Here is a 72,089-nt window from a genome sequence, read left to right on the forward strand (position 1 = left end):
CAAATGTCCCCCCATCGGAACATCCGCGGGGCCTCCGGCCACTCCGGATTGTGGCCACTACTGCCGAAATGTCAAATTTCATGTCCATTATCAAAAACCCTAAAGTTTGATACCCATTTTGCCCTAACTCTTTCGGTCCGGCAAATGTCCCCCCATCGGAACATCCCCGGGGCCTCCGGCCACTCCAGTCCAGGTGGTGGCCAGTTCCAATGATCGACTCCCGCGACTGGCATGTCTTAGCTGGTCCTTGCCTCCAAGCCATCTGCTCCCGGACCTCCAGGCCGTCTGCTACCGGGCCGCCAGGCCATCTGCTTCTGATGTGTTCTCGTCGACGTCCAGTAATAGAATGAATTTTCGGGACCGACCGAGCCGAGTTTTGTTGGCTCGTCGACGATCCGAAAATTATGAGGTGGAGTCGGGGTGATTTTAGATACATCAATCTCACGTCTCTCGATTGACTGATTGGGAAACGTTCGCTCATCCAACCAGCGTGCACCAAAAAGAGGGGAAATTTGCCGAAAGGGGAATTCGTCACGTAACGTTTTCGCTTCGCGAAAATTTTGGATTAACACCACGTATAGAAACCTTAGGACAAAGTTCTTTGTCAAAATCGGCGTTTAGATGTTTAGAAACAATTTCAGCAAGTTTGGGTATTTTTATTTAATTTTTGGTGAATTTACGATCTACAAAATCGCAAAAAGTTTTTTTTTTTGCAATCAATAAAAACTTATGATAGCATATCAACTGTACGGGTGTAAAATGCAATTTTCAATGGATTTATTCAATAAATTGTTGAAATTTTGGCTTGTAATTTGAATTATTATATTTTTTTCGGCATACCAAAATTGACAAAAATGATTGCGCAGGCTCTGCTGGAATAAAAATAGGAGTCCACATCAAATAGAGGTCCACTTAAACACAAGCTTTTTGATTTTTTCAAAAATATTTAGACTGGGCCGAATTGCATACAATTAAGGGTCCTGATTTCCGATTCAAAGATACCAAAATCACTCACTCATCACCGAACGAATCTTCGTGAGCGAACATGACTCGCTAGCTGCCAGCGACTTCGTCAATTGTTTTACCCAGCGATACAAATACTTTGTGAATATCTTTGCCTACTTCGTCCGTCGATCCGAGTCACAAACGAATATGTTCAGAGAGGAGAGAATCTAACAAAATACTTGTGTGTCGCTCTTTTAGGCATCACTACCACAGCTTGTCGTCAATTTGAATGTGACATGGTGGAAATTGCTGACAAATGTAACTTTCATGACAAAATTGTAAAATATGTTTGATAACATCAATTTTAAGCATTTTAAAAAATGATCAAAACAAAGCCGATCGCAGACTATCATAGGTCAGCTTTGAGCAACACAGCGCAATCAGCTTCTCTGAACCATACGCTGCACTAGCCGATTCGAGATAGACGGAGTGCAAAAGAGAGAATATTCAGTAGCGATTGGTGTGGAAGTGACAAACGGTAAAAATGCATTAGAGCAGTTTAGCGTTGCTTTCGAACCCTTGCATAAAATTCAGAAATTGCGAACTGTACTAATTCTCCATACAAACTTCATCAACATTCGGCCAGTCTAAATAATTTTGAAAAATTCAAAGTGCACTTGTTTCTGGGGAAATTTTGTTGGTTCGTTGAATTTGTTATTTCTCTTTTTGTATTTTTTTCCAAAAGACCAAACATAGCTTGTAAAAACGTTTTTTGTCGACTTATTAGAATTGACCAAGTCAGAGACGAGGTTGATTATAGTTTTTAATTAATTTATGAAGCTATCTGTATTTTTTTTTATCTCCAAACCATAAGGGTATTAATTACTAAAATATGCGCTTGAAATAGTTTAAAACTGAATTGGGTACTAAAGCCATATGTCAATTTTTATGTACAACGGTAAAAAACACGATCAAAAACCATTTCTGATCACTTTTTTTCATTTTAATGCAAAAAAATAATGACAAGACAACATTTTTTCGATGGATCAACTATGGTCCCCTTGGAACGAGCTGTCAAGTAGGAACTTTTCTGTCAAGAAGGACCGCGAGGTAAATTTTTCAAATTTGATTTGAAACCCATTTTAAACTCTTTGTGGTCGTACAAAGGGTCATTGTACTCAGACAAATAAACTTTATCGCTGTGAACAATAATATCATCAATCTAAGCTTCATTTTAGGACCCAATTGTGTATATTCAATAATCAAATAGAATAATTTTCACTGATATTTATTTACCGAACTGAATTACTACGTTTTAAAATTGCTTTTTTATCCAAACCATGAACCCAACCCTATTCCAACTATGCTGCACTGCTTCCCGGTCGAGCAATTTATGCTGCCCGGCCACAAAACGTGTGTCCGTTGGAGCTGATGGCTCGCTCACTTGAAGAGCTCTTTTAAGGCAGCCACAAACCGTCCGCCGAGGCGAGAATGGAGCAGCACACGCGAGAGCTCAACCCAAACCCAAAGTGCAAAGAAAAACATTGCTTTTACATAAAATTTTCCTGTTCTTGGCACGACCGGGCTCGGCTTCCCCTGCTGGCTCCTCTTGCTTCTTCACTTGTCCGAAGAGCAGCACGAAGGTGGCTGTAAATCGCGATGAACTTTGGTTGATTATTTGCTACGAAACGATTTTTTCTCTCGCTTTATTTTCATTTTTTTTTTTCCTTTTTCCCTGAGATCGAAGTGCAAAACAAGATTCATTCTTGACAAAATCAAAATTTTATTTTTAAACTTCTATAACTTTTCTAAAGTTTGAAACTTGTTTGAAACGTTTTTTTTATGAAAAAGGAAACAAGGATTAAGGCAACTAGAAAAAAAGAAGAGCAACCAATAAAAATACATTTTCAAAAGTATTAATTTCACAAAGAACTCCCCTAAAGGCCAACGCAACGTATGTTGAACGATATGTTCGGAAAGTGTAATATGTTGTATGAGTGTTGCTGTTCTGGAACCAAGAGGCAACGAAGGAAAAGCTTCTCCAAAAGGAAAGATCAGAGAGCAAGGAACGAAAACACGAACGAACGAAAGAAAAAAAAAACGGACGAAAATGGGAAACAAGACGGGATGCTTTTAATGGTGTAAAACTGATCGTACATTAAAACCTATGATTTGGCGGAAGCGGTATAATTATAAACTTTAATAAGCTCTCCGGCCGTTTTGTATGAAGAGAGCGATCGGAAAAGAAAGAGAACAACAAAAAAACATCAACCACAGAGTAAGAGATTTGAACATTTTAATTGTATTGTAGGCACGCGCCCCCGTTTTGAGTGGTTCCGATTCCGGGGCTGGCACGATGCTTTTTTTGCGAAGATTTTTTTCTTTCTTTTGGAAGGAAAAGAGAGTGAGTCATTTATGATACGAACATGTGTGATTGCTCGCGAGAGTACCGGTAATGGTACATTAAACTGCGATAAATACTTCCTTTTTTTGAAGCTAGCAATTGCGTTGCAAGTTTTTGGGTAAAGCCGAAGAGAACTTAGATGTTTCCGTTCTGTCGGGTTCGTCGTTTGCGCAAGCGGGCCTTCAATTGAAGTCTTTGCTGAGGATGGCTTGAATGATTTGTTTGGTTTCAGAGCTCTAGGTTTTTGACCTACCACTTGATTTTTTTTTTGAATATGTGGTGGGTTAATTTTTGCGATAAGCTATAAAACATGTTCAAGCAAATGCAAAAAAAATCCAATGATGATCTGATGAAATTATTGAGTTTTGTAAAAAAAAATACGTGATTATTATCGAAAAAATTTAATGTATCAACTCGAACCCCTGCAATCTGACAACCAAACCAAACCATCTTTCAAAACTCCGTGTAGAGCTGCCAATTTTTATGCATAGTTTTTTTCAAAACGTTTTCACACCATAGTTTTTGTTGATTCCTTACTTTTTTCCTCAATTAACAAGCAATATAAAGAGTGCAATTTGAAAAAATATCAAAAACTCACTCGAAATCATTTTGGGTTGAAGTTTTTTATTTATAATGGAAAAAAAATATTGTGAAATATTAATAAATGCACTATTATTTCAATTATCTCAACCTAGTGAAAATTACTAATGGATAACATTTCAGACATGGCGAAATAAAAAACGGTAAAATCGACAAAACATTTGGCTCTTTTTAAGTAAAAATTTTCAATGATTTTGCCTCTGGAAAATTTAAATTTTACATTTAAAAAAAGCAAAAAAAAACGATGTGGGTAGTTCTTCGCCAACTCACACAGCAGTTGCCCCGACTCATCTTCGATTTGCGTGAAACTTTGTCCTGAGGAGGAAACTTTTGTTCCTGATCACGAATCCGAGGTCCGTTTTTTGATATCTCGTGACGGATGGCCAAAACTTTTTTTTTCGTAAAATCACGATAACTTGTGCTTTTTACAAGCAAACCCCTTGAGTTTATATTAAAAAAAAATTGTAATTGTCTACTCTACAATTTTGTAGAACATTATTACACTCAAAAAAACTCTGCAAAGTTAGAAAAAGCACGAAATTTTCAAATAAAAAATTTGATCTAAATGAAAAAATGACCCTTCTGGGTTAATGTAGATTCGAAAAAGTATATTAAATTTCCCATTTCCCAAGTTACCCCTTAGAACAAAGTTTCACGCAAATCGAAGAGGGGTCGGGGCAACTTTTCCCGATATCGTGTGAGTTGGTAGATAATTACCCTTGTATTATTTAAAACATTATTTTAGGAAATTTTATTTTTAATCGTCATCCTCGGGAGCGCCGTAATCTAAATACAGTCCAGACTTGATTACTATCCGACGGTTTCTTAAGAAATTGGGGTAATCGAATCTTGAAAATATATTTTTTCGATTTTTTGCCTTCCTCACTGAGGTAAGGCTATAATCCTGCTCTAAAATTGAACTTTTTATTTAAAGCTCGAAAACCCACCTTGATGTATACATATCGACTCAGAATTGACAACTGAACAAATGTCTGTGTGTGTGTTTTTTTTTTTTTTTTTTTTTTTTTTTTTTTTTTTTTTTTTTTTTTTTACAAGGTCGGAATCTGCTACCAGACACCTGAGAATTAATTTCTCAGGTAGTGTGGGGTTGGGAAACAATGAATTTCCCGACCCACTAAACCAGTCCTTGAACGCCGTGCCCTTTTCCTCCCGGGACCACCTTTCGGTATAACTTCGGGGGGGATGTGTGTGTGTGTGTGTATGTGTGTGTGTATGTGACCAACAATGTCACGCAGTTTTCTCAGCACTGGCTGAACCGATTTTGACCAAACCAGTCGCATTCGACTTGGTTTAGGGTCCCATACGGTGCTATTGAATTGTTTGAAGTTTCGATAAGTAGTTCAAAAGTTATGTATAAAAATGTGTTTTCGCATATTTTCGGAAGTTGAATAAAAGGCAGTAAACTGAACCAAACATCATCATGCTATACATCGTTAGTTAGGTAATTGATTTTCCAACGAATCTAAAACATTGAAGATCTGGCAACCCTGTCTCGAGTTATAACCACTTAAGTGATATTTATGTACTTTTTTGTAGCCGGATCTCACTTAAATGTATGTAAACAATGTCCGGATCCATCATCCGACCCACCGATGGTAAGGTAATCGAAAGACCTTTCCAACGAGTCCAAAACATTGAAGATTTGGCAACCCTGTCTCAAGCTATGACCACTTATGATACCACTTATGAGCCCTTGAGTGATATGTGTTTTTTGTATTCCGGAACTTAACGAAATTAGACGAAATTTGTGTGCAAACCCATCATATCACATATCACCCATTGTTGGAAAAGAGTGAGGAAGGCACCAACCACATAGGTGGATTAAGTTAGTTTTTTCTTTCTTTTGTCATAAAATTCAATCTCTGCAACCTAATTCTAGTACAATTTACAATTTATAAATAGTGTTTTGACAGATTATTTTAATCCTACTGAATGAATCCTCTTTAGCATTTTGAAGAAACCTTGAGTAAAAAAGTTATTATTTATCCAAATAATTGATTCTCTATGTTAGTTACAATAGTTTCACTTAAAACCTGTTCAGATGTATCAAACTATAAACGAGTTAAATTTGAAAGAAATTTTAAAAACAAAGTTATTCAAGTTTAGACCAATTTTTTTTTAATTTCCTTAACCAAAACTTCTGAAAAACGACTAAAAATGTGTAAAATCATTTTGAAATATGATCAAAGTTCCTGTACTGTTAACTGGGGTGAATCGGGACTTCAGTCTGAATAGGGACAGCAGTTTTAAAAGCTTTAAATAAGGACATTGTTGTATTTATTCAGTTGATCTGTATGTGTTCTAACCGAAATCAAACAAAAATATCAAAATATAGTGCAAGAACCTGCAAAAACGGCTGTTCCGATTCACCCAGATGACGGTACAAAAAACTTAACCTATATTAATTAAACATTTGGCTATTGGCAGTTAAGTCTCCCAAATGCACTTTATTTAATCACGTGCGGTTCTTCATCGAGTAGATTACATCGCCAAATATTCATCCCTGAAACAAAGAAAAAAGATCTTTGGAGGTTTTTGGACATCTTGTAAGAAAAACATGTTTAACTCAATCCAAATGATTTAAAATTATTTCTTTGATTGCTAAAACATTTTTGTCTACCTACATGCCTGCTTTGTTGTTGTTTTAAAGATAATTAAAACAAACTTTATTTTGTAAAAAAAGCACATTTTGGCTTAAACAAGTTCAATATTTATTTAAAGTTTCTTTCCCGCGACTCTGGTCGAAGTCGAGTTAAAATTTCAAGCCTAATCCGCAAAATTTTATAAACAAAAAATATCACAATATATTTAATACATTGTAACAGTTATGCTTCAGTTGAACATCTTCAGAATAACTAATGAGTTTTAGGGTTTTTTGCCTTTCTCACTGATGTAAGACTATAATCCAGCTCTAAAAATGAACATTTTACAGAATGCTCGTACACCTACCTTTATGTATTCCTATCGACCCAGAATCGAAAACTGAACAAATATCTGTCTGTCTGTGTATATGTGTGTGTATGTGTGTGTGTATGTATGTATGCGACCAAAATTCAGCACTGGCTGAACCGATTTTGATCAAACCAGTTGCAATCGACTTGGTATAGGGTCCCATACATCGCTATTGAATTGTTTGAAGTTTCGATGACTAATTCAAAAGTTCTGTATAAAAATGTGTTTTTTCACATATATTCGGATCTCACTTATATGCATTTAAACTATGTCCGGATCCATCATCCAACCCATCGTTGGTTAGACCTTTCCAACGAGTCCACAACATTGAAGATCTGGCAATCCTGTCTCAAGCTATGACCACTTAGGTAATATTTATGAACTTTTTTGATGCCGGATCCAAAAATTATTAGATGAAATTTGTGTTCAAACACATTTTATCGCTTATTGTTGGTAATGAGTGAGGAAAATCATAAAAAAAGAATGAGGAAGGCACCAACCACTTCGGTGGATTAAGTTAGTTTTTCCTAATAAAAAAGTATTTTATATTTTTTAATCTGCGGCGCAAAAAAATAAGGCCCAAACGTGCTCTATGAGGTCAAAAATATAAAAAAATACAACAAAAAGTCGTTTAACAATGTATTCTGTTTGGTTAACAATAGATTGTTCAACCTTTTTAATGAAAATTTGCACATTTTTTTGCTCCCCCATTTTTGGCGAAGGGACCAAAACTTGAAATAATGTACGAATTTACGTTATTGTTGTTTGTATTTTGAAAAGTTTATATGTTTAAATATCACTTCAGATCGAGACTGGAAAAACACATCACACACACACACGAAAAATGTAATGCTCACACCAGCTTCAAAGCAAAGAACGGAAAAAACAACATCGCAAACAAACTGCCAAGAAAAATCAGAAAAAGCTGAAGGAGGTGAAGGGACCATCCATAAACCACGTGGACACTTTAGGGGGAGGGGGGGGGGGGTGGTATGGCGATTGTCCACGATCCATACAAAAAAGTTTTTTTTTGTATGGACAATTGTCCACGAGGGGGGGGGGGGGGGGTTTGAGATTTCCAAAAAAGTGTCCACGTGGTTTGTGGATGGTCCCGAAGTGAAAAGTGACAAAAAGACTAATCGCTCTCCGTTGTGGCTGGCTGGGTTGGCTCGGATCAAGCCAGAGTCAGGAAAGGAATCCCTTCTTGCTCGATGCGCTTTGGCGGTTGATCGTTGATTCCTTGCTTCCACCACTAAAGTTGTGTTGTTGTTGTTGTCAGGTTTCAGTTTCTTCTTGTTGGCTTTTTTTTGTTGTTCAGGCCGGTTTCAGAATTTGATCACAACACGATCGGTTTCTTCTTGTTCCAGAGATGGTGTGTGCTGGAAGAGAATTCCCCGGGAACGGAACGCAGATGGATGACTGCTTGCTGGCTTGCAGGGTTGCTGGAGATAGGTTGGACTTGAAGGTCTATGTTCTTGAATACTCCAGCTTTTACTGAATTTGAAGATTTCAAAAACAATCAAGGTCCAACATAGACCCCTCTACCCTAACCTCTCACAGTTCCTGGGTATGCGGATCGAGGCAGGCAGGATGTGTACGTGTGTATGGCCGACACTTCTCGTCTTCTCGACGAATAATTCGTCGTCTGCACGTTTTTGGACGCTTTTTTGCACCATCTGCAAAATTATATCACACCCAGCAGTCGGCGGCAGCAGTTTAGTGGCAAAAGTCTTACTTTGAAGCCGGTTTCGAGCGCGCATATGATCAAGCGAGTCAACAGCAAAAAAAAAGAAGGGAAGTCAAGGATTGGGAGAGGATTATTTCCATTTTAAATGAGATTTAGATTCTGGGAAATTTAAGCCGACTCAGCTCGGCCGAAATACGGCGACTTGTGAGATATAGGAAGCGAGACCGCTGCGACGACGTGGGACAGTTCGAAGAAAGTGGGATTTTAATTTATTGTCGCGGTGGAGTTTTTGGAACATCGTGATGATGAATTTTTTTGGAATCAAAAAATGACTAAATGATCATTAATTCAAAAATTTTCGTTGGTTTTGTGGATTGCTGCTGATTTATGTAAGCTTCATTGCACATTTGAATGGTTTTTTGCTTGAGATTTTTTTTTGTATTTGCTTGTGTATCTATGATTCAATTATTCGACAATGCCAACTATCTTGTTTTTTTTACTAAGCCATCAATTTTGGAAATTTCATTTAAATTTCAGCTATTATTCGATTATCCGAAATCTCGATTATCATCCGAAAGTCGATTTTCCAAAGGTAAAGAAACAATAAAGAAAAATATTAATACATGGAAAAGAAAATCTGAATACCGAAGCCTCGATTATCCGAAGTTTCGATTATCCGAAGTTCGATTATCCGAAGGTTTGTATGGGACTTCGGATAATCGAATCATTACCACAAAATTATTTTTTTCGTATTTTTTTCTTACTATTAACATCAAATTCGAGTTCTGCTACCCCATTTAAGTCAAATTTTAATATTTAATTGCCTTTTAAATTAAAAATGCATATTTCAATATTTCAGCGCTGCCATTTTTGCCACCATCTTGGATTTAAAAATTCTAAATTATTTTAGAGTAGTTTATGGGTCGCGAGTTTTTCGTATCGAGGTGCTCCGATTTGGATGAAACTTTCATCGTTTGTTTGCCTATACATGAGATGAACTTATGTCAAATTTGAGCCCTCTACGACAAAGGGAAGTGAGCAATTCTCTACGAAATCGGCCGATATTGACCATTTTATTTTTTTATTTGGCTCAAACTTTGTGGGCCCTTCCATATGACCAAAGAAGCTATTTTATGTCATTGATTCACCTATACATTTCTCCATAAATTTTTGGCGGCTGTCCATAAAAAAAATGGTACGTAAATATTCAAAAATCTGTAACTTTTGAGTGAATTATCTGATCAATTTGGTGTCTTCGGCCAAATTGTAGGTATTGAGAAACAAAAAATATAAATAAAGATAAAATATTTGACGAACATTGTTATCGACATCGAAACTGTTATCAATGCTAACAGCATCGACGAAAAACAGACAAAACCTCCCCCGCTCCTTCCAGCACAAATCAACAGCGTCAGGATGACGGTATCCAAATTAATACGAGAAGCAACAACAAAACACCAGGACAACGCCGAAGTACGAGTAGTGAAGGAACTCAAGGAGAAACCCGTGTACTACCTAAAAGCGGACAAGGGAAACCGGGTAGTAATCATGGACCGGGACGAATACGACAAGGAACTTCTTGAGAAACTCGGAAACAGGGAAAAATATTCACTACAACGAGGAAACACGCTAATCGATATGGTCAAAAAAGTAGAGAACACCATCAAAGAATGTGCAGGCCTTTTGAAATCGGTTGGGAAAACTGCAAAATCGTTGAGAGTACCGAACCCAACTCTACCAAGGATTAAAGCACTACCTAAAGTGCATAAACCAGGCAACGAGATGCGAGAAATCATTTCAGCAGTGGATGCCCCAACCAGTCGGATCGCAAAGTGGCTTGTCGAGGAATTCAAGAGTATGCCGAAACCCTTCCCGAGCCGTTCGATCATCAGTTCGCAGGTGTTCACAAAGGAGCTCTTAGAGTCGGGACCGATAGCTGAGGATGAAATAATGGTTTCCTTCGACGTAACAGCACTGTTCCCAAGCATACCAGTAAAAAACGCAATAGGAACTCTACGGGATTGGCTGCAATCACAATACGAGGGAGAACCATGGAGACAAAAAACGATCCAGTATATAACATTCGTCAAATTATGCATGGAACAGAGCTACTTCCAGTTCAGGGATTGCATCTACCAACAGAGGATGGGAGCATCGATGGGTAACCCACTGTCACCGTTCCTGAGCGATGTTTATATGGCAGCTTTGGAACACGAACTACAAACCAAAAACCTACTACCAGAACGTTGGTGGAGATACGTAGATGACGTCTTCTGTATCATCAAAAGGGATTCACTAACAACGGTACTGGACACCATAAACAGTGCACGCAGGAGCATCAAGTTCACTTACGAAATGGAAGTCGAAGGAAAGTTACCTTTCTTAGACATCCTGATCCTAAGAGAACCAGGTTGCTCATCTTCGTTTTCTTTCGAGATCTACAGGAAGCCAACAAACACCAGAAGAACAATCCCAGCCACGTCAAACCATTCATTCCAACATAAGATGGCAGCATATCATTATTTCATACATAGGATGACAACTTTACCCCTCAGCGAAGCAGGAAAACAGAAAGAATTGGAGTACATATTTGAAACAGCGGAAATCAACGGTTACAGCAGAACAACTATTCAAGCAATCATCGATAAGAAGGAAAGAAAACTGCACAGAACTTCACTCACAACCCTTACGCCATCAGTAGAGCCACTGCGAAGAGCAGCAGTAGAATTCGACTACAGGATAACACGCCCATTACGACAAAAACTGGCTAAATTTGGCATCGATTTAGTGTTCAGCAGTAGAAACAGCCAGTTGGAATCCATCTTAGGTTCAACGAAAGACCCCATACCGACTTTAGGCAAACCCGGCATCTACGAGGTATCCTGCGGCCACTGTGATATGAGCTACATTGGACAAACTAAGAGATTGCTGCAAACCAGGTTGGATGAGCATATAAACACATATGTCAGAATTGCCAAGGAGGAAATACGGAAAGGATTTGTCCCCCATTTCAAGTCAGCAGTAACCGAACACATCATCGAGGAAAAACATAACATCACAGCTAGCGACGCGGTCATCTTGAGACACATCACAAACCCATCGAAGCTGGCTGTCGCCGAAAGTTTGGAAATCTTCAAGGCAGGCAACAAACGTTTACTCAACAAGGATTCAGGTAACGGCTCAACGTGGCTGTTTAAGCTGTTACCTATACAGGCACAAAAGAAGAACGAGGAGGTAGTACCTACAGTAACTATAAATATGGATACACCAGCGATGAACCTTCAGTCGAGAACAGAACACTGATGAAGTCTGCAAGTAGTAGACGAAATACGTATCTGTCAAGATATTAAAAATATATAGCGGAATTAAAAGGAACAACTCGTCTCTTTGTATTCACAGTAATGCATTCTGCTAAAACGCTCAACCAAACCACAATATTTGACGATTTTTCAACTAACTTTTTCTCAAAAACTCAATTTCCCAAAATATTTTTTTTTCATTTTATATTTTTTATTATATGTTTTAGGTGATAAAAACCGCAGCTTTTGAGCCATAGAGAAGTAAGGTCAAAAAATGTGATGTACAGTTATAAAAAATAGTGATTTTTGGGAATAAACGAAATTTTATGCTATTTTTTTTTTGATTCCATTTTTTATGTAAAATTGAATTTGCAATCCAAAAATACTTAACATTTTTTTTATGAAGGGCCCCGTTTTGAAGATATAGCCACCGAAAGTTTGATTTCAACGAATTATTTGCAGTTTTTCGAGTTTTAAATAGTGACCATGAGTGACCATTTCCAAAAATATTTCAAAAATATATAACTATGAAGATTGGACCTCTGTTTGCTGAGATACAGTGGTTTAAAGAAAAAGAAACAGGAAAATTCAAGTTTTCTAAGTCTTACCAAAACAACCTACCATTTTCTAATGATATCTCAGCAACTAATGGTCCGATTTTCAATGTTAAAACATGAAGCAATCGTGAAATTTTCCGAAAATAATATTTGAAATTTTTCAAATCAAAACTAACATTTCAAAAGGGCGTTATATGAATGAATGGTCCCAAATTCAAAAAAAATGTGAAAAGCTCAAAAGTATCTTATTTGATTAAAATACAAAAACAAACGTTATCCAATGAATTTTGTATAGGTTACAATCGAATGTACAATATGGCGACAAGAAAAATTTTTTTTTGGAAAATCTAGAAAGATACCTTTTGGCTTGATTCTTTTGGAAAATATAATTAAATGTGCCGATGTTTTTCCTCATACATTTTTGCGAATTTTCCCATACAAACTTCAACAATCAATAGCGATCCTTAAACCTTAATCGATTTGGCTGAAAATTGACTCAGCTATTTATTTTTGCCTCGGGAATCGAGTAAGGGGGTGTCTTCAATGTCGATTTTTTGTATTGTCACCCTATTGTACAGGCTTTTCAAAACAAATTTTAATTTCAGATTTTTTTTTTGCTCCTCGATTTGTTGGCGAAATTTTGAAGGGCTAAGGCTAAAGGGAGGGGGTTACACTAGGAAACAAATTTCAATGGTCATTTTGACTTTTCATAAAACACAATTTTTTGTTAAGCAGATAAAATGTATAATTTTGCTTAAAATTTATTATAAATAAATTTGAACAACGAAAACAGATCTTTAAAACACACTTTTCAACAATTTGTGCCATTTCAAACCAGAAATTTTCTCATAAATACTGGTTAAGCAATTTTTCGCCACATTGAAAAAAAAAAAACAGGTAATGATATTTTATCATTAAAAGTGTTTATATGCCTTATTGCCCATTTGTAATGGTTTCTCATAAAAAGCGCAATAAATTAAGGACTTTGAATAAAAGATAAAAAGCATCAAAAGTACAGATGTTCAATCACACCGCAGAAGAAAAAACCGCTCAACTCCCAAACCCATAAATCCATTCAAACACCCAAAAGATCCCACTTACTCTGGAGTTTCTCTCTTCCACTACAACAAAGCCGAGCTTCTTGCTCTTCGTTCTCTCTTGCCTCCGCATGAAACCTTCGGTATACCCGTAGAGAATCTCTCGCGAGTGAGAGAGCATCAACGATTCAAAGAGGCGTAAAAGCGGAATCCCACACAGCTGAGAGCTCAACCGGCTCAACGATCGCACCGAGGAACATGAAGACACGAAGAAACATAAAAAATAACAACAAAAACGGCCATGATCGTCGTCGTCATCCAGAAAAGGTGTGAAGTTGTGTCCCGCTCTCGCCGGAAGCCTCGACCACGATAAGATAAAACGGGATAGAGCGACCGCCGCCGCACGATGATGAAGAATTGCCGTTTGAATCGCTTGTTTTGCTGATCGTTCGGCTGGAAGCTGGATCGACTGGGGCTGCCAAATCTGCGTGAATCATGAGTTTCGGGGGAAATTGCGCATAGGTCATGTGCTCGGTACAGCAGTTGTCGGGGATCTGTACTGGAAAGTTGGCAGGAAATGCGATGCGATAAAACGGGCTATTTTGGGAAGGAATTCGGGAGAAGAAATGACGATGGGGGTAGTAGGGAGGGGAATAAGTTAGTTGACAGAATAGACAGTTTGACTGAATGACAGTTGACAGACTTAACTACCTAAATTTCTCAATATATCGTCAATGAAAGAACGTTTTTATTGCAACTATTCTACAGGCAACACTGCCTACTCCACGGGTAGACGCGTCCAGTGACACCAGCTCGCGCGTGGGAGTTCCCACTTGAGGGCAACCTAAAACGAAGAAAACAAAACTTTCCATTAGAAGCGATCAACCGAAAGAGTACTTACCTAACATCGATCTTCCAAGAGCCAAGCCAAGCTTGGAACGTCTCAGAGCGTGACTTGCCCGAACAGGGTAGAGAATACTCCCACTCGTGAAACCTATTTGCCGCTGAGGAAACCCTGTCCATAGCGCGGTGGTATTGTTGTTGTTGTTCTTCTCCCGCTCCCTACGCACGCATACACTTCCCACACTGAATGACTGACAGTGCCAAGATGTCTACAGTTTCTTGGGTGTTTTGTCCCGGCAGGCAGGCAGGCAGGAAGGACAGGGCGGACGAGATGATGCGGAGGAGGTAGACGCACGAGAGGTTCGGGTTCTATTGTTGTGTATGCTTCTCCGAAGCGACCGGGCAAGAGAGTTTCTAACGACGACGACGGCGCAAAAAGCGGAGAGTCCACGGGCGGCCAGCGTTGATGCGCTCCGGCAGTTTGTTCTCGGAGTCTCGACTGGTCGGAAGCAGGTTTTCGGTCTTGGTCGTCGCGTCGCGTCGGTGCGAGCATAGCAATACACTGAAAAGAGAGAATTAGTGGGAGAGAGTGCGAAGGAGAAACGGCCAAACTGGGAACAAAAATATAGGAAAAGTGTGATTTAGAAGTCGGTTTTGACGGGTTAGCGGAACGTTTTGCGAGTGGAAGCTGCTGAATATTGGTGGATTAGAGGGGAAATTTCACCTTTACCGTGGAATCGCGGTGAAAATCGGACCGGAAGTGCCTGGAAAATGTGATTTATTGACACGGTTGGTACGGATTTGTGCGCGGCGAGCAGTGCTCCAATCAGTAGACAAAACACTACCACACTGACAGCTGCCAGGCTGCACAGGGTTGAACGGCTGGCCTGCTGCGATGAGCACGGCACAGCGCTGGGTACGAACGAGCACGACCCCCGCACGGTACAGCCCTGCTTTCCGAGGAACAGCTCTACCAACACCGCTGTCTTTGCGCGCAATGTCCGTGTATTGGGTGTCGTATAGCTGTAAATGCGCGCGCGACATATTGTAGTGTTCGGTCGCTCCGTTTTCGGGGTGGGTAATGAGATGAGTGTGTTTATATAAGTACAAAAACATAAAAATAAATCCAATGAAAACTGAAAATAATTCTAAAGTGCGGAGACACATTTCCAACATGAGTTATAATCGAGAAATTCCTTCGATTCGGTCGAGGAGCCGAGTACGGTCGTGCGAGGAAAATAAAACAAGCAATTAATTTCGGCTGACTTGCGCTCGGAGGGAAAATACGGAAAGTCCTCCCAAACCAGAAGCGGGAGGGAAAATCTAGACGGAAAACCCGGGGGGAGAAACGCCATCAAACCAGAGAGACAGTTTCGTCGTCGTCGTCGCAGATTAGTGTAAATATCAGCACGACGAGATTAAAAATAAAATGCCCAGATTAATTGCTGTCGTCGGCGGCGGCATTTGGATGCTGCTGCTACTGGCTGTGGTTCTGCCGCGAATCAACGGCCAGCCGGATGCCGGGGACGGCAACTGTCCCCGGCTCTGCTCCTGTCTGGGCGATGTCATCGACTGCTCCGAGAAGGCCCTGGACGCGCTGTTCCACATTCCGGGTTGGGTTGGCAATCTGTAAGTATCGCACCGCTTATTTTTTTTTATCGAAATGGAACTCAACGGAGCAAACTGACGAGATTGACCCTGAGGAAGAGCCACAAATCAAGGAACGAAACGTTGCTACGGGCTACAATGTCTGCTGTACGTACAATGTGTTGTGGTGTTGAAAGCCAATACTCCCCGGTCGAAGGAAGGGAAGGGAAGCCATATGTGAGCCACGAGTCGGCACTCGATAAGCGATAAACTTAGTGCACACACAGGAATATAGAGTGTATGTGCCTGCCGCATATAATGGCCGTTTGTTTGACGATTTGCGTTTGGAACGTTGTTGTTGTTTGGAACGTATGAGCAGCAGAGCGTTTGAAGCATGATTTTGTTGCACTGCAGCAATCGGGGAATTTGATTTTGCTATGGTGATTGGTTTGAATTTAGATTTCGAATCGACGGGAAATATATCCTTTCTCGGCCCATTTCGATAATCGTCTTTTCAGAACTTTGATCATGAATTACAGTTTTCATAAAGTGTTTTTGACAATTTCAAAGTAATAAATAGCTCAAATAAAAGTAAAAAAAAAGCTAGCAACTCTCTAAATATGTTGTTTAAATAACGGCAAACTGTAAAAGAGATGAGAATAGGTCGAAAAAGCTTTTTTTCTGTGACAAAAAAGGATATATTTCAACTAACTTAGTTTATTTCTTACTACTCCTTTTGTCCATGTCATTTTTATTATCATCAATGAAATAAAACCACAAATAATACTATTTTAATTGCATGTTTCATGTTAAGATTTTCCTTTTTATCTGATACTTTAAGTCATATTCTACAACCGAACCTTGACAAAGTGACATCCATGGATGTCCTGGTTTTAATCCAATTTTTATGTTTGAGCATTTGTCTCAATGTCACCATCTCTAAGGGGTGCGATTGGGTCAATTTAGAAGCAATTGGCATTTGAGGCAGATTTAATCAAACCACGAAATTTTTTAAGAAAGAGTTGTTTATTTATTTGAGAAAATTTTCACGTGAATAGTTCATTGAAATCCTTTAAATTGTTTTTGTCATTTGAAAATAACAAAAGGTGTATCTTTTTTGAACCATGTCAAGTTTGCACCGAAAAGATTACATTTTTCGTAACGTAAGCAAAGCGGCTCTTAAAAAAGTCCAGTTTTTCTTATTTCTTCAAACAATTACTTCCTTGTAACTTCCTCCACACCCTAAACTGTTCACGTGATACAAAGATTATGATCAAAATAAGAATCTAAATTGTTCAATTTATTTTTGATTTTTTGAGATTCCAGAAACCCTGCAAAGCCCAAATTATTTTCCAATGCTTCAAAGAGCGACTTGTTTCAGCGAGACATTTTTATTTTATTTTTTTGTTTAAAATTCTTAAACTATTTAAAGGAATATTTTCCATTACTGTTCAGGAAACTTGTCAAATAATTTGTTTTATGTTTCAATTACTCAGGAAAATGCATTTCAACTGGTTTTCAGTTGATTAAATTTTTAATTTTCATAAAATTGTGAAGTTTTAATAAAAATTTACCCCCTAAGTATTTAGGCCGACTTTGAAGGGAGAGGGGGGGGGGGGGGGGCGACATAAAAAAAGCAAAAAAAGCAAAGCAATCCACTTTAACGACCCCCGGGTTTTTTGTGGTCTCTGTTGCAAGTTTCTGCTCATTTCTAGGCGTCCGAAGGTTATGTGTGGTGAGGCACTCAAAGGGCTTTACTTCAAAAGCCACCATCTAAAAGTATCTGTATCTTTAAAGGGTCACTTCCTAGCATGTTGGTATGTTCTACAAAGTTGTTCCCCAGTTCAAAACCTATCTCCTACTATAAGAATCAAGTCATTTCATCGATTTATAAAAAAAAAATCCTAATACAATGTAAAAAAAGATAGTTTCCCATGGAAAATAAATCAAAATCCCATATAAATTTCAAATTAAAACTGGAGCTCCTAGACCTTACCAAATGGGCTCAAATTTTCAGGAGTGCTTCTGGGGACATAAAAGAACGAAATTCCGGTTGATGCAAGACAAAATAACAACTTTTGTCTTTTTCATAGAAACGTGAACCACGCTAATGTACATAGGACACTCTTGGCGCATTTGTTGTTTTGAAAAAGTTATCTAGAAATACGACAAGTGCTGGAAAAATCAAACTTTACAACAAGATGCTTACAACATCTTTTACAATCCCGAATAATCGCCTTTCGAATGAAATTTTTGCAAACATCCATGTGTTAAATAAATTCACCGTTAGAATTAAAAAATAATTTGAAAATTTTACTTATTGATACAAGTGCTAAAATGTTTAACTTTCACAAAAAAACGTTTGCAAAAAAAATATTTTACAAATTATTTTTAAGTTACTACCGCCAACTAGGAAAAAACAGTCTAAATAGGTAAGGAGATACAATAAATTAAAAAATCGGTGTTCTGTGAAATTGTTTTGTTCTGTTCCTGTTTTACCAAAGTAATTCAAAACATCATGCAAAAAAATACTGAATAGCTGTCTTAATTCGTTTCATTTGTCTTGATTTGCCCCACATACCAGTGCTTGATGAAACATAATTTGATTTGATTTTTTTTTTCAACTTTTTAATCATAAATATAAGTAGATATATCAATCTTTTAAAAATATATAAAATCAAATATGAAATATTTAAAGCGCTAGGCATTTTGCAGATCGGTAAACTAAAATTGAAACAGTTTTCCCTAATAAACAAAATTAATGCTGATATATGCCGAATACAAATTATGATGCTTTAAAATTATTATCGATTCTGAGGTATTCAACTGTTCCTATATTTCCACAACCAAATCAGAATTTTCAGACCAAAATTTGTTTTTTATTTTCGGGAATTCCCGGGACAAATTATAAAAAATCCCGGGATTCGGGAATTCCCGGTTCTTGAAAAATCCCGGGATTTTTGTCCCGGGAATTCCCAGGATGGACGCACTAATCACTAGTTTAAAATTTTCATGATTTTATTCAAAACATCAATCTTTTATAGACCATTAAAACCAAAATTATGTTATTTATACATTTTCACCAAATAAATTAGTTTACAATAAAGGAGAAGAAAATCAAGATTTTGCAAATTAGCCAAGGGGGGAATGCAACGTAAATGGTTGAGAACCACTGCATTAGTGGATGTCCATGTTTTAATCATTTTTTTTGTGTTTGAGCATTATTTTAATTCCATTTGACTTAAATCGGTGCAGATTTGTCGATTTTGTTGAACATTTTTTGGTTTTTTGTTTATATAACTTAGTTTACCCGAAATTGGGACATGCAAAACAATGCAAAATCATTAAACCGGCACCGATTGGCTGAAAAAATCTGATCATGTTTGGCCCAGATGCTAGTTATACATGTCTAAACAACTCCAATTTCAAGCGAATTGGTGAGGTCCAAACGTCGCTCCTAACAAAGGAGTATGCCCTGTTCGTGGCCTAGGAGATTAAAGTGAATGATGAAAATGTTGATTAATGCAATTCTCTATAAAAATTTAGAAAATTTGATAACATCCAGACAAGAATATTTTACTGTCGGCCAAATTATTAAAAATTCAAATTATCTTTTCCCTAGAAAAAAATTCATATAAATCCACTGTCTTTATGCAACAGCATCTGACTAACACCAACCTAAAACATTCCCGCGCACTGATGCCACCCGGTCTCGCGAAACTGAACCAAGTCAATGATCGGGTGATTCATCACCGCCACCGTTCAATACCTGGCAGCGAAATCAAAAGTGAAAATTCGTCCTAAATTTTGAACCTTGCTCTTTTCACCACCGGCCCAATCTCGCACGATATTTTTAGTCTGTTTTTCCACCTTTAATTCAACCCACCCCAACTTTTCCACCCACTTCCCCCCCATTTTCCTCGTGCGGTTCTAGATCCCAAGAGTGAGAGGAGGGGGAGTGAGATGAGAGCAGAGATACTCGGGCCCCCACCGCACCACCCAATAAAAAAGTCAAGTCACGTTAAAAGATTAAATCGCAACGCGCGCGCTCTGTGTGTAGTCAGTCCGTCTAGCTAGTTAGTTGCTACTGCCTGTTAAGTCGGCCCCAAACTGGCTGGCGAGTTGCGTCGCGGCATTAGTCACAATATTTATTCGCAAACACACACACGCACACTCACAAGCTGACACAGTTGAGTTTGCAAAAGTGCAAGTTTTGTTTACTGACGTGAATGAAATACCTGCACCCACCCAGAATGCAATCCTCCTTATCGACGGGGCCCCGCTCGGTGGGTGCTGCTGACTCAGCTGGGTTTGGCTTCGAGATTATAATATTATAATGATTACACTGGGGCGGCTGTTGCACTGCGCTGGGGGAGTATTCAATCATTAAAAGTACACAAGTTTGTAGTAATTGCAGCCAAGCTTCAGTGCAACTGATAAAATTCTTTTGATTTAGGTCAAAATATTGATGTTTACAAATTTAATGGAAGTTTATCTGAATCGAATTTGCTAGCACAATATAATCACAATACTCCACTTACTTGTTGGAAATGTTATGAGGATTTAAACTAAAATTTTAACCATTAAAAAAATGAGAAACAAAAAATTCCTAACTTATTTGAATTCAACATAATCGCTATATTATTGCAGGCATGTATCATATCTGGAACTATTTTTAATAAAAAATATTTTGAAAAAAAACTTGCTAGAGCTGCCCCTAACCAAATTCTTTTTCCACTTAAACTTTTTACCAACTTAGGCCGTTCCAAATATTTTTCAAAGTTTATATCAGAAAACAATTTAAAATATTAAGATTTTTTGTGAAATTCCGATCCATTTTTTTCCAGTTTTTCGGCCTTTTATTATTATCATTAAGGGATAGCTTATTATCGAACATATATGCAAAAATGAGACTGTTACATTGGATGTATCAAAATTAGTGGCCAAATCAAATTTCTATCAATGTCACCCCGGGCTATCAAAGTCACCCCAGTTTACGGTACCGTAAACTGGGGTCAATCAAGTGTTCAACGACAGCAACAACAGCTTCATTTGTTTTTCTAACCAGCGAATCAACCTATTGAAAACAGTTCAGATGTGAACAAATTATTTTGTTTTTAGATTGAACTTATTTTTCTCTAATATGTTTTAAATCAGACTGCAGAATTATTTCAGAATAAAAATGACCAAATTATTTAAAATATTGTTTGACCTTTTTATCAAAACTTTTTGAAGAACTGCTCAAATTTCACCACATTTATATTCACATAACTTTTATATTTATTATCATGAATAACTGTTGAAGAATATCAAAATATGTTTGAATTAAAAAAAAATGTTAGAAATAATGGAAAAACTCATAAAAATATTATTGAAACAAGAATAAATCGTTTTGAAAGAATATTGAAATATCTTTCAATTTGAAAATTTAAAAATCATCAAACTGTAAAGAACAGCTCAATAATGGAAAAAAGAGCCGGAGTCGGGTACTGAGTCCAACTCCGGATCCTCAAAAAGACTCGACTTCAGCTACTCCGGATCCACATCCCTACACCCAAACGGCGGTCGCATGATTGTGATGCATGGCGGCTTGAAAGTATATCAGAATCTGTATGAAAACTGTCCTTATGCATTTTTTGCGATATAGGGATATGACATTTTTGCCCGTTACCGACAATTATCGACATTACCGACGGCTTTTTGGTTGTATTTCACAAAAAAACTCTTAACAGAACGAGGATTGAACCACCAACTTCTTGGTTTTTGATCCGACACGCTACCACCGCGCCATGGATGCTTGATGAAAAGTGAGTGAAAGAGCACCAACATATGCTTCTCTTTGGAGTGTTGCTTGGGGACGGGCCAGCATTATATGTGTTGGTGAGAACTGCAGATCGCTGAAATATTTACACGCGGGCAAAAATGATCTACGGGCTTGCTGTAAAGATGTTATAAAATGTGACATTTTCTGCAGCAAATCCACTGTTGCAGATTTTGAGATATATTTTTCCTTTGGGTGTAGAAAAAAAAATCACAGTTTTCAATCTGTTGTCCTTTCAACCTTTTGTCGCATTTACCTTTTTCTTATTTAATTTGTTTTTGGTATAAAGTTCAATCCAAGGGTCTTGATTGCTCCAAAAAGACTCATTCCCTCGCGAGCCGCTCAAATCTAATCCGATGCAAAACTGCTTTGATCGTTTCCTACCGTTTGTCACTTCCACATCAATCGCTACTGAATACTCTCCCTTTGCTCTTCCTCTCACTCCAATCGGGTAGTGAAGCGAATGGCTTAGGGAGACCGATTGCCTTATGTCGTTCAAAACTGACACAAAATAGTTTGCGAACGGCTTGGTTTTGGATCATGATCATTTAAGAAGTTACTTTAAATCGAAGTTATCATAAATAATTCGCAATTTTGTTGATACAACATCATCAAAAAAACATTTCGCAGCAATTTCCCCCAAATGCCGAATTCTTATTGAATGCAAACTGTTGTAGTGCTAGTGCAGGGCAAAAAAGCGCCACGCTAGTATTTTGTTAGATTCTCTCCGCTCTGAGTATATTCGTGTGTGACTCGGGTATCGTTGTGTGCAGCTAGCGAGTCGTTTTCGCTCGCGAATGGTTGCGCGCTCCAGTCGGCAAAGATTCTTCCGACGGTGAGTGATTGATTTCTGATCGTTGAGCCAAAAATAAGAGCTCTTGGTTCAATCATTAATGTTAAAATAAAAACACATTTTCTCAAACATTAAAAAAGGTAAATGAAACAAGTTAAACCAGCAAACTTCGCTTCGCTTCGCTAGGAGACGGTAATTTTAGCGGATTGTAGACTGTATTTCGCCATGTTAAGTGATGATTGTCAAAGCCCATGTTGTCTAGGAATTGATAATTGGGAATAAAACCAATTCCACCTGAACCAGATTCTCACCTCCATGACAGCCGTCAATTGCCGGCCGCTTCCATCTCCACCGCGCACCAGGGACAAGGAGAAGGATTTGGAAGATGGGAAGTGTTGGTGCTCCACTTTTTAAACGGGACATGGGAAAATCTCCACGGTGTCCCCAAGTTAGTTTCGCTTGGAGTTGAACGGTTTTTGGGAACGTATAAGGTCTAGGATACGCTCTGAGCAAGCGTTGTGACCGTCGCATTATATTACTAAGTGGTAATATTTTATTTTCAAAGCAAGCAATCAAGTTAAACCAGAAAACCAAAACAATCTATATTTTTAAGGATACTTTTCTGAGATCAAAAAATGATTTTCGGCATTTTTTGCAATGTAAGTTCTCCAAATAGGGGAAATATACCCATTTTAATCACTCTAAGCCGTTCGACCAATTCTCATCACTTTTGCCTTTTTCCGCTTTTAAATCACATTTTCAGATGTATCAACAATTGAGAGTTGCCTGCTCACTTCTATTTGAGCTATTTATTCCTTTGGAACAGTCAAAAACACTTTATGAAAGCTGTAATTTATGATCAAAGTGCTGATAGGCCGATAATAGAAATAGGCTGAGAAAGGGTATAGTTCCCCTATCTACTAACGATGTACAGAAATGTGCGCAAAGACTTAAATTTCTGACTGATAACAATAGATCTATTAGAACATTTGAAGCCCTGAAAAACAAATCGAGTTGCTCATTTCCACCCAAACACGTTCCAAACACTCAGCGAACAAATCGTGCTGACCGATATTCGATACGCTCATTTCCGGCTCGACTCGGATTTGGAACCATCAAGAACGCCATCACTGTCAACCGGTGATGCCTTTCAACTTTCAATGCTTTCTTTTGAGCGGAACCAAGCCAAGAAAAGCAAAACAAAACATTCAAACCAGAGCACGGATTTAGTCACGCATCGGAAATAATTTTGTAATTGGCTTCCGTCCGACGCCGACGCGGTGGGTAATTTGACGATTATCGACTTAAAACCAATCCCTCTGCAAACAAATCCATCGCAGGCCGGTTAAGGCTCAACGTAATCTCACAATCTAGAACTGAAAGAGACTCATTCGCTTATCAGCGCAGCATGATTACACACCTGCCTTAATCAGCGGGTGATAAACGCTCTCTTTTAAGGTTCTTCAGATAAGTCGACCTTTACTTGTCGGTTGGTTTTGTTATCAAACATTTTGCGAAAAAAATAAAATAAAACAAACGAGTGACACGCACACGTGGATCAAGTTACGACACCATTCACACAACCGCCCTGCCCCTTAACGTGTGTGTGGTCTACTAATTTTGGGTTGTCTTGTCTTTGGTTTCCTCTGGGGTCTGTTTTGGCGACATGATTTTCCGCTTTAAAAACTGTTTGTCGTCGCGCGTGTTTTAAAAATACATATATTTCCGTTTGTTATTCGAGCAGAGGCCAGACCAGACGGACATCATAATGGTGATAATTGTACGAGGTGTGGCAGAAGACATAACAGACACGAGTCGGCAGATAATGGAAATTGAGGGGGTTTAATGTTATGATGGAATTGCTTTGAAAACAGTTGAAAGTTTGGTCATTTTTCGCTTTTGAAAAAAAAATTAAATCCTTGATGTCTAATGATTTCTAAGATAATTTTGAGTCGTGTGATAGGTGCCTTGTTTGACTCTGAAGATATTCCAATAGGCTCAAGTTGCTCAAAACCATGTTTTCCGCCAGCCAGTGTACCTCCCACTGATTGATACTCAACCGGACGTTCGCACACGTCCAGCATGTAATCTCCAGCACGCAAAACCTGTCCACAGAGATCAGGCGGGGGCAGGCTGGGACTGCACAAGATGCCTATATTTGTGCGTGCAACGACGACGAACTTCATTTACGGTGCGGTTCTCTCTATTTCTAATCTAATCTAATCTAATCTAATCAGACTCTAGCGCAGCCAATCTTTCGAAGGGATCCTGGAGAGTGCCTTAGGTTAGATGACGCCTAGCACTCTTCTTGTCATTTATTAACATTTGAAGTGCGCCATTGCATTAGAATGCATTGAAACATCACAAGCGTTAAACCGGCCAGGCCTACTGCGTAAAGCCGTATCGCAGAGATGACTCGTAATTGGGTTGAGTTTGAGCACTGAGTGTTCGAACAACAACACAATTCTGAATCGACAGGGGAGGAAGAAGCGTGGGGACACACCACCATACGCTCCGAGGTTTGGTTGTATTCGTTGGGAGCACCATGCTGAGAAGGTTTGGTACTCCGGGACCCTCTGGGATGGGACATTGTATTTCCACGAATGCCCTGGACACTATTTGCCGTGGTTATAGCGCCACAACTCGCTCTCTGTAACAGTATTTCTAATTCCAGTCCACGCTCACCAAGTCGTCATGGCCTAGTGGTTAGCATTTTTGCTTACCAATCCAAAGGACGGGGGATCGAACCCCGCCTCGAGCGACTTTGATTTTTCGTTCATATATTCATCATTTCAAATTTCTGTGTTCTTAACTTTCTCGTTGGGAGCAGATGGGAATCGAACCCAGAACCATTCGCTTACAAAGCGAACACCGTAACCAGTCAGCCACGGCCGCTCCTCCATTTACGGTGCGGTTCTCTCTATTTCCATCAGAAGTACCGGAAAGGAAATTCAATTTATTCGCACAAGTACATGCACTTCTTACCAGGCTCATCTGTTTCTCGTGTGTCAGAAATAGTCAGCGGTGCTAATTAATAAGCTTACACGATTTTGTTCGCCAAGTGCTGGCATGGTATGGACGGAAGTGGTCCGCCGAGCTCTAATTGGGACAGGTGACGGCGAATCGTGTGCACACCTTTGGGGCGTGCGAAATTCATTAGCTGAGGTGCTGATCTTGGTGTGATTGACGCAGAATGAAACGTTTTTCGGAGACCTTTTTGAGCAGCACGGGAAGCGTGATTTGTCACATGACGGATCGGACAAACGTGTGACGTGAGTTCGAACTTCCAGGAAGCAGGTTCTTGATGATTCGTTTTCCTGAAAATTTTAATGAGCTTACTTCCCGAATATTGTTACAGCAAACACGCTTTCAAAAGGTTCCGGCATTTCTTGTCAATAGACGTTTCCTTACATAACTGCAGTTTATTGCGTCGCTTATCGTCAACGACCAAATTGGAACCTCACTATCCGGTGTCGTAGATATGATTTAATTTCCACGCTTTTGAGTCCCGAAACAAGTTGGTTTTGTTTGCCCACCATCACCTACTCCATAAAGCTCTTCAGAAAAAAGGTGTGTTTGTTTGATAAGCACTTTATTACCCCTCTTACTTTGGAGGTACTTATCACCTTGGGTTGACATCCTTTTCCCAGAATGGTTGGGAAGTTATAGCTAGACCAAGGGGCCTCGAGCTGTGTACGTTATATGTCAATAGAGATAGATAAGATGATTAAATTTCTGACAATTGTCTGTCGAAGACCAGACCTGTTGTTTGATCATGCAGCACTAATCGATCGTTACAGATCCACAAAACTCGATTTCAAATTTAGGTCACTAAACTTCTTGCATTATTGCCACATGCCATACAATCTTTAAAAGAAGAGCTAAGAACGTAAATAAGATTGTTTATAAGAACGTAAATATATTTTGTGCTTCAGTATTTCGTCGCGATCGTGCTATTGTCCGTTTCTTTCAAAGGTACACGCCGCGCGGCATTTCAGAATGTGCCGCAGACACTGTTGCCATCGATTTTTTGCACTTTTGGTGCAATAAAAAACATACCCGGCAACAATGCCATGCAATTCGAAGAAGAAGATCAACAAAAACAAAACGCGCAGTGTGGGATTTGACAGCGCGCATTTGCCGAAAGTGCGGCGCGTCGTTTAGAGGCTGGTATGCCGCGTGTCTTTTACGGGAATACGTGCAATATCTAGTCGCACGTCAATTTTGGGCCAAATTGAGTTAAGAACGCCAGCTCACAATGCCTCACCGTTTGATCTTCACAGATCCCCAAAATTCGATTTCAATCGAATAAATTCAATAAAAACCGAAAAAACTCCACACATTTTTGTCACTTTCATATGAAAGAAGTTTCAATCTTTTCGTGCTATCTTGACACATCCTGAAAATTGATGCAAGTGCGACACCTTGCCAAAAGGATTTCAGGTCAGAACGCGTTTGACACAAGTACGAGCTCGACTACCGTAAACATTTGTAATTATACCCTTTCTAATCAAAAACCTTTCTTCGTCATATGGAGAGTTTGATGCTCGATTAAAGCTCAAAAAATACTATTTAGGGCTATAAAGCACCAGCGACGGCACCGCCTCGAGTAAGCACGCAAATGTTTGCCACTTACTGGCCAAAAAGATAAAATTTAATACAATTTTGATCATAATTTCTATTTTGCGAGACCACTTCTCATCATTATGTTTGCACACACATACACACGCAAGATGAGAGCATAACTGTTTAACGAAAGTCGCCATCAATATCTTTTCACTTGTGCTAACGTTTTCAAAGCGCTTAAGATATGAAATTGCTTCCAACTAGCGGCAACATGTTCTTTTGCACATTAGTTAGTCACTCACTTGAAAAATAATCCCGAAACATGTAAATCATTAGCAAGTGCCATAAAAAAAAAACAAACGCGCCAAGCCTTTTGACGTTTGACTTTTGACGACCCGTTCCAATTGAAGGCTGAAGAAAACCGAGCGACAAGCGAAGGCAAATAAAGAACAAAGGGTGTCCACCAACACCACCACCAGCGCCTGTTGGAGTTAGCCGGTGATGCCAGGAAACTTTCTCTATAAATGCTACTATTCGTGAGTGTTCGCTTAAAATTTCATCACAATTGGCAGCACTAAGCAGACCTGAAACAGCACTGGAAGAAAAAAGAACTAAGCTGAAAATAGAAAAATGGGCGTGGCCCAATGCATTCTCGTCTGATTAGAATACATTTGGGATTTTTTTTAAATGCTTGTAAAAGGAATAGAATAACTTTTAGTAAAAGTGAAAATAAACAGAAATGTTCACAAAAAGTTGCTCTACTCGTTGGTGTACTTGATTTCAGTAAATTTCGAGGAACATTTCAGATTATTCAGCATCATTCAAACACGACAGCTTATTAGGCTTAAAATGGGTATATTCCCCTATAACTCGGAACTCCAGCAATCAAATTCAACAAATCTTCAAGACAATGCACAGAATGGCCAACCAAACAAAACGCGTTTGTTATTGTTTACATTGCGTGCTCTTGTTTTTGGTTATTCAAGGTCAAACATTAAAACGCGTTTTTCTCGGAACGTCAAAAAGAGACGGGTGACAAGTTAGCACAACAGCGTCGAATTATTACATGGATATTTCTTGAAATAAAAGTAACATGCAACAAGATAACATGACCTTTTCAAAATGATTTTCTGCATAAGGTTTTATCAAATTGTTATATATTTTTTTAAAATTTTCCACACCCCTACTAAAAGCCGTCTGAACTGAAAATCAAACAGACCCACTCAAGCGGGCTTATCAAGCGGTTCTCCTGTGTCCAGAGGACAAACACACTGCTTTGAAGTTTTCCAAGTGTTGTTATTTCGCCGGGGACCGTATCGATGGCCTGTTTCACGATAGCTGTATCTGCCAGAGTCAATAATAGTCTTTCGAAAAAAAGGAAGAAATGTTTGCAGAACTTCGCCCAACTGTCTGGGTTGACTTTTGTGGAGTGCTTGCTTTAAACGATCATCGTGAATGACCTATTTTGGTGATTTATTAACTGAAATTGCTTTATCAAAATGTTATTTTTTGTGAGAATTTTCTGTGCTTAACCATAACCAATATCTGTAGGCCGGCTACGAAATTATGGGAAAATGTAATTTGTATCATTCGTGTTTCAAGCTCAAACAAATAATTCTTGTTTCGGTCATTAGGTCACTCTGCGCTCAATGACCTATGACCAATGAGGGCAGATGTACTGGTGATCAAATTCGACGATCTGATACTGGACTTCTTCTAAAGTTTGAAGACTTTTGATTAATTTTACCTTTAAGTTGAAATGAAACCTCCATCATTCGATACTTGTGAGACCTGAAGATTCCCATGCTTGATTCCCCCGACGAACAAAAAGTCACCGTCTAAACGTGCTTGCACAGCAGCTTTGCCATGCATCCCTGGAAACTAATTTTGCTTACGTCAACGGTGCACTATGCTCACAATTGCTGCTTTCCACGTATAGAAGTCGCACATGCACCGTGCTCGTTGCTTGGGGTTTACTTAGAATTCTTGCATTCTAGATAAATACCTCCTCCTCTCGTTCGTCGTCACCTTGGGCGACGTTGGAATTTCCCGCTTGAACACCACCTTCTCTACTCCACGTTCAGCGCGATGATTAAATGCCATTATTATGAATGATGATGCATTTCGTTCGCCACCTTAATGAATGTCACCGAGTGATCGCTCACAAACTCGACGACGATTGAAGTTGGGCGAGTGATAAATCGTCGCGCTAATGACTTGGCCGTTCCATCAATGCCCGCAAATCACCAGAGTAATCGATTCCACATGGTCACTTCTTCGTCGCCGGGGTTGCACCGTTAGATTCCATATCGATAGTACAATCTAAAGCCCATCAAGCATTTATGAGCTTTATTTTGGGAGGCTCGCTGATAAGCCAAGCCCGCGCTAATAGATTCCGTTTCAATTAATCTTCATTTGCAGTGACTTATCGACGAATCGACTCGGCCACGACGCAGTACAGTCGCAGGTGTCGAACCTCAACAAACTACAAATTCTGTAAGTGATCGCCTCGTGTGCCCCTCTTATCGCGACGCGTAATCCATTATGACCAATCTTATCTTCCGCTTACCCACAAATAGGAACATCAACCACAACAACCTTGGCCGGATACCGCGGCTCGCCGGTATGACCAACCTGGTCCGGCTGCTGCTCGCCAACAATGGGATCGAAGCTCTCGAGGTCGACGCGTTGACACCGCTGACCACGCTGCGCTTTCTGGATCTCTCGCGGAACAACATCAAGGAGATCGGGTTCGGGTCGTTCCCGGCCAAGAACAGCCTGCAGTATCTGAACCTGAACTTCAACAAGCTGACCGCGCTGACGAAGGGGACGTTCCAGCGGTTACCGCTGCTCAAGAGATTGTAAGTTTGAGGTTGGTTCTCGATCGTTACAGAATGCTGAATGCTTCTTCTATTGTTACAGAGAAATCAACAGCAACCTGTTGGAGGAGGTGCAGAGTTTGACGTTCCAGAACTTGAACCAACTGAAGAGTCTTAAAATGAACAACAATAAGATCACCAGCCTCATGGACGGAGTGTTCCACGGATTGACCACGATCTCCATGCTGGAACTGAACAATAACAGCATTACAAGCATCCGCAAAGGAGGACTCTTCAACCTGACGAGCCTCACCAGCTTGGCACTGTCCAAGAACGCGATCACCGAAATCGAGCAGGACGGGTGGGAATTCTCTCCGCGACTGGTCACACTCGATCTGTCCTTTAACCGGCTCGAATCCATCGACAAGTACACCTTCGAGGAACTATCCCAGCTGCGAGCGTTGAACCTCGAGGGGAATCAAATCTCGGCGGTCGGCGAGGGAACGTTCAACAACACCAAAAACCTGGAAGTGCTGAACCTCGGCCAGAACAAGATCTCCTGGACGATCGAGGACATGAAGGGCCCGTTCTTTGGGCTGTCCAAGCTGGAGAAGCTGTTTCTGAACGCGAACGAGGTCAAGTCGGTCAGCAGAAACGCGTTTATCGGGTTGAAGTCCCTCACGCTGCTCGAACTTAGCCAGAACAACATCTCGTCGATTCAGAACAACGCTTTCAAGGATACGATCCGGTTGAACGTAAGTCTAGATTGACTTTTAAACTTAAAATTGATATCTAACCATGTTTTCCTTTCCGCAGAACCTCATCATGAACTCGACAAACTTGCTGTGCGACTGCAACTTGGGTTGGTTCTACCACTGGATCAAAGACCGAAAGGACGTGTTCCAGCTGGAAGCGGAGTGCAGCTACCCGATCTGGCTTCGAGGTCACCTGATCCGCGACTTAAGTGCTTCCAACTTTTCTTGCTGTAAGTATTATCAACTTACGATGTGAACAACTTGACTAATGTCACCCCTCCTCCTTCAGACGACTCGCCGAAACCGCACCTGATCGAGGAACCCAAGTCGCAGCTCGGCATCCGCGGAACGAACGTAAGCCTCATCTGCAAGGCCACCTCGACGGCGTCGGACGCGATGTCCTTCAAGTGGAAGCTGGACAACCACGAGCTGCCGGAAGCGGCGTACACGGTCAACCAGCTGAACAATGCCAATGGGACGGTCGGCACGACCGAGCTCGTCATTCCGTACATCCAGGGGAACGGCGCCGGCAAGTACCAGTGCATCATCTCGAACAACTACGGCGTGGTGTACTCGCAGAAGATCAAGATCACGGTGGCGACGTATCCGTACTTTAAGAAGACGCCGAATGACATTAGTGTGCAGTCGGGACGGGACGCCCGGTTGGACTGCTCGGCGATGGGAGATCCGAAGCCGCAGATTGCTTGGGAAAAGGACGGTGGGAATGATTTCCCGGCGGCTAAGGATCGGCGGATGCACGTCATGCCGGATGAGGATGCGTTCTTCATCAAGAATGCGCAGCTGGTTGACATGGGAGTTTATACGTGTACGGCGGAGAGTCCTGCGGGGGTGATTCGGGCGAGCGCGCTGTTGGTGGTGTTTGAGTCACCGACGTTGCAGAAACGGCTGGAATCGAAGACTTCTGAGTTGGGCAAGTCGAGCGTGCTGGAGTGCATGGCTTCCGGGTATCCGAAGCCGATGATTAGCTGGTTCAAGGATGGAGAGCCGATTGAGGTGACCGAGAGGCACTTCTTCACCGTGGAGGGTCAGCTGTTGATCATTGTGGAGACGGAGTACGAAGATGCGGGCGAGTACGAGTGCATGTTGGAGAATGAGTATGGAAGTGTGCGAGGTTCGATGAAGCTGACGGTTGTTGAGGGTCCTGAAATGATCCACGAGGTGAACACTATCGCGCCCAGTGAAGGGTCGGTCAGTGGTCACATCTTGAACGATCGGGATATTGTGGTCATCATCATGATCACGATCATTTGTTGTGCCATTTTGACCTCGCTGATTTGGTTGGTGGTGATGCATCGGTTCAAGAAGCATGGTGGAGGTCGTCGATCCGATCACAGCGGAATGGACGGTGGAGACATGGATATGAACGCCAACATGGAGGTGAACCAACAGAACTTGATCGTTCGCAGTGGGGTTGGGATCTCGACTACACCGGCGGGTTACTTTGAGTTTTTGATCCCGATGGTTCAGAACGAAGCCACGACCAATGTGGACGACGATGAGCACAGTCACCTGACCAATCGCTGCTACTACACGGTCGTTCCGAAGGTTCCGCCCAAGGTTCGCCGCAACGGTGGAGAATCGGACTTGGACGATGACCTGTCGTCGAAAGATTCCGGAACGGGTGGAGATTGTGGCTCCGCCACAGGTTCCACAAACGCGCACCGTGGCAGCCAGGATGATCTCAAGTGCATGTTCCAAACGCTAAACCGCAAAACCGCCGAACTGGAAGAACCCTACCCGTACGACGAACACGATCCCGACTCCGACCCGCGGTTAGCACCACCACCCGCGATTCCACCGATCAACGCCACGACCGCCATCCTGGTCAATGCGAACCCCGAACAGGTCGTCTTCAGCGATGACCTCCCGCCGCCCATAATCTCCCGGATGGCCACGTCCCAGACGTTCCCCACCTTTGTTCACCCGTCCTCGTCGGGTCCGTCTTCCTCACTGGTTGCGTCCTCGATGGAAGCGGCGGTCAGCACGCAGCCCAACCAGGTGCAGGTCAACAAGCTGTACCAGCTGCTCATCGAGAACCCGCGGCTGCTGGAGAAGCCGGTCAAGTACCGGTGCAAGTCGGCCGAGGGGGACACGCTGCAGCAGGAGGAGGGACTGGTCAGCAGTTCCGGACTGGGGAGCAGCGGGAGCAGCACGGTGAATAGGGGCGAGCTGGGCGACAGCAAAGGTAACTTGAGCGGACAGGATGAGACCGATTTGAGGGAAGCTGTGAGGTAAATTCTGGGAGCGAGTTGGTGGAATTAACGAGAATGCTTTTGGGGTTGGTGGAGAGGGTTTGGTGATTGGTGCAAGATTCGGAAGGACAGCTGGACTGTTTGTTTTCATTTCTTGTTAAAAGAGATTGTTTTGACCTTAGAATTTTTCAGTCACATTATTATTTTTTCATTATATAAAACTGCTTGTTGTAAAAGAATAGACGACGACTCCCTCACGCAGAATTATGCTCAAGTACGCAATTTGCTCTCACTTCCTATCTGAGTAGCGGCTACGAAAACAAGGCAGGCACGAGGCAAGAGTGCGGTCAAGAAATCGGACCTCCTTTTTGCTCTGCTATTCGTCTTGTAATCCGATAATAATATTTACATTTTTTGATACAAGTGGCGGTGTAACAATACAATACGATTTGGAGGTTAGAAAAGGTTGCACTGTTTACATAGACTTGTAAGACCATGTAAACAGTGCACACGAGCTGTCAAATGACGTCACGGCGTAAAACCTAATGGGCTATCTACAATCACTTAGCTTAGAATATCTAAGTAAAGTAGTTACTTAGGAAAGTACGCAACTTACGGCCGTCATCCACAATCAACTTAGAAATTTTGCTGGGCTGATATACGTTGCTATGCAGTTGTTTGTTTACCTTTGATATTGAAACGTCAACTTACCGTAGATTTTGATATTTTTCAAACCATACGTCAGTTTCTAATTTGATTACTTTTCCATTGTAGAAGCTCGGCTTCATTTCCATTGATTCAAATTCCTAAGCTAAGTGAAATTTTCTAAGCTAAGTGATTGTAGATAGGCCATAATTAGGTTTTACGCCGACTCGATTTTAAGGGTAGAAATTTGACAGTTCGGCTGCACTGTTTACATTTTTTTCACGTGTGTCTAAGTAAAAATGTGTGTGCGTGTGCGCGCGTGACGTCACACTGTAAAACCTAATAGACAAATCCAGCGAAAGCTCAACGCTGCTTTTTGATGGTGAGAGATTTGACAGCTCCCATACTAAATGTCTCGATTTTCATACTTTTTGTTAAATTTCTTTTAAAATAAAACACTTAACATATGAAAACTATATATTTTTGGTGCCCAAAATTCCTGCTGAATCGAATGGTGTACTTATCTCGATTGCAAATTTTTCGAACAGTTTTTATTTTATTAATATTCTAGACACATTTTATGCACCAAATCAATCAATACTTTTATCATAAATAATCATTTTATTGCTTAAAAATTGAGTTTTCCTGAGCTCCCATATTCAAATACATGGAAGCTGTCATTTCTAACACCAGGCTTCACTGAACACCAAGATCTGGTGCGCCGTGGTGCGGTTTTCGTGTCACTCAAGAAACCAAACCGAGCTGTTTATTGTCACACCATAGCAATTGTACCGAAAGCACCTTGGTACACCACCGGTGCACCCAAACTGTATACCAAGGTTGCAACTCAACATATGGTTGATCCAAGTAAACCGGAGGCGACATTGTTTTGATTGAGGTTTGTCAGCCATCATTCACAACTTCGGGATGGCGTGGCGGTTGTTGTCTCCGTCTTTTAACCACGAGGTTTCTGGTTCAATCCTGAGTACAATTATTTTTGAGGATTTTTTTTCAATATTTGCTGTCAAAACTACTATATACATGTTTTAAGTAACTTCTTCGAACCTGCGACGCTTTAGTCAAAGAGTTAGAAAAATGGATTGGATTTTTGTAGTGGAATAGAGAAAACGTTCCATATTATGCAGGCAGGTTTAAGTGAAAATGCCTATTTCAGGATTATATGCACAAGAAGTTAAAGTTTATATTTCATGACACTACGAAATTCTATTCCTAACGAATTATTCTAAACAAATAAAAAACATTCAAAAAATAAAATAATAACTGTCGAGATTCGAACCAAGAACCTTTAAAATACTAATGCACTGCCTTTGACAACCACACCATTAAGAACTGTTGAGTTCGGTTGGCTTGCTAGGCATCAAGAGTTCCAAACTTCTCCCGTGTGGTAGGCGCAGAAACCATGTCAGTTTTGTGTACCCGATCCACACCGCCGTCACACCAAACTTCGGTTTCGGTGCACCGATCAAGCTACCGAGCTGTGTCGGGTTTGGGTTGTGACGAGAAATGGTGCGCATAGAAAAACCGGTATCATAGCAAACCGTTGTCGCACCCGTCAAAAGGTAAGTCTGTCTAACACCATTGGCCTCCTAGCGGCCATTTCAAACTGGATTCGTCTATAGGGAGGTCCCATTTCTTGACCCCTCTCTTGCCTCTTGCCTCTCTTGTTTCCGTAGCCGCTACTGGCTGATGCACGAAGTGATTTGTTCACATTCTTTCGACTCTCTCAGCAAACTTTAAACCATACAAAATTCTCCTGAAGATATCCGGAGTGTGTACTATTTGACGTTTGCTGAGGGTGCCGAAAAGTTTGGTTATGACACTGTTTGCAAAAAAACCTCTTTACTTTTGACAGCTTCAAAAATGAGAGAGAAGAGAGCTAGTGAACGAGCAGCAAGGTATAAAAACGCAATTCTGCTGGAGAGAGATTTGTTTTCTCTGTTTCCTAAAAATAATTTTAAAGCAGTTTTGAAGTTAAAATTTGCAGTCGTAACTCTTTTCATCATCAACCATCAAAAAACCAACCTCAAACCAAAACCTAATCCAAAAATGCTCATTAGTCAAACTTACTCATAGCTTTCCTTTAAATCTAGGAGGGAAATAACCTTACGTAGTATCTCTAAAAAGGCAGAATTTTAGCCCCCCTCTAAAAATCATCCTTCCAACCGAAGCAACTAGCGACTAGTTTTGTGTGTGAAAGTGAGTTTTATCTATACCAGAGAGAGGTAATTAGCGAGAGTAACGTTTATGAACCAGTTCCTTCTTATTAGATGTTTTAGCAGGTTTAGGAAACTTTCTGCGGGGTTTACGGCAAGTCTAACCTAACTTTTTCTAGGAACCATTTCCGTCGTAGGTGGTGGAAAGGCCACGTGTCCCGATAGAGTCCAAATCGAGTGCGTGTTATTGTGTTTATCCTAGAAATCTCACAGACACGCAGACAAGTTTGCAACATATTATTCGTTTGTGTTTGAGTGACAAATTTTACGAGAGTCGACATACGGCAAATTTTACATAGTATTTTGCGTTTGTTTATGCAACAGTTAGGGTGGTGTAGCGAATCGAGTATGAAGTTTTACAGAAAAAATGACATTTTATTATTGTAGAGATATTTTGCTCGCGAATTGCGCGAACTTATAAGTAAATTAGAGATATTACGTTGCCCGGAAATTTGACCAGAAAAATTTAATCGATAATCGATTGTCAAGTGGATTGAAAAAGTGTGACTTAGTTTATATGGTAAAAATTATACATTGTATGACAAACGGAAGGTAGCAAAGCAAACTGAACGCAAACCGAGATAGCCTTACGGAAAAGGACTGAAATTGATTGATTTCGCGTGTGCCTATTTATATTAAATATACATAAGTTTTGCGACGGACGGAGCAACTTTAAATCAGCTTAATCGAGTGCACTTTCCCCTTAACACTAAGCAGCAAGTCGGAAGTCAAACCCCAAATCCACCTGCCACTAAACAAAATTAAAACTTACACACATACACTCTTCACTAAGATTAGACATGTAAGTGAAGCGAATTGACACTGTGATTTTGTTTTCTTGTTTTTAATCGTAGTCGTTAAGCTTGTTTTATTTTATTATTTAACAAAAAAGAAAGAGTAAACTGCTTCTTATACTTTTATTCGGCAGATTTATTGTTATTTTCGTTTCGGCGGACAGCAAGTAGTGGAGTAAAAATCAAAAGCCCAATAACATAAATTTGCGTGAAATGCGAGAAGAGCGTGCATAACAAGTCTGACAATGTGCAGACAAAATTGCGCTATTTTTTCACTTTCGAAACAAATGGCCAGACGATGAGTAATAAGGATAACAATAAACCATTTGCAAGTCACAATACACACAAACACTCACACGTGGTGACGGTGAAAGTTTTAAAATAAAACAATTTGTTTGCTTTCACCAGATGGGAATGGTTTAGAAAGGAGAGAAAAATATTTGCAAGTTTGCAGCGTCTTGCGTTAAAAATAAGTAACAAAACTCGCATTTCCCCCCTCTAGAGGCTTGGCTCAAACCAAAGAGATTTCTCATTTTCATTAACGACTGATGAATTGATGACGTTTTTGATGCTGCGACTTTCAAACATTTTTCTCTTCCGATCATAAAAGTATGTCTTTTTTGTTTATTGGGCTTTTCTTGATGGTTCCTTAATAAATTCGTAAAAAAATGTGGTCCACTAATGACAAATAAATAGTTGGATTTGTTAAAATGATAAAGCAAAGTGCCGTAATATGTTAAGAATTGGCTGACTGAAACAGAAAAAAATCAGCAAAAAGTTGCCTTATGCTTCGCATACACAGTTAAAAACTCACCCACAAAAACACACACACACACTTTTTAAAACTTCAGCATCACTTAAAAAAAGTTACAACAGATCAGTATTCACAATCTACTTACACTAAATGAACAAGAAAATCAAAGATTTAAACTAAACAAAAATACAATAGCTCGCATCAAAAGTGTATTAAGTTTACCGCCTCTTCTGTCGATTTAGTAATTTATTTTTTCCACAAGCAAAACATCAGTAAAACGAACAAAACAGTATAAAGAAATACCACAACTTTCTAACATAGTTGAACCAGTAAAGTCACGATTGAATTGCAACACAAAAGTTTAATCAAATCGAACAGAACAACTTCAAAACTAATCTATACGATGTTAGAGTAATGACACACACAAACACACAGCTAATTTATTGAAAACAAAGTTTTACACCGCGTCTACAATTACAATGTAATACCCAATACAAGTTAAGCAAAGTGACAGAAAACATAAATTATTGTAAATATTTTACTATATTTGTACAAAACACAGAATAAAAGAACAAAGAACCTAATACGAGACGCCGGTTTGGCGCTGGATTACTATAACAATAAAAAAACATTACTAAATTATCTGAACAAAAAAAAACTCTTCCTTAATTAAACATCCGAAATGTGTCCCAGGTGAAGAAAAATCGACGCCACCGGTCACACCGGGGAAAGCAATTGTCGGGCAGGAAATTGAAATGTCACGCCAGAGAAGGGAACGGAAAAATGGCAAATCAGGCTCTGGGCTTGCGTGGGTTTTATTGAAGGTTTCTAGTGAATCACAAGAACTTGTGACTTTGTGAATGTATCATATATCAAAATTTTTGTAATTGTCTGCTCTACAACTTTGTAGAACATTGCTACACTCTAAAAAATAACCCTGCAAAGCTAGAAAAAACAAGAAATTTTAAAATGAAAAAATTTGTTCTGAATGAAAAAATGACCCTTCTGGGTCAATGTAGATTCGAAAAATACATTAAATTTCCCATAAAATGACATGTTCTAAAATTTTTTACAGTCGAATAACGGAAAATGGGAGAATTTTTAAAACTTTTTCAGTGTTTTTTTCGATGAAAAATAGGTTTTTTTTTCGGAATTCTGAGTACGCCATCAAATCGGGCGTCTAATTTTACATAAAAGTCCCTTTGACACCAAATTTCTATCTCATCGCCGTTTCAGGCTGCAAATTATTGAAAACACCTCTTTTTTCGCATGTTCAAAAATGGAAGGGGTCGTACCCCTTAGGACAAAGTTTCACGCAAATCGAAGAGGGGTCGGGGCAACTTTTCCCGATTTCGTGTGAGTTGATAGAGAATTACCCATACATTAATGCTGAGCTTCTTATCGAAAGTTCATGAAATTCAATAACAACGAATGGAACTCACGTCGAGTCCGAGACCGAGTCGAATGCAACGTGTTTGACCAAAATCGGTTAAGCCATTGCTGAGAGAAACACACACATACATACATCCAGACACACACAGACATTTGTTCAATTTTCGATTTTGAGTCGATATGTATACATGAAGGTGTGTCTGGATGATTTTTATTTTTTTATTTTCATGAAACTTTGATCGTGCAATAAGAAGCAATTTTACATCATTATTTTTGCTATACAAGTCTCAATACAATTTTGGGGGCTGTAATGTATAAATTTCTATATCTTGAGAAAGTATTGGGCAAAGTTGTTGGTTACTAAGGATACACACTGTACAGATTTTTTCCTTACCGTACGGATTTTTGACCCTCTTCACGGACTTTTATAAGGCCGGAATTTTTTAAAGATTTTTTTTTTGATAATCCGGATTTGTACGGAATTTCAACAACTTTGTAAAAGATGAATTGCTTTTTTGATTTTGCCAAAACTTTTGCTAACTAGACATTCTAATTTATCTGTCAGTTTGATTTTAAAGGGACGGTTTTCCAGGTTTTACCCAGTTCAAAGTTGATTATCAAAAAAGTGTTAAAAGATCCAACGGCTTTCTAAAGCTTGTGAAAACCTGTAAACACGTGGAAAATCAAACCTAGAGTGTTTTTCAAAGGTCTTACAAGCTATTGTGTTTCACATGTTTATAGGACTTTTTTCCATAAAAACTCTAGAAATGTTTTCGTGAGAACACTGACAGCCATATTATTCGTAAATGCAAAGTTGACATTTCGTAAACTTTTAAACGTTTAACAATAAAAATCAAGAACATAAAAATTTGACACAGAAAATCACGTTTGATTTTGTGAATATTTCTAAACGTGCAACTACTCCTTAGTTATTAGGTATTTTTAAAATCAAGATGACGGCCAAAATTACGGAAATAAAGTAGTGATAAATTGCAGTTGGTAATCAGTCACTTAAATTTGACTAAAAAGTCGCAGAACTCGAATTAGTTGTTAGACGAATGAAAATTAAGAAATTAAAATAAGTCTCATACAAAACTTCGAATAATCGAAGATGGCAAAGGGAGCGCGTGGTCGTAAAAAAATATTCGGAGTGAAAAGTGATTTTTTTTGTGTGTGCCTTTTGTTTCGCATTTTTGTCGTGAATTGTGATAAAGTTTTCGATAAAAACGATCCGAGTTCGTTAGGTTTATCGCGTAACAAAATTATTTTGATTCATCAAGAACGTCGTGTGGTGCGCGAATCTTTTTTGTGTTGAAAAGACCTTCCCATAGCTCCGTAGCTCGGAGGGTTCGACGTCGGTTGTTTGTGTGTTAAACTCTCTCCATAGCATCGTAGCTCGAGAGGCAACGAAAATCAATACCTTATCTAGCTAACAGAAAGAAGATCGGAAGGCACTTGATGATTGAGTTCGTCGCGTCCATTCCGTAAATGATTATATAATTAAAAATCAGACTACGCTATCATTGCAGCATTGCGTTTAACACCTCATTTTATAAATAAATATTATTTGGTTTTATCTTTTCACAGCCAGCTGTCTAAGATTAGACCATTTCATTAAAAATTTAACAACAGTTAAACGGGAAATGTCTCATCCGCAGCAACCGATTGTTTGCCTTGAGAATAAAATATAAAATATACCTTTCAACAAACACTATGATTTTGGGTCGCACCATCATCTTCTATGATGAATCCTGACCAAACACCCTATCCTACTAACCAATTTTCAGGTTCCTGGCGCTTGTGGGGTGTAAGCACAGAGTAAATCAGCTGCCCTAGTAGCAACCTGCGCTAACTAACATTCCCGTCCCTTAAAATCGAGATCTACAAACTGACATGGCGGGCGCCGTTGGTGGCCAATGACTGTTACCTATTCGCAACTGATCTTGTTCTTGAAATCATGGTGTTTTATCTTTTCAGCGCATTCATACATGCTGTTGATAAGGGAAATACCAATTGATAGTCGAAGCCTATGATTAGTAGTGCTGAAAGGATATTACGGTTCTGTTCAGCAACGGAGAAGGACAATCATGGGTGGTCTCTCATGCTCATGCTCAAAACTTCGAATAATCGAAAATAAGGATAATTGAGTCTGGATTGTATTACATTTTATCATATAATCTATCGTTCTAAACTGCCGTTTTACGGCGATATGATGTATACGCCATTGAGGTTATTTTGCTGTAGACACGATTTTCTGTTTTTGTTCATTTTTTTCAATTAAAATGACTAATTTAAGATCTGCTCTGTAGAAACTGTTAAAAAGTACAATAAAAATGTGGCCCCTACAAAATTGGATTTTTTAAAGGGGGGGAGGGTATTAGGGAGCGTTCTTATATTAAGTAACGCAGTGGATAAGGTGTCATCCATTAAGTACGTCACATTAAAATCAGCCAAAATTTACTCCATCCCCCTTTGTCACGATTCCTCTATGCTTTTAACACACAATGTCACGCTTGCTCAAACCCCCCCCCCCTCTTCCCTCAGCACGTGACGTACTTTATGGATGACGCCTAATGGACGTCCCCTTAAGAATTAAATCGAAATAATGTAATAAAATATTGCCCAGTCTTGATTTGGTCCCAAAACCTCAAATCAACACTCAAACAGTATTGAATTTGATTTCTATCAATTCTCAATGTATACATACATTATGATGAACAAAATTGGCTTATATATCATTATTTGTTTGCTCAATAAAATGGGCTCCAGAGCAGTTTTTTGAAAAATTCTTTCGTCAGGAGGTAGCTTTTAAGATTCTTTATCAGACTGTACAATAAAATTGAAAATGTCCAAAATGGCGGCAGTAAAGTCGTGGCCACTTTTGTTTGCTTTTTTTACATTTAAAAAATACGTATTGAAAAATTTGTTCTTCCGAGAAATATTTCTCTGAGACTTGTCCACGCTCCATACAAAAAATATTTGCTTTGTATGGAAATTGTCCACGAGGGGGGGAAAGGGGGGGGGGGGTCCGAAATTATAAAAAAGTGTACACATGGTTTATGGATGGTTCCTACATCAACTCAGTGTTTCGAGAAAAAAACGCTTAGAAAGATAGACAGTGTGCTTTGCGCATGGGTAAAATTTCAAATTTAAGTCGTCTGTTACTCACTTTCATCATGAAATATCATCTTTTGTGTGGATGTTTTGGCTCTTTATATTTTTTTGTCAGAATGTCATATTTACCGCACGAAGTTTTTACGGTTTTTGTTTAATTGATCTGTAGGGGTCAAAGAAGCATCGAAATGTGTTCAAAATTGCGTTCATTAGTAAAAACCCCTATTCCTATTAACCGTGTAGTTTCTGTATGCCTCATTTCAAAAGAAGACCTAAAAAATACGGCATGCATGAAAACATAATTAATTAAAAGAGCCCCTTTTCTCAATAAATTCATACCACAATGAAATTATCTCCCTGCATGTACCAATCAGATACAGTCTCAGATTTTGGTTGAATAAATTTACAAGTATAACCACCCCACTTGCCGTACTCCCACTCGATTAAAAGTAATTTTACTCTCAACTTTTGGCAAACGGCCCTCTCCCTCACGAAGTTGGTATGAAATTTAACGACACAATTAAAATGCAAACTAAGCACGGAGTCGATTGTGTTGCGTAAAATTAGTTGATTTGTTTTAATTTTTGCTCGAAAAAAAAAGATTGAAACTTTATCGGTCCCTCGAAAATTAAGCTTTGCAACATTTGCGTTCAATTCGCTGTGAAAATAAAGGGGAGGAAATTTGCAAGCACGATTTGCTTTCCTGTTTTGTTTCCTGAAACATTGCAATACATTGACTTGTAGTAGGGAAATCTTTGACAGGAAATGCAATACCGTTTTATTGGTTCCCCATCGATACGGCCATTCCGAGGAAAAGTGTCCGGTTCCCCGGGGTCAAGGAAAAAGTCAAGGGGTTAAATGGTTTTTACAGCTTGTCGTTTGGACGCACCACCCACTTGGGACGCTCACTTTTCTTTTACGATTATTGGAGTTTTATGTAGCGACCAACCGACACGCCGGCGGGGTCATAAATATTGTTTTTTTTTGGGTTGAAGAAAGGATCTTGGATCTATAGAATCAATCAGCTAATTTTGAGTTTGCAACAGTTTGTTGTGGTGTGGTCTAAGAAAACAATTTAGAACCATCTACAAATTGTTCAGGGTAATTTATGTGGTCTGCTTTTTGAGTTTTATCGAAATTTATGTTTTTTTCAATAAATGAAAACCATAGGCCATTTAACTTTATTGTTTATGTTGTTGCAGGTCGTATGGGAGGATTCATAAATACACAAAATCTGATAAACTAGAAAATATGAATGTCAATATTATTCAGTTTGCAGCACAATTAAAAAAAAAAATCCGTCACGATAAAACAACCGTAATCAATTTCAATTTTCCGCGTGGGCTTCCGGTGACTGGATTGCGTCCACACTCAAAAAACCTTTCACTACATAGTCGCATGAAAATTCCGGTGGCAGCCAATTTTTGGTCCAAAACAACGATTCACATGAGTCATGCAACTTTCACCTTGCATTCATGTCAACTCTGCTTGGTTTTCACGCAGCTTACACTCACACAACCGAATGCCACGTGAAATCCATGCCTGAAAATTTGGAGGCGTGGCTTGCAGTCAGCTGGTTTTGTGTTTGCATGAGAATCATGCAACCTCCGCATGGAAACTGGTATGGAAAAAATCTGTACACCTTTTCATGCAACTTTGTGGTGAAAATCCAGTCAAGGTTGCGTGAAATTCCTGTCTGAAAATTTCAGCCCTTGGCGATCGGCACTTAGCAAATTTCCATTCAGTTGAGGCATTATTTTCGTGTCGAACGGATGAAGTGTTGGCGTTCTCCGTTGTTTTCCATTAAAACAGTTCGATTGGCGGATCACATGTTTGGCAATTGTTGCCGTATTCTGGTAAGTGAAATAAATCATTACAGCCAAATATTGGAAAATCAATATTTATTTTTCTGTTTATGTTCTATTTTCAGGTTTTGTTTAAACGACAGGAGGCCCGAATTCAAAGCCCTCCCCAATGGAACCGAACCGAAAATTTTCTACGGGAATGATTGTGTGCTGCCTCGGTCATCGCCACAGAAAATTCGTGTGCCAAGTTGGAGCCCGACCGTCGCTTGCTGATATGATCGACGATTTTAAGTGGAAAGAATGCCCAACCCCAGGCCGCGACGGATCATTCTTCGGCGCTGATTTTCGTGACGTCAGTGCTAGGAAGTTGATGGCGAAAACGTCAGCCGCGTACGGCAGGAGGTTAGGGAACCCCGCGAGCAGCAAGAACGCCGGAACTAAGGACCATGGGTGCGTGTGTGAAATGCCTTCGGAATTTCCAGACAAAAAAATAGTGTATTGTATAAAGTGGTTTAATTGAGATGGTGTATTAGTGAATATGAACAGCGATTGCGAAAATAAAATTTTAAAAGAACAACTCAATTTTTTCATTCATTTGAGAACCTAAATAACAATAAAAAGAAGAAGAAAATGCCCCACCCCCAACCTCCCACACTGTTAAAGTAAGTAGAAAATCATATGGTATTCACATTCAAATCAGGCATGGGTTGCGTGAATTGTCTGCAACCTGAACGTGAAATTCTTGTGATGTGGCGTATGATTGTATTGGTACACTTTAAAATTGATACAGCCTAGCCTCCAGAGGTTCACGTAGATTTGACATGAACATCCATATGGAAAATAATCACCTATATTTTCATGCAACATTGTGGTGAACAATATTTTGAGTGCAGAGATTGCTGCTGGACTTTGTTTATCTTAATCCGGTTCATGTGGGCTACGGAGGGTGGATCACGGGAATATGTGCCCAGCAAGCTGATCTGAAATGTAAATTTGTTGAATTTAAACTTATTGCATGCAAAGAGTGCAGTCGGGCATCGGGGTGCATTTAATTATCGACTATTTTGCTGGACCAAAAATGCAGGGTTGGATCAGGGAACACTTCAATTAGGTTTAGAGATTTTCATTTTAGTTAACGTATCTTTAGAAATATTTTATTATTTTGAGATCTTTACAATTATGTCTTGAGCAGTTCTTTGGTGGAATAGAAAGATAAATGAAAAAAAAAAAAAAACGAATTGTATAATTTCCGAACAAAACAAAACTTGGAACGAACTTTGATGTCTCAGTTGTTTTTTTGTTTAATTATGTTTCCGTGCAATTCATTGTTTATTTTAAATAATATTAAAAAATGTAGAGGTGGAAAAAACGCGACTATTACCCCATTTCTGTTCGATTATTAAAAAGAACGGCTCTTTTGATTGGCTCTTTCACTCTATAAAAAAAATTGGTTGAAGTCCCAAGTAAAATTTTAGGCTTTATCAAAGCTGTCACAACCGCTATAAAACCTATCAGCCGAAACCAACATTAAAACCCCTTAGTCGTAACAAACTCCCCAGAACATTGATAAACCCCACTTAAAACCCAAAAGGACCTCCGCAAAAGGTTGTTACGGCCTATTTATAAAATCTACATAGGAGTTCAAGGCTTTACAACTGAATCCTAACAACATCCTCAAAGCCTTGATAAAACCTTTGTTAAAACCTAGTCAGGAGTTATGGAAAAATGACATTTCATACGTCTTCAAACGTCTTATGCCAAATAGGTTTTATTTTGGCAAAAATAAGTCTTCGTCTTGCCAAATGAAATTATGGAGATGGTTGTCAAAAATGGCGATCCCAAGTAACATTTTTTTCCAGGAGTTCTACAAGAGCTCTTCAAGATAGCTACAGCATAGCAGTTTGGACCGCGGTAGGATAAAATTCTCTTCGAAACTTCTTAAGGAGTTTGGAGGAGTACTATGCTGTAGCTATCTTGAAGAGCTCTTGTAGAACTCCTGGGAAAAAATGTTACTTGGGGATGATAAATAATAGATATTAGAGGTAATCCAAATAATTTGAGAGCTTATTTCTCGCAATTGATGGCTCAAATTCAGCTGCAGTTGAAATTTTATTGATAAATGTAGGGGAGATAGAGCCAAAGAATTCAACTCGCTTCATCAAAAATCAATATTTTGTAATCATAGTGTTTAATGTTAAAAAAAATTATTGCAATTCTTTGAAAAAAATGTTCAAAATATTTTTAAACATCTATCGCTATATTAATCATACCAGAAATTCAGCATAAATGTGTGTTTTCATCAAATTTAAATCAAATTTTTCAGTTTATCATTTTTCCAATCAAGATGGCGGTCAATCATATTCAATCAGAGCACGCGTTTAGCGCCATATTTATGCACTGCTCTTTTAGGAGCTTATGGTTTTAAGTGAGCTTTTTACATGCCTAATGGCACTTGACAGCTACAACACCCTAGGTTTTAACAAAGCATGCGATAAAACTGTTTGGCATGGCATTGCCATCTGGTATTCAAGCCTCTATGAAAACTTTCATAAAACCTTATTGAAAGCCAGTCGGCTTTTATTTCCACCCGGTTTTATGTCCGAGGCATAAAACCCTGTTAGAACCTTGTTGTCTTGCTTGTTGGTTGCGATGAATGCCCAAATAAAACTATTAAGCAATCAAGATGCTACAATAAAACCTCAATAAAACTTGGTGGTGGCCAGAGACGCATCGAGCTCTACAGGCTCAATAAAAACTCCTTACCTGCTCTGTATGGTAGAACAGAGCTAAGCTCTGTATGCAGCGAACAGAGCCAGCTCTGTATGGGGAAAAATAATATTGATTTGCATATATCTCAAAAACGATAAGTTTTAGAAAGTTGACATGTTCTAGAAAGTTGCTGGTACCAAAAGGTTCTATATTATTGTCTCAGACGTCATTACAATTTGATTGATTTTAGTTGTGCAAAACAAGAAAAAACTATTTATTTTCTAAGATACAAGGTATAGAATATTTTTGTTTTCGACAAAGTTGCTCAACTACCAAAAATGAACAACTCTCTCGAAGACACCAAAGCTCTATCTGCAATAGATACCGAAATAAAAAATAAAAACTATTTTTATAATAAATACTGCTTGCGACAAACACAAAGCGACCGCGTCGTAGGCACAGGTAATATGAGGCATGTTTGGTAGAGATCGTCTGAAGTGAAAACTAGTATAGCAGAGTGTTCATAGAGAGTTTTTATGTTAAATGCTCTCGTCTGGATGGTTGAAAGAAATTTCAGATAAAATTATACAAATTTATAAAATTTTATTCTTTTTATTGTACTGGTAAGTAATTAAGATTAGAAACAACAAAATTATTGCACAGCTATTTTTATGTTTGTCTTGACAAAACAAATGTTTAACAAAATTACAAGTTTTGTACAACAAATTAAGATAAAAAACAATTTCAAATACGCAAGTTAAAAAAATAAAAACTAAATCTTCTAACAATTATTTTAATTTTATAAAAAGAAAATCAGTTAACATATGTTTCATTTCAGGAAACTTTGCCATTTTATTAAATTCAACAGAAAAAAAACTATATTTTTCAAGCAAGATAACCATTGGAAAGTTTTTAGCTCTAAATAAGCTCTATGATATTTTTTTACATTCTGTCACCTTTTTTTAATTAAAATAAGAAATTGAAATTAAATAGCAAAAAACATTTTTTCTTTATTTCTCAAGCAAGGAAATCAATGAAGAGTTTCAAGCTCTAAATGCTCTCTATGGAAATTTGCCATTTTATTACCTGTATTCTAAATATTTTTTTATTTTTCAAACAAAGGAAAGCAGTGAAGAGTTTTTAGCTCTAAATGCTCTCTATGGAAATTTGCCATTTTATTACCTGTATTCTGAATATTTTTTATTTTTCAAATAAAGTAAAGCAGTGAAGAGTTTTTAGCTCTAAATGCTCTCTATGGAAATTTACCATTTTATTACCTGTATTCTAAATATTTTTTTATTTTTCAAATAAAGTAAAGCAGTGAAGAGTTTTTAGCTCTAAATGCTCTCTATGGAAATTTGCCATTTTATTACCTGTATTCTGAATATTTTTTATTTTTCAAATAAAGTAAAGCAGTGAAGAAATTTTAGCTCTAAATGCTCTCTATGGAAATTTGCCATTTTATTATCTGTATTCTCAATTTTTTTTTATTTTTCAAATAAAGTAAAGCAGTGAAGAGTTTTTAGCTCTAACTGCTCTCTATGGAAATTTGCCATTTTATTACCTGTATTCTAAATATTTTTTATTTTTCAAATAAAGGAAAGCAGTGAAGAGTTTTTAGCTCTAAATGCTCTCTATGGAAATTTACCATTTTATTACCTGTATTCTAAATATTTTTTTATTTTTCAAACAAAGGAAAGCAGTGAAGAGTTTTTAGCTCTAAATGCTCTCTATGCAAATTTACCATTTTATTACCTGTATTCTAAATATTTTTTTTATTTTTCAAACAAAGGAAAGCAGTGAAGAGTTTTTGGCTCTAAATGCTCTCTATGGAAATTTAGCAAAAACATAATCGACAATAAAATATATTATCGATTTATTTTGTCCAACTTAAATTTAATTACATTATTCAACTCAATTGATGTTAAAATCTTGTAGTGAGAAAAAAATAGCAAAATTTCCATAAAGAGCATTTGGAACAAAAAACTCTTCACTGATTTCCTGGAAAAAATAGAATACAGGTAATAAAATGGCAAATTTCCATAGAGAGCATTTAGAGCTAAAAACTCTTCACTGCTTTCCTTTGTTTGAAAAATAAAAAAATATTTAGAATACAGGTAATAAAATGACAAATTTCCATAGAGAGCATTTAGAGCTAAAAACTCTTCACTGCTTTCCTTTATTTGAAAAAAAAAAAATAAAAAATTAGAATACAGGTAATAAAATGGCAAATTTCCATAGAGAGCATTTAGAGCTAAAAACTCTTCACTGCTTTACTTTATTTGAAAAATAAAAAAAATATTGAGAATACAGATAATAAAATGGTAAATTTCCATAGAAAGCATTTAGAGCTAAAAACTCTTCACTGCTTTTCTTTATTTGAAAAATAAAAAATATTTAGAATGCAGGTAATAAAATGGCCAATTTCCTTAGAAAGCATTTAACTGCTTTACTTTATTTGAAAAATAAAAAAATATTTAGAATACAGGTAATAAAAGACAAATTTCCATAGAGAGCATTTAGAGCTAAAAACTCTTCACTGCTTTCCTTTGTTTGAAAAATAAAAAAAATATTTAGAATACAGGTAATAAAATGGCAAATTTCCATAGAGAGCATTTAGAGCTTGAAACTCTTCATTGATTTCCTTGCTTGAGAAATAAAGAAAAAATGGTTTTTGCTATTTAATTTCAATTTCTTATTTTATTTAAAAAGGGTGACAAAATGTAAAAAAATATCATAGAGATTATTTAGAGCTTAAAACTTTCCAATGGTTATCTTGCTTGAAAAATATAGTTTTTTTTCTGTTGAATTAAATAAAATGGCAAAGTTTCCTGAAATGAAACATATGTTAACTGATTTTCTTTTTATAAAATTAAAATAATTGTTAGAAGATTTAGTTTTTATTTTTTTAACTTGCGTATTTGAAATTGTTTTTTATCTTAATTTGTTGTACAAAACTTGTAATTTTGTTAAACATTTGTTTTGTCAAGACAAACATAAAAATAGCTGTGCAATAATTTTGTTGTTTCTAATCTTAATTACTTACCAGTACAATAAAAAGAATATAATTTTATAAATTTGTATAATTTTATCTGAAATTTCTTTCAACCATCCAGACGAGAGCATTTAACATAAAAACTCTCTATGAACACTCTGCTATACTAGTTTTCACTTCAGACGATCTCTACCAAACATGCCTCATATTACCTGTGCCTACGACGCGGTCGCTTTGTGTTTGTCGCAAGCAGTATTTATTATAAAAATAGTTTTTATTTTTTATTTCGGTATCTATTGAAGATAGAGCTTTGGTGTCTTCGAGAGAGTTGTTCATTTTTGGTAGTTGAGCAACTTTGTCGAAAACAAAAATATTCTATACCTTGTATCTTAGAAAATAAATAGTTTTTTCTTGTTTTGCACAACTAAAATCAATCAAATTGTAATGACGTCTGAGACAATAATATAGAACCTTTTGGTACCAGCAACTTTCTAGAACATGTCAACTTTCTAAAACTTATCGTTTTTGAGATATATGCAAATCAATATTATTTTTCCCCATACAGAGCTGGCTCTGTTCGCTGCATACAGAGCTTAGCTCTGTTCTACCATACAGAGCAGGTAAGGAGTTTTTATTGAGCCTGTAGAGCTCGATGCGTCTCTGGTGGTGGCTAATTGGTTTAAAAATGTTACTTGGGGTTCGTCTATTTAACCTTCGGGATGTCGCGTGTTTTGTATACTTTTATATACTTTATTTTTCTTTGTATTTTAAATTACTCACAATTTTTTATTTAATGTGACTATTTGATGTTGATGTCTTAGAAATACTTTTATTTTGTAAAGGGGTGGGCAAAACCGCTCTTTTTAAGGAGCCCAACTTTATTTTTCACGTGTAAAAAAAATTCGCCGAAAATTCTGTGGAGGCAGTCTTTTTTTTTTTAAAAAAAAGTGGGACGATGTTTTCGGTCGCAGAAATTACAGATCTGTTCAAATTAAGTTATGCAAAGAATCATCTAGACATCTTAACAAATCACTGTAATGAAGAATCATCTTGATTGGTTGAGTTAGACCCGAGAACCAGCGAGTTGAAGTTACCGTTCCACATTTTTTGGAAGGCTTGGGCGTTCGTGTAAGTTGGTCATGCGTTGGGCGTTCCAGTGTTAAAAAGAGCCGCTCTTTTAAACGGCTCTTTCGCACTTTTTCAAAATATTGATGAAAATGATATTTTCAAAGAATTGTGTGATTTTCAATGCTATTTCACATTGGAATTATGTAAATTATGTGAAACAAATTAACTAAAAACGAGAAGATGGCCTTGAAAACCATAAGTTTTGACGGTCTCTATGACCACATTTCTACTCAATTGAACGTTCGAATAATTGAATGGATGCCATTCAATAATAACTTAAATCTAAGATTTTGGAGAAATTGCTACTAATTTTAAATTGCTTTTATTTTAGCCAAAATTGAACTTATGCTGATATTTTATTTAGATGAAATATTATGTGGACATTGAAACACTGAAAAAAAACAAGCCATAGCCCCAATATTTGAATGCAGAAAGTGTTTTATAATGCATTTTACACTAGTTTAGAAGTTTTGCAAAAAAAAATGTAAGATTTGACAATGAATAGCTGAATAAGAAGTGAGCAAGTAAGTTACTTTTAAAAGTTTTGCAAAATTAGTTGTTTAAATAGAAAAAAAAATAGCAAATTGGATGGAGTTAGGAGCGAGTGCTTAACCTGCGAAACCTACGAGAATTTCCCCTGAAATGAATCCATACTCCACAATCATACAAATTATTTTCTTGCCTCTGTGACCAGTAAAAGAGAGCATGATTTGATACAAAAAGTTGGAAAAAAAACATGCAGAAATTGTGTTTTCCATGACAAATAACTTTTCTAAAAAAAAGTCATAATGGTATCAGTTCTTGGACAACATGGCAAAGCAAAAATCAAACTACTTCAAACAACTCAATGTTTTCAAATATTTGAAATTAACATCATGTCACAATCAGTCTTGAATGTTTTGATATTTAACCTTCTAACACCCATTGTGACACCAGTGCTCCATTTTTCTTTTACTACACGCACAAAAATTGTGTAAGTTTGAATGAACAAAACAGTTTATTAAAAACAACTATCACGGTTTGTAGACACCACAAACACATTTTATAATTTCAATAATCAACGTTTTTCGGTTTGACCAACATTTTGCTGTCTGGACAAACATGTTTGTTGTCTAAACATAAACCCCTTTTAACGTGTAAGAAAAATAAACAGTGTATGTTTTCACTTCAACTTCAACAACAAGATGGCCGAAGTGAAAAATGTCGAATTCTGGGGATGTTTGCGAAATAGCAAAGTATGTATTTTATTTGATATTTAATTTATAAACAAATTGTTGTTCCAGTGATATACAACTAGGCTGGTGGAATCCTGTGGAAACTAGGTAAAAGGTATGTAATTTAATTATTACGAGGAATTTGATTTTTTCAGAAGTTCCTTTTTCAGAAAACATGGTGCAACTCCAGCAGCTGATTTTCCTATTCAGCGTCCCGCGAAAATGACTATCAAATAAGCGTGGCCGGAACTCTCCATAATGTGTTGTAATTTTGAGTGAAAAAAGTTAAATAAACCTCATTGAAAAACCTAGCTTTTGTTTACCTATATTAGGAAGACAAAGAAGAAGAAGAAAAGCCTCCCCAGATTTTTTTTATTCTAATAAAAATGATCTTTGAATCAACAATCATGTTTGTTAAATCATCCCAAATGATTATTATATTTACAAACATGCTGGGCCGTGGCAATGACAAACATGTTTGTTGAAACCACAAACATGTTAGTTTGAATTTGGCAAACATGTTTACTGGCCTCGAGATGACAATCGTGTTTAGTAGCTGTGCCCAACATTTTGCCACGTTCACAATCAGATTTTTCTGCGTGAAGATCTATTCCCAGTTGCTTCAAAAATTAATATTATCAGATATCAAAGTGTCTGATAATCTGATCAATTGTATAAGAGCTATGAAATAAATTTAATTCAACAAAATCATCTTTATTTTTTTCTCTGAGCATCTAAAAAAAATGTCACCCCCCCCCCTTTAAAAATTGGTCCAAAAAATCAGGGGGCAAAAAAAATATTTTTACAATAAACTTCAAAATTTTAATGAAAATTCAAGTGCAACCAACTGAAATCAAATTAAAATACATTCTCCTGCGTTTAAAATCATTTTTAGCATGTTTGGGTTTATTAAAAAATCTTAAGATTTTTTGAAAATTTTCGATGCAAAATCTTTTTTTTCGATACAATTTTTGTTTTTGTCAGATCTTAGATTTTTTTGAAAACTAATGATTGCAAAACAACTGAACTAGTGTAAAATGCATTTTAAAACACTTTTTTCATTTAAATGTGAAGACTATGGCTTGTTATTTAAATTTTTATATTTTTTTATTTTTTTGCCCCCCCCCCCCTTGACCTCGGCCAGGGCCGAGGGACAAAATCTTTTTTAAATATTTGCATCGGCCTTACCATGATCTGATGAGTTGAAAATTAAATTGGTATCTTAATATTTTTAAAATAGTTTTGTGCAAGAAGAATTATTTCAATTCGTTAAATACCTGGTATAGCGGTATACGCACTTCGGAAGGAACCGGTCAAGAAAAAAATCAAATGGGCAGCAGCGGCAGCTAAAGCAAGCCAGAGAGGGTGAAGAAAAGCCCCAAGAAATCGCTCCCTCTCCTTTGTTCTGCTGTTCGTAAAGCCATTTCTTGACCCCTTTCCTTCCGATCAGCGTACTAGCCTTATACAAGAAATTACAATATGTACACGCAGAAAAATCTGATTGTGAACGTGGCAAAATGTTGGGCACAGCTACTAAACACGATTGTCATCTCGAGGCCAGTAAACATGTTTGCCAAATTCAAACTAACATGTTTGTGGTTTCAACAAACATGTTTGTCATTGCCACGGCCCAGCATGTTTGTAAATATAATAATCATTTGGGATGATTTAACAAACATGATTGTTGATTCAAAGATCAAAAGGAGAGGCTTTTCTTCTTCTTCTTTGTTTTCCTAATATATGTAAACAAAAGCTAGGTTTTTCTATAAGGTTATTTAACTTTTTTCACTCAAAATTACAACACATTATGGAGAGTTCCGGTCACGCTTATTTGATAGTCATTTTCACGGGACGCTGAATAGGAAAATCAGCTGCTGGAGTTGCACCATGTTTTCTGAAAAAGGAACTTCTGAAAAAATCAAATTCCTCGTAATAATTAAATTACATACCTTTTACCTAGTTTCCACAGGATTCCACCAGCCTAGTTGTATATCACTGGAACAACAATTTGTTTATAAATTAAATATCAAATAAAATACATACTTTGCTATTTCGCAAACATCCCCAGAATTCGACATTTTCACTTCGGCCATCTTGTTGTTGAAGTTGAAGTGAAAACATACACTGTTTATTTTTCTTACACGTTAAAAGGGGTTTATGTTTAGACAACAAACATGTTTGTCCAGACAGCAAAATGTTGGTCAAACCGAAAAACGTTGATTATTGAAATTATAAAATGTGTTTGTGGTGTCTACAAACCGTGATAGTTGTTTTTAATAAACTGTTTTGTTCATTCAAACTTACACAATTTTTGTGCGTGTTGCTTAAAGATTATTAAATTATTACAATTAGGTAAGCTTTTTACAGATTGATGTTATTTCATCAAAACAATCTTAACTCCTTACCTCAAAATTAAAATTGAGATTCTTTTACGTTTTTGTTTACCATGATCAAATGAGATGCAAATTGAATTGGTGCAAAAAGAATTAATTCAATTGGTTGAATACTTAGTACTAAAGAAATTACAATTTGAAGTAAAAGAATAATGGAACACTGGTGCAACTATAGGTGTTAGAGGGTTAAATGTGAAAAAATATATGACTTTTTGTGGAATGATGTTAATTTATCGTATTATTTTTTATCATACTGCATAATAATACAAAAAAAAAAATCATTGAAAAATTACTTAATATTGTTTGTTCTAAAAAAAAATGCAAAAATATATTCAAAGCTTGCTTTAAATTTTTGAAAACATTGGGTTGTTTGGAGTTAAACCAACACTGAAAAGCTTTACCATTTGTTCAATAGCTGAAACCAGTATTTGTCATGAAAAACAAAATTTCTGTTCTTTTCTCATTTCAATAAACTGGTCACACACAGAAAAAAAAATCATGGTAATATTACATCTGGGAAGGGGTACATCTTTTATGTCAGAAAAAAAGGTGTAATTTTACCTCTGGAAATGTGTAATTTTACCACTTTTCTGTTGTAATGTCACTTTTTCAGTCTAAATTGAGGTAAAATTACATCATAAAAGAGGTAATATTCAACCTTCCAAAATTAAAGCTTCCAAATTTACATTATTTTTTTCTGTGCAGAGGCAAGTTTAAAATTTCTCATCAAAAAATACTAAAATACATTTACTTGTAATTGAATGATTTTTTACATGCAGTCAAGCTGTTAATTGATCTTCACACTTATTTAAACCATTAATGTTGATGTCCTATACAATTTTGTTGCAAAATATTAATTAAAACCAAGATCATAACAATTTTTAATAAATTTTAAATTTCCCGGGAATTCCCGGGATTTCCCGGGAAATTGGCTGAAAATCTCCCGTTTCCCGGGAAATTTGTAACCCCGAGAAATTGGACGCTCTAACGGCACTACTTTTTTATATTTATTTATTAACATACCATTTTAAGTTTGAGCTTTTTATTACTCTGAAAAAGTCAAAAACATTTTATGTAAGCTGTAATTACGGTCTAAGTGATGAATGTCATGTTATGTCACATTTTGTTTACAGTAAAAAAAGCTGAATTTTTGGATATTGAATATTTTGATGATTGAATACTGGAAAATTGAAATTATTTTAACAATTCTTTTGTAAATAATACGAAATATTTCAAGATCCAACCCTGAAACCGTTGAAAGCACCAAACTCACACGTGGAAGCAATTTGCAAATCCGCTAAATCTGCTCGCCCATACACGGTGCACTTTGACTCCATTGTCTAAAAAGCTGGCCACCTTGGCCACGTCCAGCAGGTCGTCCTTATTATTATTGATGAGTTGGAAATGTGTTTAAAATTCAAATCGCCAAAGTTTTTAATTAAATTTGCGCGACCCCAAAAGCAACATAACGTCCGCCCAGCACAATGCAGGAACTGGCCATTTGGATCGGGAAATTGTGCCATTAATTAAAGTATTTTCCCGCGTTGCAAACAATTGAGCATGATAAAAGAAGCCACTTCATCAAAATGCACAATTTAATCAAGTGGGAATAATGTTACAATGAGGTTGTGACATCGGTCACCGTCGGACAACAAAGGGCGAAATCAATTGTTGTGAAGGGCTTTTTGAATTAATTGAAATTAAAAGGTATCGGTTAATCCGATACGAGCCATTTATTATCCGGCTGAGAGTGCCAATCGGAATCGAGTTTCAATTTAGCCTCACCCTCTGATAGTGGGGGATTACAATGTGGTTCATGTTAAGGTATCCTTTGATGGTTAACGTTCCCCTTGAACTGGCATTTTGATTCGATCGAAGAAAACCAATGTTCAATTTAGTGGAAAAGAATCATCACTGTCTTAGAGCAGATAAACTCTCTTGGAAGAAGTCAAGAAGGCATCTAATTTCCTTTGAGCGGAATCCGAAGCTTGAAAGTGCAATTATGTATCGAAGGGTTGGTTTCGTTGAAAAGTCCAGGGCCAGAGAGCTTGCTACCAGTATAATTACAGATCAAGAATGAATCTTGAAAAGTCTTGAAAGAATGCTATCCGCACTTTTCACTAATTAATTGATTGTTACTGTACAACCACCGTGCGTCTCCATTGGCACAGCTAATTTCAAAGAAACGAAGCAAAATCGTGTGGTTTTGTCGAGTGATTTTACCCGTACACTAATTGATATTTATTGGCGGTTGAACTGATGAAGTTGGCAATTTTCTAACGTTACTGCTGCTGCTGGCTAAATTGAGCAAGAGAGTTTAATTGCTTCCGCCGAGCAAACCACAACAATTTACACTAAATTAAACACCCACGACGGATTTCTTTACCGGCTCGTTGGTATTTGGGCGATAAATCTTTCAACTCGATTTGGTTTGACGCGGAGGAAGTGGTTTCGAGTTGTGTTTTTGAGTTATTGTTGAGTTCTGCAGTACACGGTGGAGTTTTGATAACATTTTAAGGTAAGAAAATCATAAATATTTCTGTTGACTTTGTTGAAGACTCTATTTACATGAAATTTTCAACAATAGAGAGAGATTTTTTTTTGCAATTCTTGGAGTGATCAATAACAACGATTAGAACTACAGTTTACACCCAAATAATATTATTGTAGAACATTTGATTCCTTGAAACTTTGTGGAAGGGTGCAACAAAATCCAAGATTAAGCGATTTTCCCCATACATTTTTGTGTTTTTTGGCACAAATACTTAATATTATATAAGAAATTCGAAAAAATAGTGGAAGAAGTTTTTTTTTTAAATTTTCCGTTTTACTTGACACCTTGATGCGATTGTTCTGTTCTAGTTTCTATGGAAATTAGAGTACGTCAACGACTAGAGTGTTCAATTTTACATAAAAATCTCTTCAATACTAAATTCTTCCTCTTCGCGGTTTCGTGCTAGAAATCAACGAAAAAGTAGTTTTAAATTAATCAATTGTCAATGAAAAGATGAAGACATGTGATTTTATAAAAAAAAATTACGAATTTTTCGAGTCTACAAGGGGTGTCATTTTTCAATTATGGAGTCACTTTGATGTTACATAAAATCATTTGAAAATTACGTGCTTTTAGTTACTTTGCAGGGTGTTTCAATGTTCAACAAAACTGTAGAACAGACAAAAAAAGTAAAAAAAGACCTTTCCAAGGATCTCAAAAGACTGAAGATCTGACAACCCTATCACTTTTTGTCACTTTAACTTGATTTGCGAAAAAATATTATTTTTAATTCATTTTCTGATATGTTTTAGGGGACATAAAATGCCAACTTTGCAGAAATTTGCAGGTTGTGCAACTTTGACCGAGTTATAAATTTTTTAACCGATACTGATTTTTTCAAAAAATCGAAATATTGGTCGCAAAAAATTTTTCAACTTCATTTTTCGGTGTAAAATCAAATTGCAGATTTCAAAAAAGTTACCTAAAAATGGCCTTAACTTGAAAACGCTGCCTCTTATCAAAATTTCTCTAAAGTAATTTTTGATTGCAAATTTGATTTTACATCGAAAAATGAAGATGAAAATTTTTTGCGACCAATATTTTGATTTTTTGAAAAAAAAAACAAGATTGATTTAAAAAATCATAACTCGGTCAAAGATTTTTTGCACAACCTGAAAATTTCTGAAAAGTTGGCATTTGATGTCCTCTAAAATATATCTAAAAAAAAAATAATAGTAATAAATGGTGTTTTTTTTTTGCAAAACAAGTTTGACTGACAAAAAGATAAATAAAAAACTAACTTAATCCACCTATGTGGTTGGAGCCTTCCTCAATCATTACCAACAATGGCTGATTTGATGGGGTTGTACACAAATTTCATCTATTTTTTAGATCCGGAATTAAAAAGTACATAAATATCACTTAAGTGACCATATCTCGAGACAGGGTTGCCAGATCTTCAATGTTTTGGACTCGTTGGAAAGGTCTTTTGATAACCTCTCCAACGATGGGTCGGATGATGGATCCGGACATAGTTTACATACATTTAAGTGAGATCCGGCTTCCAAAAAGTACATAAATATCACTTAAATGGCCATATCTCGAGACAGGGTTGCCAGATCTTCAATGTTTTGGACTCGTTGGAAAGGTCTTTTGATAACCTCTCCAACGATGGGTCGGATGGTGGATCCGGACATAGTTTACATGCGTTTAAGTGAGATCCGGCTTCCAAAAAGTACATAAATATCACTTAAAAGGCCATATCTCGAGACAGGGTTGCCAGATCTTCAATGTTTTGGACTCGTTGGAAAGGTCTTTTGATAACCTCTCCAACGATGGGTCGGATGGTGGATCCGGACATAGTTTACATGCATTTAAGTGAGATCCGGCTTCCAAAAAGTACATAAATATCACTTAAATGGCCATATCTCGAGACAGGGTTGCCAGATCTTCAATGTTTTGGACTCGTTGGAAAGGTCTTTTGATAACCTCTTCAACGATGGGTCGGATGGTGGATCCGGACATAGTTTACATGCGTTTAAGTGAGATCCGGCTTCCAAAAAGTACATAAATATCACTTAAAAGGCCATATCTCGAGACAGGGTTGCCAGATCTTCAATGTTTTGGACTCGTTGGAAAGGTCTTTTGATAACCTCTCCAACGATGGGTCGGATGGTGGATCCGGACATAGTTTACATGCATTTAAGTGAGATCCGGCTTCCAAAAAGTACATAAATATCACTTAAATGGCCATATCTCGAGACAGGGTTGCCAGATCTTCAATGTTTTGGACTCGTTGGAAAGGTCTTTTGATAACCTATCCAACGATGGGTCGGATGGTGGATCCGGACATAGTTTACATACATTTAAGTGAGATCCGGCTTCCAAAAAGTACATAAATATCATTTAAAAGGCCATATATCGAGACAGGGTTGCCAGATCTTCAATGTTTTGGACTCGTTGGAAAGGTCTTTTAATAACCTATCCAACGATGGGTCGGATGGTGGATCCGGACATAGTTTACATACATTTAAGTGAGATCCGGCTTCCAAAAAGTACATAAATATCACTTAAATGGCCATATCTCGAGACAGGGTTGCCAGATCTTCAATGTTTTGGACTCGTTGGAAAGGTCTTTTGATAACCTCTCCAACGATGGGTCGGATGGTGGATCCGGACATAGTTTACATGCGTTTAAGTGAGATCCGGCTTCCAAAAAGTACATAAATATCACTTAAAAGGCCATATCTCGAGACAGGGTTGCCAGATCTTCAATGTTTTGGACTCGTTGGAAAGGTCTTTTAATAACCTATCCAACGATGGGTCGGATGGTGGATCCGGACATAGTTTACATACATTTAAGTGAGATCCGGCTTCCAAAAAGTACATAAATATCACTTAAATGGCCATATCTCGAGACAGGGTTGCCAGATCTTCAATGTTTTGGACTCGTTGCAAAGGTCTTTTGATAACCTATCCAACGATGGATCGGATGGTGGATCCGGGCATAGTTTACATATATTGAAGTGAGATCCGGCTTCCAAAAAGTACATAAATATCACTTAAATGGCCATATCTCGAGACAGGGTTGCCAGAACTTCAATGTTTTGGACTCGTTGGAAAGGTCTTTTGATAACCTATCCAACGATGGGTCGGATGGTGGATCCGGACATAGTTTACATGCGTTTAAGTGAGATCCGGCTTCCAAAAAGTACATAAATATCACTTAAATGGCCATATCTCGAGACAGGGTTGCCAGATCTTCAATGTTTTGGACTCGTTGGAAAGGTCTTTTAATAACCTATCCAACGATGGGTCGGATGGTGGATCCGGACATAGTTTACATGCGTTTAAGTGAGATCCGGCTTCCAAAAAGTACATAAATATCACTTAAAAGGCCATATCTCGAGACAGGGTTGCCAGATCTTCAATGTTTTGGACTCGTTGGAAAGGTCTTTTGATAAACTTACCAACAATGGGTCGGATGGTGGATCCGGACATAGTTTACATGCATTTAAGTGAGATCCGGCTTCCAAAAAGTACATAAATATCACTTAAAAGGCCATATCTCGAGACAGGGTTGCCAGATCTTCAATAATTTGGACTCGTTGGAAAGGTCTTTTAATAACCTATCCAACGATGGGTCGGATGGTGGATCCGGACATAGTTTACATGCGTTAAAGTGAGATCCGGCTTCCAAAAAGTACATAAATATCACTTAAATGGCCATATCTCGAGACAGGGTTGCCAGATCTTCAATGTTTTGGACTCGTTGGAAAGGTCTTTTAATAACCTATCCAACGATGGGTCGGATGGTGGATCATGACATAGTTTACATACATTTAAGTGAGATCCGGATATATGTGAAAACACATTTTTATACATAACTTTTGAACTACTTATCGAAACTTCAATCTTTATAAAACTCGATCTACGGGACCCTAAACCAAGTCGAATGCAACAGGTTCGGGTCAAATCGGTTCAGCCAGTGCTGAGAAACATTAGCTAGTTTGTTGGTCACATACATACATACACACACACATACACACAGACATTTGTTCTGTTTTTGATTCTGAGTCGATATGTATACATGAAGGTGGGTCTACGACGTTTTTATACAAAGTTCATTTTTAGAGCAGGATTATAGCCTTACCTCAGTGAGGAAGGCAAAACACCAAATTTTTTTTTCACCATGTATAATTTTTTTTCCAGTGTAGTCCGTATCCATGCCTACAACTTTGCCGAAGCCACCAAGACGATCAAAACACTCCTTCAAAAGATATAGATTTTTGAATTTTCATTCATCATTTTTTTTTGGCAGCTATAAAATTTGTATGGAAAATTATATGGACAAACCAATGATGCGAAATGGCTTCATGGGGCGTACCGAAGGCACCAAAAAATTTTCAGTCGGATTTAAAATACAAAAATTAAAATTGAAGAAAAAAGACCGATTTCGTAGGGAATTGCTCAGCATTGTTATCACTCTTTATATGCAAAAAGTTTCGATTTGGTCGTGCCGTCTTGACACACCCTGAAAACTACCCGACTACCATAAACATTTGTAGTTGTAATTCGGGACTCCGGCAACCAAATTCAATCAAAATTCGTAATGTGAACATTGTGAAGAAGGCAAAAACATTGTTCGAAGCTTCAGAGAATTGCACACTAGTGGCATTAAAACAGACAAGATCAACAGATATATAAAGAAAAGGCTTAAGCAAATGGAATTGAATGCTTTTTATCGTTATTGATTATGACTCCTTCATAAAGGCAAATGTTTCTAAATGAGCTATATTACCGAATTTAGTCAAAATTAATCTTAAAAAGACATTTTCTCCAAACAATTTGTTAAATCCAATCGTCCCGCAAGACCACAATCCAGAGTATCTTGGCGGGGTCAAAGAAATAAAACCACATGAAAGCCGATTCCATCGGCAATCTGTTGCCCACAAAACCACATATTGCTTCAACCCTTCGATGGACTCGGTTCTGCTGGTTGGACCGATTCTCTCTCTAGTTGCCAGCTGTGCATCCTTCCGTGGAACCTGCTTCCCCGTAACCATGATGATGTGCCTCGGTTGGAAAAGCCAAAAATGGCTTGTTTCGACGAAAACCACACAAATTCAAATTAATCGTTCCAATCGAGTGGGGTTTGCTTCCGGCCATTCGCCATCGTCATCGTTCTGGGGGGTCGAGAACTGTTGCTCGTCCAAAATGGGCCGGAAGTGATGGCCAAACCACCAAATGATGAACTTTAAAGATGCGATAAATTTAACCAGTAGGGAAATGGGCTACTTTTAACCATACTTTGCCTGCCCGTCTAGGGCTGGACGACGGATCTTGTAAAGTGCTGTCTCGTAAATCTGCAATCTAATTAAGCTCGAAATTTATCACCGTCAGTTTTATACTGCTACTTGGTAGTTCATCTGAGCAGAAACAAATTGCTGCAAAGTTTGGCACATTTGCGCAAAGTGCAATTAACCTGCTTCATTGCAGTTTTTGCTGCTTTTTCTATTGGAAGTTTGTCATGATTAAAGATAATCTTGATTGCCTGTTTACGGTAGCGAATTCAAGTTTTTTGTGACATTTCATGGATGGGTCTCGTGGCGCAGGGGTAGCGGCTTCGGCTGCCGATCCCGATGATGCTATGAGACGCGGGTTCGATTCCCGACTTATCCACTGAGCTTCTATCGGATGGTGAAGTAAAACGTCGGTCCCGGTTTCTCCTGTCTCGTCAGAGGCGCTGGAGCAGAAATCCCACGTTAGAGGAAGGCCATGCCCCGGGGGGCGTAGTGCCAATAGTTTCGTTTTTTTCGTGACATTTCATTATAAATTATGCAAAGTCTTACTAACACATTCCAGCTGAGCTTACAAAAACAACCATACCGGTAATTCCCATGCAAAATAATTTACAGTAAGTTTCATTTCAAATGCCACTTGCTGAAAATAAGCAAACGATTTTTAATAGAGTGTTAATTGCACGAAACCCTCTTTATGAAAAAGTATAAAACCAAAATCTCGACCTCCAGCATCCTCTCAGTTGCCAGCAGTACGAACTTCTGTACAGTATGAATACCATGGTGACTGCACTGCCGCCGGCAGGGAAGCTGAAAAAGAAACTTATGAAAAGACTATTTTATTATTACCTTTTCACACGCGGATTTTTACTTCTTTTTTTTTTGCTAAAGAGAGTTCCACTGAGAGCATGATCTCTTCTGCTTTTCCGAAGTGTGCTCTCTGCTAGGTGCTAATGAACCTCCGCACAGAAAGTAAAATTAGTGGTACTTTTGTCAAAAAGGCTGAAAACACGATGAAAAGTTAGCATCAGTACATAGTTCATTGCAAATTTAATGGTTTATAATTTCTAGTGTTTCTACAGTGCCACAAAAGCGCACATAAAAAAACATTAGGACGAAACGCCTAAAGGTAGACTAGCCGGCTGCATCAGAATCCTTTCGGGAGCACTTTTTCTCTCACCTCGCTAAAATATCACACGAACCCACACACCTAGGTTAAAGTGTGAGAAAAGCAATAAAAACACGTAAAGTTTTAGTTTTTTTTTCTGTCTGGGCTCTCCGGTGTGCACCTGGGCAGCACACGTGGCGATGCGACCTTCCACGTGAATGCATCGCAGCCTCAGCAGCATGGAGAAAAAGGAAATTCTTGTTCAACAGCAGCTTTGCAGCATAATCCACTGGGAAACATTTAATTTGGCTTAAAACCTGTCTTTCACGCAAACACTAAAGAGCACTGAGGCATGGGAATGCAATTTCGAGGTGTTGACGTTTTGGGTCGGCATCGAATTATCACATTAATTCATTTGAAAGTGAACAAACAGGTTATTGGACGCTGAAAGGTCAACTTCGATTTTTTAATTATTATGCAGATGGTAGCAAAGTTTACATTACAGGTGCACAGATGAAATAAATGAATGAAACATTATAATAATGGCAATAATATAATCTGATGAACCATTCTAACAAACTCCGGCTGAATTTAATTTGATGCGCATTTTGTGTAAATCACCACCAAATATTGTAATTATAATTTAACCAAGTATAATCAATCACTACAAGGTCACTTATTATGGAAATGGATACCATGCGATGCCAAGATTTAATGAACGGGCGGAACTGTACATTATTTTGACGTTTTCTTCTATCAAACCTAAATTTACTTGTTTGAACTGTTAAACCATTAGAACAAACATTTATTTAATTTTCGTAAATTTATGCCTTTCTCCGTTATCGGTTCTAAATTAAAAAAACCCGATTTAATATCACCAGAGGTGAAATAGAGCCTTTCTTACAAAATGATGAAACTCCGAGAAATATATTGGTGCAATTATTTTTTCAAAAACATAATGATACCATCCAGTGAGAATTTTACCAAAAGCTTCGAATCTTTTAAGGCTAAACCTCAAATGCCATTTTTTTTTAATTTCAGAAGTACATTATTTGTCGCAAGACATTTAAATTTAATTAAGAAAAACATATTGGATTGACATTATTAGAAAAAAAATAAGGGGTACTCAGTCTATAATGTTAGTCTATGATTAACTTAAAAAAATATGTATCGCTATTGCACTTTGTCGATCAATTATGAGAAGCCAGAAAGAACACATTCACGCGCAGCGTAAAACGCGCAAGCGTAAAAGCGCTGGCGTTGAAGCTTCGACTTGACGACTTGTCGAGCTTTCGAGCGAGAACGAGCCGGGACTTCGAATTTGATGTTCAGTATATGATTTTGTATAAATCCAAAAATTTAATAGGAAAAAATAGGGTAAAAATAAGACGAAAAAAAATCGCTATATCTCTGGAAATACATTTTGGAAAAGCTTCAAATTTTGGGCCCAAACAGTTTATGGCGCATGTTTTCGAATGGTTTTTTGTTTGAAACTGAATTCTTTAAATTTGATAGTGTTATCTGTAAAATAGTCCAAAAAATACCTTCAAAAATGGCTTTGACCACATTTACTGGTCGAAAATTGTGAATCGAAAAATAAAATGTTCGTCTCCGACCCCACGGCTACAGATCTGGCTTTTAAAAATTGTGGGTTTTACGAACGGTTTTCCAGTGATGGAAGACACAAATTTTTAAGAGCGGATACAGACATCGGCCATGTATTTCAGATAAAGAGCTCTCAAAAATCAGACTTTGAGTTCCGGGTTTCGGGCCAAAATTCAATCGAAAGAACGCATCTAAACCTTCAATTTAGTAATAGGATTTTTTCCTGGGACGAATCCTCGCCGTGCACGAATTTTTTTAGATTTCTGAAAAAAGCGCTTTTTTCCATAAGCAAACCTTAAACCTTTCTTTTATAAGAAAGGCAAAAAAACTAACTTAATCCACCAATGTGGTTGATGCCTCCCTCACTTTTAAACAACAATGGGTAATATGAGTGGTTTGGTAGGGTGCCCAGAATATGGGACTTTTTTTTCAAAACCTCGCTCCACAAGTTGAACATTGTTCCTTGACCTATTTTTGGACTCTGGGCTAAATATGAGCAACATCGGTCATTATTTACCCTTTGATACTCGGAGGCGTAGTTTGTATGAGAAAAAATCGAAAAAATGTATGGAAAACCCAAGTTTCTTACGGTTTGGTCTGCACGGTGCGCTACTTCCATCCAAATATTCCCAAAAGTGAGATTCTTATTGGAAATTTAATGTCTTCAACTTTGTAGAACATACCAAAATTGAAAAACTTGATCCTGAAAAGTTATTAGCGATTTAAAAAAGTAATTTTTGTATGAATAACATTTTTGCCTTCCTCACTGAGGTAAGGCTATAATCCTGCTCTAAAAATGAACTTCGTATAAAAACGTCGTAGACCCACCTTCATGTATACATATCGACTCAGAATCGAAAACTGAACAAATGTCTGTGTGTATGTGTGTGTGTATGTGTGTGTGTATGTGTGTGTTTTTTTTTTTTTTTTTTTTTTTTTAATTTATATTTATTCAAATTTCTTTTCCATGTACATTCATTCAGTTAAAATATTATTGAGTGTCCAATCACAAACGATGACTTTTCACCTCAATTTTAAATACTAGCAACTTTCATTTATTCATGAAATATTGTAGCTTTCGCTATTCAGTGATTTCAAATGTAGGAGGTCCTACATGTACAAAAGGGAAAAGGGATACCTTAAAACTAACTTATAAACTATATAAAGAGCGGATCAATGCAGCTGAAGACTGCAATGATTTTTGTCGAAATGCATCAATTATCTTATTGGACATAACATCCAAAGTGTCAACTTCGGCTAATTGATGAAGTTCACTGGTGCTGAACCAGGGAGGAAGTTTCAGAATCATTTTCAGAATTTTGTTCTGAATCCTCTGAAGTTTTTTCTTCCTGGTTAAGCAACAGCTTGTCCAGATCGGCACAGCGTAAAGCATGGCAGGTCTGAAAATTTGTTTATAAATTAACAGTTTATTCTTGAGACAAAGTCTAGAATTCCTGTTTATAAGTGGATACAAACATTTAATATATTTGTTACATTTAACCTGGATACTTTCAATGTGATCCTTGTAAGTAAGGTTTTTGTCAAAACCAAGTCCAAGATATTTCACTTGATCCTCCCACTTTAAATTTACCTCATTCATCTTTATAATGTGATGACTTTTTGGTTTAAGAAAACCAGCCCTTGGTTTGTGAGGGAAAATAATAAGTTGAGTTTTTGCAGCATTTGGAGTAATTTTCCATTCTTTCAAATAAGAATTGAAAATATCCAAGCTTTTTTGTAATCTTCTTGTGATGACACGAAGGCTTCTGCCTTTGGCGGAGATGCTTGTGTCATCAGCAAAAAGTGATTTCTGACATCCTGGGGGCAAATCAGGCAAGTCAGAAGTAAAAATATTGTATAAAATTGGACCCAAAATGCTTCCTTGAGGGACGCCAGCACGTACAGGTAGTTGATCAGATTTGCTATTCTGATAACATACCTGCAGAGTACGATCCGTCAAATAATTTTGAATAATTTTCACGATATAAATCGGAAAATTAAACCTTTTCAATTTCGCAATCAATCCTTTATGCCAAACACTGTCAAATGCTTTTTCTATATCAAGAAGAGCAGCGCCAGTAGAATAGCCCTCAGATTTGTTGCTTCGAATTAAATTTGAAACTCTCAACAACTGATGAGTAGTTGAATGCCCAAGGCGAAATCCAAACTGCTCATCAGCGAAAATTGAATTTTCATTAATGTGCGTCATCATTCTATTAAGAATTATTCTTTCGAATAATTTACTAATAGATGAAAGCAAACTAATGGGCCGATAGCTTGAGGCTTCAGCAGGATTTTTATCCGGTTTCAAAATCGGAATTACTTTGGCATTTTTCCAACTACTGGGAAAATATGCCAATTCAAAACATTTGTTGAAAATTTTGACCAAGCAACTTAAAGTTGCTTCTGGTAATTTTTTAATTAAAATGTAAAAAATGCCATCCTCACCAGGGGCTTTCATATTTTTAAATTTTTTGATAATAGATTTTATTTCATTCAGATCCGTATTAAAAACTTCATCTGATGAAAATTCTTGTTCAACAATATTCTGAAATTCTATTGAAATTTGATTTTCAATAGGACTCAAAACATTCAAGTTGAAATTATGAGCACTCTCAAACTGCTGAGCAAGTTTTTGAGCTTTTTCCCCATTAGTTAATAGAATATTATCACCATCTTTTAAAGAAGGGATGGGTTTTTGAGGTTTCTTAAGAACCTTTGAAAGTTTCCAAAAAGGTTTGGAATAAGGTTTAATTTGTTCGACATCTCTTGCGAACTTTTCATTTCGCAGGAGAGTGAATCTGTGGTCAATAACCTTTTGCAAATCTTTTTGAATTCGCTTCAGTGCAGGATCACGAGAACGTTGATACTGTCTTCGGCGAACATTTTTCAGACGAATCAGAAGCTGAAGATCGTCATCAATAATGGGAGAATCAAATTTGACTTGGACTTTAGGAATAGCAATATTCCTAGCATCCAAAATTGCATTAGTTAAAGATTCCAAGGCTGAATCAATATCAGCTTTGGTTTCTAAAACAAAATCATGATTTAAATTATTCTCAATATGATGCTGATACCTGTCCCAATTAGCTTTGTGGTAATTAAACTTTGACTTTGATTTGTCAAAACCAAATCAATTGTTGATGGATTTCTAACAGAAGAAAAGCAAGTTGGCCCATTCGGGTATAAAACCGAATAAAGACCAGAAGTGCAATCTCTGAACAGAATTTTACCATTGGAATTTACTTTTGAATTATTCCAAGATTGGTGTTTGGCATTAAAATCACCGATGATCAAAAATCGAGATCTATGCCGAGTAAGTTTATTCAAATCCCCTTTGAAATAATTTTTATTTTCCCCAGTGCATTGGAAAGGCAAATATGCAGCTGCAATCATAATTTTCCCAAAAGAAGTTTCAAGTTCAATGCCCAAACTTTCAATAACTTTTAACTTAAAGTCACGTAACGTGCTATAAGTCATACTACGGTGGATAACTATTGCAACTCCACCGCCATTTCGATTCATTCGGTTATTAGTTATAACTTTATAATCTGGATCACTTTTCAAATAAGTGCCAGTTTTTAAAAATGTTTCGGTTATAACAGCAACATGCACGTTATGAACTCGTAAAAAGTTGAAAAATTCATTTTCTTTCGCTTTTAAAGAGCGAGCATTAAAATTCATAATATTGATGGAATTACTTAGATCCATGATTAAACTTCAGGGTAAGAACAACATCATTCGCAAATTTTAATCCAATCTGGATTGCTTCCATCATGGATGTAGCATTACTCATTGTTTGAATCAAACCAAACAGTGAGTTTTGCAAAAAAGTCATTTTTTCAAACGTAACATCGCCGAGATCAGAAGATCCCAAAGCGTTGCCAGCAGAAAAATTTTCAAATGAGATTTGAGGTACCTGCCCAATTTCAGAAAGATTGGTAGAGGATTTAAAATTCGTGGATGAACCCGAAACGACGTTAGCATAAGAAATGCCATTGTTGTTACCTAACTTTTCCACGGTAGGGGTATTTCTAGAATTGTTCGAGTGAGACAGCACGAACGTTTGATTTAAAGATGCAGGTACAACCTGACTTTGAGAAAATTTCGGTTTGGATTTCGGCTGATGCTTAGCACGAGAATCCAAAACCTTTTTTCTGATGGGGCAATCCCAGAAATTTGATTTGTGATTTCCACCACAATTTGCACATTTAAATTGGGTGACTTCTTTCACGGGACAATTGTCCTTGTCGTGAGAAGAATCCCCGCAAACCATGCATTTTGGAACCATGGCGCAATGATCAGTACCGTGACCGAATGCCTGGCAACGCCGGCACTGGGTCAGATTCTGGCCATTACCGCCATGTTTCTTAAAATGCTCCCACTTTACCCGTACATGGAACAAAAACTGAACTTTGTCCAAAAGTTTCAAATTGTTGATTTCATTTCTGTTGAAATGAATCAGATAAAATTGTGAAGTCAAACCAAAGCGAGAAATATTCCCGTTTGATTTTTTCTTCATTGGTATTACTTGGGATGGGGCAAAGCCAAGCAACACCTTAAGTTCGTTTTTGATCTCATCCACCGACAAGTCGTTGGAGAGACCTTTCAAGACCGCCTTGAATGGCCGAGCATTCTTGGTCTCATACGTGTAGAAATTGTGTTTGTGGTTTTTCAAATAACCAACAAAAGTTTGGTGATCTTGTAAAGATTCCGTCAACAAGCGACATTCTCCTCTTCGACCAAGCTGGAACGAAACTTTCAAATTGCAAGTTTCCTTGCAATTCTTCAGTTGCGTTCGAAAGCTGGCCAAATCGGAGACGGAAGTCACTACAATTGGCGGAGCCTTTACTCGTTTCTCGACGGCAGAAGGCTCAGTACGAGGAGAAGGTTCCTTGTCATCATTTTCGGATAAAACACCGAAACTGTTTGTCAATGGAATTGGAGGATTGACCTCACATTCAGAATCAGAATCAGACCTCAGAAGAGGCTGTTTTCTTTTTCTGTTTCCGTTAGCCGGTTTAGCGTTCAAACGCTTCACCGACGTAACGACCAAATCTTCAGAAGATTTGCGTTTACCTTTGTTTTGACGCATTTTGCAAGCAAAGTTCTCTTAAAAAGATAGCTTCGTTTGTAAAATACAACAAAATTTCAGGTGGTGTTAGTCTTGAAAAGACTGTTTAGAATTTTGGAAAATAACTCAGGTAGTCTTTAAAAAGACTGTGAATTTTATTTTGAAATAACTCTGAGCTTAGGTAGTAAAAAATACCGCAGCTCTAGTGTCCGTTCACCACGAAGGTTCGCAAGACACTGTGTGTATGTGTGTGTGTATGTATGTATGTGACCAACAAACTAGCTCATGTTTCTCGGCACTGGCTGAACCGATTTGACCCGAACTTGTTGCATTCGACTTGGTTTAGGGTCCCATAGATCGAGTTTTATACAGATTGAAGTTTCGATAAGTAGTTCAAAAGTTATGTATAAAAATGATTTTTCACATATATTTGGATCTCACTTAACTGTATGTAAACTATGTCCGGGTCCATCATCCGACCCATCGTTGATAAGGTTATCAAAAGACCTTTCCAACGAGTCCAAAACATTGAAGATCTGGCAACCCTGTCTCGAGATATGGCCACTTAAGTGATATTGATGTACTTTTTTGAAGCCGGATCTCACTTAAATGTATGTAAACTATGTCCGGATCCACCATCCGACCCATTGTTGGTAAGGTTATCAAAAGACCTTTCCAACGAGTCTAAAACATTGAAGATCTGGCAACCCTGTCTCGAGATATGGCCACTTAAGTGATATTGATGTACTTTTTTGAAGCCGGATCTCACTTAAATGTATGTAAACTATGTCCGGATCCACTACCCGACCCATTGTTGGTAAGGTTATCAAAAGACCTTTCCAACGAGTCTAAAACATTGAAGATCTGGCAGCCCTGTCTCGAGATATAGCCACTTAAGTGATATTGATGTACTTTTTTGAAGCCGGATCTCACTTAAATGTATGTAAACTATGTCCGGATCCACCATCCGACCTATTGTTGGTTAACTTATCAAAAGAACTTTCCAATAAGTCGAAAACATTAAAGATCTGGCAACCCTGTCTCGAGATATGGCCACTTAAGTGATATTGATGTACTTTTTTGAAGCCTGATCTCACTTAAATGTATGTAAACTATGTCCGGATCCACCATCCGACCCATTGTTGGTAAGGTTATCAAATGACCTTTCCAACGAGTCTAAAACATTGAAGATCTGGCAACCCTGTCTCGAGATATGGCCACTTAAGTGATATTGATGTATGTAAACTATGTCCGGATCCACCATCCGACCCATTGTTGGTAAGGTTATCAAAAGACCTTTCCAACGAGTCTAAAACATTGAAGATCTGGCAACCCTGTCTCGAGATATGGCCACTTAAGTGATATTGATGTACTTTTTTGAAGCCGGATCTCACTTAAATGTATGTAAACTATGTCCGGATCCACCATCCGACCAATTGTTGGTAAGGTTATCAAAAGACCTTTCCAACGAGTCTAAAACATTGAAGATCTGGCAACCCTGTCTCGAGATATGGCCACTTAAGTGATATTGATGTACTTTTTTGAAGCCGGATCTCACTTAAATGTATGTAAACTATGTCCGGATCCACTACCCGACCCATTGTTGGTAAGGTTATTAAAAGACCTTTCCAACGAGTCTAAAACATTGAAGATCTGGCAGCCCTGTCTCGAGATATAGCCACTTAAGTGATATTGATGTACTTTTTTGAAGCCGGATCTCACTTAAATGTATGTAAACTATGTCCGGATCCACCATCCGACCTATTGTTGGTTAACTTATCAAAAGAACTTTCCAATGAGTCGAAAACATTGAAGATCTGGCAACCCTGTCTCGAGATATGGCCACTTAAGTGATATTGATGTACTTTTTTGAAGCCGGATCTCACTTAAATGTATGTAAACTATGTCCGGATCCACCATCCGACCCATTGTTGGTAAGGTTATCAAAAGACCTTTCCAACGAGTCTAAAACATTGAAGATCTGGCAACCCTGTCTCGAGATATGGCCACTTAAGTGATATTGATGTACTTTTTTGAAGCCGGATCTCACTTAAATGTATGTAAACTATGTCCGGATCCACTATCCGACCCATTGTTGGTAAAGTTATCAAAAGACCTTTCCAACGAGTCTAAAACATTGAAGATCTGGCAGCCCTGTCTCGAGATATGGCCACTTAAGTGATATTGATGTACTTTTTTGAAGCCGGATCTCACTTAAATGTATGTAAACTATGTCCGGATCCACCATCCGACCTATTGTTGGTTAACTTATCAAAAGAACTTTCCAATGAGTCAAAAACATTGAAGATCTGGCAACCCTGTCTCGAGATATGGCCACTTAAGTGATATTGATGTACTTTTTTGAAGCCGGATCTCACTTAAATGTATGTAAACTATGTCCGGATCCACCATCCGACCCATTGTTGGTAAGG

General features: G+C 37.8%; 1 protein-coding gene across 4 annotated transcripts; it reads left to right on the forward strand.

The window, feature by feature from the left end:
* Positions 1 to 14,430: 14,430 nt before the first annotated feature.
* LOC120416599 (leucine-rich repeats and immunoglobulin-like domains protein 2) lies at positions 14,431 to 37,750 on the forward strand. Of its 4 annotated transcripts, none has more exons than XM_039578387.2 (7): positions 14,431 to 15,974; positions 29,534 to 29,608; positions 29,692 to 29,973; positions 30,035 to 30,686; positions 30,748 to 30,916; positions 30,976 to 32,938; positions 35,656 to 37,750. In XM_039578387.2, exons 1-7 carry the CDS (start codon positions 15,775 to 15,777, stop codon positions 35,699 to 35,701), a joined length of 3,387 nt encoding a protein of 1,128 aa, XP_039434321.1. In that variant the 5' UTR covers positions 14,431 to 15,774; the 3' UTR covers positions 35,702 to 37,750. The 4 variants fall into 4 exon arrangements, with proteins under 4 accessions (XP_039434321.1, XP_039434324.1, XP_039434323.1 ...); XM_039578390.2 differs by having other exon boundaries at positions 14,438 to 15,974; positions 30,976 to 32,892; XM_039578388.2 differs by having other exon boundaries at positions 14,502 to 15,974; positions 30,976 to 32,892; positions 35,898 to 37,750.
* The last annotated feature ends 34,339 nt before the right edge of the window (positions 37,751 to 72,089 follow it).

Source organism: Culex pipiens, chromosome 2, assembly GCF_016801865.2.
Source record: "Culex pipiens pallens isolate TS chromosome 2, TS_CPP_V2, whole genome shotgun sequence".
NCBI classification, from domain to species: domain Eukaryota; kingdom Metazoa; phylum Arthropoda; class Insecta; order Diptera; family Culicidae; genus Culex; species Culex pipiens.

Bases quoted from the DNA above. Each gene is read 5' to 3' on its own strand.
- LOC120416599 (XM_039578387.2), top strand. From the start codon at position 15,775: ATGCCCAGATTAATTGCTGTCGTCGGCGGCGGCATTTGGATGCTGCTG. The intron at 30,687-30,747 runs GTAAGTCTAGAT...TCCTTTCCGCAG, and splicing joins AGGATACGATCCGGTTGAAC to AACCTCATCATGAACTCGAC. The intron at 32,939-35,655 runs GTAAATTCTGGG...CTTTAAATCTAG, and splicing joins GATTTGAGGGAAGCTGTGAG to GAGGGAAATAACCTTACGTA.